The sequence below is a fragment of the Quercus lobata genome, chromosome 8, assembly GCF_001633185.2.
Source record: "Quercus lobata isolate SW786 chromosome 8, ValleyOak3.0 Primary Assembly, whole genome shotgun sequence".
Classification (NCBI taxonomy): domain Eukaryota; kingdom Viridiplantae; phylum Streptophyta; class Magnoliopsida; order Fagales; family Fagaceae; genus Quercus; species Quercus lobata.
Window position 1 is genome coordinate 32,171,265 of NC_044911.1, and position 72,089 is coordinate 32,243,353.

Genomic DNA, 72,089 nt, shown 5'->3' on the forward strand with positions numbered 1-72,089 from the left:
TTGTTTTTTGTTTTTTCTCAAACAATTGAAGGGATTGAATTGAATTTGTTTTTGTTTTATAGACTGGTTTGAATCTTCTTACTACGAACACTTGTAGCGACCAATCCATGGTCGACGATGGCATATCACCGAACGTGGAAGATAAAAGAGCTAAGAGTGAGGTAAGGAAATGAGAAATTTTTTTGAATTCTATGATGGGTTGGTCTTAGATTTGATAGATTTACGTTCATCTTTAAGTTTTGTAGCTGATTTTGGATCACTGTCTTTTGTGTTTTATTCAGCTAGTTGTTAATAAAGCTGAGCTTGAGCGAATGAAGGTGGAGAATCAGCGACTAAAAGAGATGCTTAATCAGGTTACCACTAATTACAATGCTCTCCAGATGCATTTGATGACTCTGATGCAGGCTCCGAAAGCTGAAAACACCGAAGAAAATGGTAGGGTAGATGAGAAAGTAGTAGAGGGAAAAAATAATGGAGGACTAATTGTGCCTAGACAGTTCATGGATCTTGGGCTGGCTGCTAATGGTGATACTGATGAGAATTCGGTCTCTTCATCGGAAGGAAGAAGCCGGGAACGGTCAGGATCGCCCGGTAACAACGGAGAGTTGGCCTCAAAGAAGGTCAGAATGATAAAGGATGGAATTAGCGAGGAGCGGCTTGTGTTTGATCAGGAAAACAAGAAGGAATATGGTAGAGGAGATAATGGGAGAGAGGAAAGCCCAGGTGGTCAAACTTCACAAGGATGGGGTCCTAACAAAGTTCCTAGATTCAATTCTCCTAAAAATGTTGATCAAACGGAGGCCACGATGAGGAAGGCACGGGTTTCGGTTCGAGCTCGATCAGAGGCGCCTATGGTAGGTGTCATATATATATTTATGAGTGTTTTTTATTATCCAATTGTTATTTGATTGATGAATATGATTCTTGTAGTTGACTGATTGGAAATTACTTTAATTTGTTGGTTTTTAGATCACTGATGGATGCCAATGGCGAAAGTATGGGCAGAAGATGGCGAAGGGAAACCCTTGTCCTCGAGCTTATTATAGATGCACCATGGCTGCTGGTTGCCCAGTTCGAAAACAAGTATGTTTTCTCTCAGTCTTTTACTATATCTTATGGAAAATTTTGACTGTAAATTATTGCTCTATTAAATCCTCATTTGCTCAATCTATGTAGCACTAATTTCTGTGTTCTTATAGAGTACTAGTAAAGAGTTTCATGTTCAATTTTTGATAAGACTAATATGTTAAATTTGGCCCAGTCTTTTAGCTTAATTAACATCTTTTGGTATTTCCAATAGAGACCTTCAAAAATTCACATCTTTTGTCTATATTGTAACTATCAAATTATTAAAAAAATAAAAAAATAAATATAAATTTGCAAGCTAAAATCAGTTATTGACTTCAAAGGATTGAGAAAATAATGGAAGTGTACATACTCCCATGCTTATGTTTCTCTTTGCTGAACATTCAATCTTGAAACTGTGTTTCCTTAATTAATGCTAATAGTTTTGATGTTTGATTGTTAAACAGGTACAAAGATGTGCAGAAGATCGGACAATCCTGATAACCACATACGAGGGCAATCACAACCATCCTTTGCCCCCAGCTGCAATGGCAATGGCATCCACAACTTCATCAGCAGCACGAATGTTGCTCTCGGGGTCTATGTCTAGTGCTGATGGACTAATGAACTCAAATTTCCTGACCAGGACACTTCTACCATGCTCCTCTAGCATGGCAACAATCTCAGCCTCAGCCCCATTCCCAACTGTTACATTAGACCTAACTCAGTCCCCTAACCCTTTACAATTGCAAAGGCCACAAAACCAATTCCAAATCCCATTCCCAAACCCAACCCAGAATTTTTCCAATGCCTCGCCCTCATTGCTACCTCAAATTTTTGGTCAGGCACTTTATAACCAATCAAAATTCTCTGGCCTTCAGATGTCCCAAGACATGGACCCTGCCCAATTACAGGCATTGCCAATGAACCAAGGGCAGCAGAACTCATCACTTTCTGACACTGTGAGTGCAGCCACTGCTGCCATTGCATCAGACCCAAACTTCACTGCAGCTCTAGCAGCAGCCATCACTTCTATTATTGGTGGTGGTGCTCATCCAAACAACAATGGTAACAATAATACCAGCCTCACCACCACCTCCAACAGCAATGGAAACATAACTACCAGCAACAGCAATAGCAATGGCAACAATAAAATCAACAATTCAAGTTTCCAAGGCAACTAAGCTGAGGCTACTTTCCTCTCACAAAGTTTTCTTTTTTTCTTTTTTGTGGAGTTTTTTAATTTCCTTTTTTTGGGGATCAGAAAAAGAGAGACAAATACTTTTTTTTTTTTTTTCAATTAGTTTTGTCTTTGGATTAAGCATAGTTTTCATATTCTTTGTTATTTTGAATAATATGTTCCAAAAATTGTATGTCAAAGCAAAGTCAGAAAGGAAAAGAAAGAAATAAATAGAAGAATGCGTATTAAAGTTCCCTTGTTTTGAACGAATCATGTAAATTCAAAAGGAAGGGCGGTTTGTCTTCAGTCTGCTTTGTTTTGTTCCTAAACATAAAGAGAAGGCAAAACATGGAAAAAGATAAAAACAATGGAGGAGAAGTAGAGAACATTGAGGATCGAATAAGAAAGAGAACAATGGGATTTATTCTTTATTGGCATTGCGTGTATCATATGGCAGTCGCAGTCAATAAAAAAGGAGTCAACAAAACCGTCTAAAAGAGTGGTTAGAAAGGACGGGGTTGTTCGACACGTAAATAAAGTAAGAGAGTCACACTCTTGGTTCTGGTCATTACCCATTTTATCTCACTCCAGAGTGGTTAACTTGTTCATTTTCTTTAATTTTTTTGCTCAATATGGTTAACTCGTACATACATAGATCTCTTTCCACTCATTTTGTTTTTGTTTTTTTTTTTTCTCTCTTGCCCTCAGTCATTATCCATATACTTTCAATCAAATTAATAACGAAGCACTAGTAGTTTTGTTTTTGATAAGTTGAAAATTGAAAGACTTAAGAGTGCCTTGTCATTTTCTATCTTAGCTGGCCTAGCGAAAAATAAAAATTCTTGTCCTACTTTTTTTTTTCCTAGCTTGAATTTCAAACACTTTAGGCGTTTCAAACACTTCATTGGGTCTGGCTGTTTTTGTTGAACGTCTTCCATTTATTGGAATAATTCGATACCATTATGATTTTGATCTCTTTCCATGCATACATAAAGAACTGTTCTCTAATAATTGTCACGCTTCGATCTCATGTTAACAAGTCCATGATGTAATATCATTGTTGTACGAGTAATGAAAGAAATTAATTAGAAGCTGATCTAAACTTTCTAATCTTGATTATAGTCTGATGCCAAACCACGAAGTTTTTCTACAATAAAAGCGATTTTGAAATCCCGTCGCAAAGAATCACATATATAGACATTTTGGAAAGATATATGAAAGGCTACGAGCCTACGAAAGGAGAAGGACAATTTACAACAAGGAATTACTCTGCGATTATTTTATAAGATGGTAGATAACAATGCCTAATCTTTATATAATTACAGCCAGAGAACTAGTAGCTTGCCTTATGGTGCCAGCTGTACTATAGCTAGTATACTACTCCTATTCATCTACCCTATAACATTTAAAATGAGTAGGGCTGTCCAGGTCCGACCGGAGCCCGACAATCCGACCAAACCGCCTGACGTCGACCCGATTCCAGCCCAAACCGAAGGTCTAGTTGGTTGGCGGTGGGTTTCCGTTCTCAAAAACCGACACAGGCGGGTCGAGTGGTAGGTTTGCATCTCCAAAACCCAAGCAACCCTAACCCAACTGCAGCTACAAAAATATCCAGCCAAATCCTGCAAAAACAAGCCAGATCCGGCAAGATATCGACTAGATGTAGCGAGATCTCAACCAGATCTAGCTAGATCTGGTGGGATTTAGCCAGATTCGGCCAAATTCCAGTAATTTCTAGCCAAAAAAAATGTAGATTTCATAAAAAAAATCCAGTTTCCGACAAGATTTTTCCAATTTTCGACGATAATTTCTAGTTTCCGGCAAGATTTTCCAGATTCCGACGACTCTTTTTTTTTTTTTTTTTCAAATTTTGATGCCTTTTTTAATTTCGGCAACCAAACCGGCCCGACCGACGCTAACCATCACCCGAAACTGAACCACCCGACGCTGGCGAGTCGAGTCTGGGTTAGGTCCAAAACCAACCCGGCCCGTCCCGTGGACAGCCCTAAAAATGAGATATGATATCTTGTGTAACAATTTCATATAACGTCTCTCTCGTATAAGAATTGATAGGCCACAAACTGAATGACCCCTTGTGAGAGAAATTAATTAATTAATTAGCCAAGTTATTAATTAATCAATTTATCATGCAAACGCGTGGTTACACAAACAAATCACCAATAAACTAATTACGCAGCGGAAAATAAATAACACGGTGATTTGTTTACGAATGGGGAAAACCTAACGGCAAAAACCGCACTGGGTGATTTTCAGGTCACCACTCCCAAAACCCCATTATTATCACAACAAGTGGTTACAAGTAAAGGAATCCAAGTACCTTACCAACCTGCAGTTGAACCCTTACCCCAATACCCAATTGGACTTGTTCTGTAGTGACAATTCCCCTTTCAAATGCATGACTCTCAGTACGTGACTAATCAATTACGCGGATCCCAATACGCGACTTCAATCACCAACTAAGAAGGTTGTTGGTTGCAAAGTTTTTCAGTTCATTCACACGATGAAGATCAAGAAGATGCTTGGTCACAAAACCCTATGGTGCACATACACAGCAACTTCTTCAAGAGAAAGAGATGAACTAGTGCAAGAACTTCGTCTTCGGTCACAATTTGTTTGAATAGATTTTGCTCAAAAGTTGTGCAACTTGTGAACCCTTTAACGGCCCTTAAACTGATCATTTTTTATGTCTAGGGTTAGGAGAAAAGAAGGCCCAAAGATACATTCACGGATCCCAAGAAAATCATATTGGAATTCTGAAATCTTAAATCTCGACAAATAGTAGGTGTCGAGTAGGTATCGAGCAGTTGTCGAGAAAGTGTCGAGCACACCGAATGTAGAATAGCTTCCTTAAGCTCGATAGATGTAGCTGTCGAGCGTTAATAATTTTGCATTCTGAACTTGTTTTCTTGAACAGACTTGAAAGCTTCAATACTTGATCTTGAAATAAGGTTTCTTGAAGTATTTAAAGACATCCTAAATCTACCCAAATATAAGTAAAGTGTGTTTTGTCAAAAGATAAGCCAATTACATAAAATCAATGACATATGTTCTTAACATGTGAAATACATATGTCCTAACAAGAATGAATCTTATGGTTGTACACAAGTTATGATTAGGCACTGAGATGTGGTATCTTAGGTAATTATTGCAAGACTTGATTTAGGTTCAGTGTATCCAGTGCACTGGACTCAGTCAGATGGTGACATGTATTTAAAAGTGGACCCAAGCCTAACCAGCTAACCAATTATTGCATATAAGAATGAATCTTATAGATGTACGCTAGTTAAGACTAGGCATTTGGGTAGCATGGGTTAGAAAGATCTTTTTGTTAAGCCTACTACCTAACCTATCCAAAACCAGCAAAACTTGGGCTCTTGTGTTCAGCTCTATTAATTATTCATTCTAGCTAGGTTAACAATATGGTGAGAGAATTATGCTCTGTTTGGAAGTTTAAAAAAGAAATGAGAGTAGAGTAGAGGGAGGGTGAGTAATTCAATTACCTTATTTGGAAGTTTTTTAAGAAACGAGGGAGAGGAGTTTGGAGGGGTTTGGAGGGGTTTCAACCACCTCTAACCCCTCATTTTTAATTTCTCCAAATTGGAGAAATTTAGAGGAAGAGTAAAGTAGATAAATTATTGACTAGATAAATTTCCCAATTTACTCTTATTAAATTAATAATAGACCAACGTTGCAAGTCCATTTTCAAATAGGGGTAAATTTGTCTATTTTAATCATTTCCTCTTCTCTCCATCCTAATTTTTAAAACATCCAAACAAGGGGAAGGGCTAATTACTTTATTCCCCCTTACTAATTTTAAAATCATCCAAACAAGGTGGAGGGGAACCATTCTCCTCTACTCTCCTCCCCACTACTCCCTTCTACTCTCCTCCCTCTCTAAACTTCCAAGTAAGTCATTAGGTTTCACTTTTAATCTTTTACAAGTATATTAGGGTTTTGAAGCTAAATTTTTGCGATATGTAAATGCTAGTGAGCTCACCCAAGTGATGAAGGCTCATCTTCAAGGACAAGTTTGGTTATAAGCTGAGCTAGTATGGTTTTGCTTAATAATTTAGCAAATCCTGCCCACCCCGCCTAGGCTTAGCCTCACCTACTTTTGTTTCATGCCTAAGCCTAACCCCTAATTAGCAAGCCCAATAACTATTGGATTTGATACCCAATAGCTCAAAGGTGTCCAGCTATAGTTTAAGCCTTGCTGCTTGTCAGTCTGTCTAACTTTCTTTTCTTCCATGGATGATGGGTCTATCACTTTCTTAGATGATTCGTAGGTGTAACTTCTTTTACTTTTTTTTTTATTTGAACCTTTAAAAAAAAATATTTCTTTGAACATATTTTGACAAGAGTTATGATACTAGATAAGGGAATTGCCTCTTTCTTTAATAAATTAAGAATTATGATATTCTACTAGATAAGGGCATTGTACTAAAATTTAGAAGGGGCCAAAGCATAACTAACTAGCATGATCATTAGGATAAGAAATTTGGAAATATCAGACGTTGAGCAAGATCATTAGCTTGAATTTCAAACACTTTAGGCGTTTCAAACACTTCATTGGGTCTGGCTGTTTTTGTTGAACGTCTTCCATTTATTGGAATAATTCAATACCATTATGATTTTGATCTCTTTCCATGCATGCATAAAGAACTGTTCTCTAATAATTGTCACGCTTCGATCTCATGTTAACAAGTCCATGATGTAATATCATTGTTGTACGAGTAATGAAAGAAATTAATTAGAAGCTGATCTAAACTTTCTAATCTTGATTATAGTCTGATGCCAAACCACGAAGTTTTTCAACAATAAAAGCGATTTTGAAATCCCGTCGCAAAGAATCACATACATAGGCATTTTGGAAAGATATATGAAAGGCTACGAGCCTACGAGAGGAGAAGGACAATTTACAACAAGGAATTACTCTGCGATTATTTTATAAGATGGTAGATAACAATGCCTAATCTTTATATAATTACAGCCAGAGAACTAGTAGCTTGCCTTATGGTGCCAGCTGTACTATAGCTAGTATACCACTCCTATTCATCTACCCTATAACATTTAAAACGAGATATGATATCTTGTGTAACAATTTCATATAATGGCTCTCTCGTATAAGAATGAATCTTATGGTTGTACACAAGTTATGATTAGGCACAAGTTATGATTAGGCATTGAGATGTGGTATCTTAGGTAATTATTGCAAGACTTGATTTAGGTTCAGTGCATTCAGTGCACAAGACTCAGTCAGATGGTGACATGTATTCAAAAGTAGACCCAAGCCTAACCGGCTGACCCATTATTGCATATAAGAATGAATTTTATAGACGTACGCTAGTTGAGACTAGGCATTTGGGTAGCATGGGTTAGAAAGATCTTTTTGTTAAGCCTACTACCTAACCTATCAAAACTAGCAAAACTTGGGCTCTTGTGTTCAGCTCTATTAATTATTCATTCTAGTTAGGTTGACAATATGGTGAGAGAATTAGGTTTCACTTTTAATCTTTTACATGTATATTAGGGTTTTGAAGCTAAATTTCTGCGATATGTAAATGCTAGTGAGCTCACCCAAGTGATGAAGGCTCATCTTCAAGGACAAGTTTGGTTATAAGCTGAACTGGTATGATTTTGCTTAATAATTTAGTAAATCCTGCCCACCCTGCCTAGGCTCAGCCTCACCTACTTTTGTTTCATGCCTAAGCCTAACCCCTAATTAGCAAGCCCAATAACTACTGGATTTGATACCCATTAGCTCAATGGTATCCAGCTATAGTTTAAGCCTTGCTGCTTGTCAGTCTGTCTAACTTTCTTCTAGGGGTATCCAGACCCGACTGCAACCCCCCAGACTGACCAACTCGTTTGATCTCTACCCTATTTCAACCCGAACCGACACTCTTGTCGGTCAGTTTCAGGTTTCCATTACCAAGGCCCGACGCCGGCGGGTCTAGTGGCGGGTTTTCTTTTCCAAAACCTAAGCTACCAAACCCGACGGAGGTTATATACAAATCTGGCAAAATCAAGCTCAAATCTGAGGAGATCCAACAAGTTCTCAACCATATTTGGTGAGATTTAGCCAGATCCGCCCATTCCCAACAAATTTCAACGATTTTGGTGCAGATTTCGGTGGATTTGATGTAGATCTGGTGAGTTTTTACATTTTTCGGCGATGATTTTGCAGATTCCAGTGCCTTTTTTTTTTTTTTTAGATGTCAGTGACATTTGCAACTCCGGCGATGACCCAAAACCGACCGAACAGACCTAATCTCCACCCGAACCCAAAATTGACTCGATTGATTAACGCCGACAGTTGGTTTCGGGTCACGCTTCTTTCCACCCGACGTCAGCGGGTTGGATTCGGGCTAGGTTGAAAACCAACCCGGCCTGACCTGTGGACAACCCTACTTTCTTCCATGGATGATGGGTCTACCACTTTCTTAGATGATTCGTAGGTGTAACTTCTTTTTCTTTTTCTTTTTTATTTGAACCTTTAAAAAAAAAAAATTTATTTCTTTGAACATATTTTGACAAGAATTATGATACTAGATAAGGGAATTGCTTCTTTCTTTAATAAATTAAGAATTATGATACTCTACTAGATGAGGACATTGCACTAAAATTTAGAAGGGGCCAAGGCATAACTAACTAGTATGATCATTAGGATAAGAAATTTGGAAATATCAGACGTTGAGCAAGATCATATATATATAGTTAAAGAATGTTAGATTATGTTCCTCTTGATTAGGACTAATTTCAACAATGAAATATAAAGTAGTTGCCACCCCTAAACTTTAGGTCGGCCCGTTGAGTAAAGCTAATATATAGACAACCATTTTTCTATATTTTATAATGAAAATATATTAAAATGGAAGTTCCATATGGCCAAAAATCAGAGACGGAAACAATACATTTTTTTTCCCAGAATCTGTATAACAAATTAACCTCCTATGATCAATCTCAAAAAAATAAATTTAACCTCCCTTGAAGACATGCAGATGTTTATTTAAAAACCTAAAACTTAGCAATATTTTCAAAGATTAAGATTAGTGCACCACATGCAATAATTTTAAGGATAAAGTTTAGTTACAAAATTGGTTATAACCTTAAACTACAATCTTACTCAATATATTTTTATTGGAGGTGAATTTTGACAAATCCACCATTGGATTACATCTTTTTATATCCTTCATGCTTGTAAAATTTCTAGAATATTAAAGATCAAGAGTTATGTCATAATAAATTGTTTAAATTGCAAGTTTTTGTAGTTTAAAATAATACATAAAATATGAACTAATAGATCATATAGTAAATAATATACGATTGATACAAAATTTGGCATGTATATTAATAGTGTAAAGAATATGCAATTCAACAGTTAGATTTTCAAAATGTGTGGTGTGGGGTTAAGGGCCCAAATCACATATTGAGCCTTGGGTCTTCTCCGAGGAGGTAAGTAATCCAAAGATGAGTAAGCGGTACAAAATGGGAAGGTGGTCCGAGGAGGAGTGTCTCCTCGGACCGGCTAAAAATAGGTCAAACACAGATCCTAATGATCAAGGCGACCTTCCAGGAAGCCTTAGTGACAAGGACGTACCCCAGAAACGTACAAGAGAGAAGGAAACCCCAAAAAATATCTAAGAGAAAGCTACTACCACTGCATTGAATGCACTATAACTACTTTTCTAGCCACATTTATATGGAAAAGACCCCTGAATAGTGCTGCTTTGGTAACCGCAACTCACAGAAAGCCAAAGTGGGTGTCTGATGGAACATGTACTCAAGTAAGGACTTAGATGATCAATAAGTGTGGGATCAAGATGGCCCAAAGGGGGCTATATAATGTGAGAGACCCTTCACCAAAAAAGGGGGAAGAAAAGAAAAGGGAAGAAACACTGTAACAATCTAGAACCAGACTTGTAGCAAAGTTTTGAGAATAATATTTAAGAATTAGTCTCCTCGGACTTGGCTAGGGACTTTTTTCTTTAGTGAACGTTTATTATCTTTCTTTCTTTGTTATCAAAATCTATTGGCCGATTACTTAATTCACTAAAACCCAGTTTTCCAACTCACTCTTTACAAATTTATTACTTTGGGGTTTTTGGGCTTAAGTCCATACATTTGTTGGGCTAAAAGTTCAAAGCAGGTCCTTATAATTGGCGCCGTCTGTGGGAAAGAATACTTGGGTGTTAGTGAGCGCAACGTTCAACTATGGTAGGTTCAGATCCATGACAGGAAGAGTCCATAAGATCCCAACATCAAAATCCTTTTATCAATCTCAAGTGAAGAAGAGATTGAGAGGGGAGTGTGCATAGTGCCTGGACCGGAAGAAGCCAATCACGGGGAAAGGGTCACCTCTCTCAAGAGGAGAATACCAGAGCACTACAACTGGAAGTTGACTAGCTGAAGAGAAAGCTACGCCATGCACAGCGAAGGCGAGCCTCCTCTAGCCCGGATGCCTCCACTGACGATGAAGAGGATGCTAGCTACAGACGAAGGTCAAAGACCCCATCCAGTGAGTCTTTCTCCTACGAAGAGGAGCACAACCACAAACGTAGGCATAAGAGCCCCCCTCGAAAAGGTGTGGGAAACGACACTATGGCAAGGCGTTGGATCAAATCTCCAAGTTGCCTTTCATGCACAGAATTGAGCGAGCAGAACTCCCTCGGTGGTTCACTCAGCCCGCGTTTACCATGTATAATGGCAGGACAGACCTCGTAAAGCATGTGAGCCACTTCAATTAGAGAATGGCCGTCCATTCCAGAGACGAAGCCCTAATGTGCAAGGTTTTCCCATCCAACCTAGGACCTGTAGCAATGAGATGGTTTGACAGCCTGAAGGCCGATTCCATAAGCTCCTTTAAGGAGTTCACCCAGGTGTTTGGTTCTCGCTTCGTCACCTACAGCAAAGTCCTTCGGCCCTTATCTTCCTTACTATCCTTAAGTATGAGAGAGGGAGAGACCCTGAAAATATACTCAGACAGATATTGAGAGATGTACAATGAGATAGATGGTAACTTTGAAGACGTCGCCGTCAGTACCTTCAAGAACGACCTCCCAACCGAGCATGGTTTAAGGAAATCCTTAATAGGAAAACCTGTAACCAGCTTGCGCCAACTCATGGACCGGATTGACAAGTATAAGAGGGTCGAGGAAGACCAGCAACTAGGTAGAGGAAAGGATAAGATTATCTCTCAGGAAAAGAGGGATTTTAGGTTGGACCGATACAATAACAGTCGGCCACGGAGAGATTTTGCTGGTAAGTCAAGATCTACCAATACTCAGGCGGTCAATGCAATGTTCCGGGAATCGGTACACCAGGTTCTAGAGAAGATTAAGAACGAATTGTTCTTCAAATGGCCAAACAAGATGACTGGAAATCCCCTGAGGCACAACCAAAACCTTTATTGCTAGTACCATCAGGACCAGGGGCACACTACGGAGGATTGCAGGAATTTGTGGGACCATTTGGACCAGCTATTTCGAGAAGGGAAGCTGAAACAGCTGTTGCACCATTCCAATGGTCGGGGAGGCCAAACAGATTTGGAACCCAGGAGGGATGATTCTTCAAGATCGTCTTTGGGAACGATCAATGTCATCTTCACTGCTCTTGGTAGGACTGGTTTTTATCTCTTTAGAGTGATGTTTGTAGCTCAGTTTCTCGCCGAGAGCAACAATTCGGAACCTAAAAGAGCCAAAATAGAAATCCGACCCGTTCTAGGCTTCTCAGACGAGGATAAGGTCGGAACCATCCAACCCCACGACGATGCTCTGGTGGTCACACTTAAGATAAGGGGGTATGATGTGAAGAGAGTATTAGTAAACTAGGGTAGCGCTGTCGAGATCATGTACCCCGACCTATACAAAGGGCTGATAACCTACAATTTCCCTTTGGTAAGTTTCGAAGGGAAGACTGTTATTCCAAAGGGTTAGATTAGACTACCCATACAAACTGGTTCGGAAATGGTGGAGGTAAACTTCATCGTGATGGATGCCTATTCCCCCTACACGGCTATTGTGGCCAAACTTTAGCTCCATGCTCTAGAAGCCATCTCATCTACCCTGCACCAGAAAGTGAAATGCCCTTCGGGGGGCCACGTCGAAGAGATTGTGGGGAATCAACTTGTGGCTAGGCAATGCCTTGTGGCCGCCATCTCACATTGACACGAAGCTAGTTCCTCGGCCACTGCTGAAAGGGACTTATAGAAATCAAAAACTTTGGAGTTGCCAGCCCATGGACTAGCCAAGGAGCAGAAATGCGAGAATTTGGAAAAATTTGTCATAGGTGGTGATCCAAAGAAGTTCTTTCAGGTCGGGGCTCAACTGCCTCCTCAAGAGAAGGAAGAGCTGTTGATATTCCTCAAAAGAAACATTGATGTGTTTGCATGGAACGCTTATGAGGCCCCGGGGGTGGACTTGAATTTCATCTGCCATCATTTGAATGTTAACCCATCCATCACTCCCAAGAAGCAACCGCCTTAGCGCCCATCTAAAGAAAATGCAGACATTGTCAAGGAAGAGGTGATGAAGCTCAAAAAGGTAGGGGCTATCAAAGAGGTCTTCTACCCCGAATGGTTGGCCAACACTGTAGTAGTGAAAAAGAGGAGTGGGAAGTGGTGAGTATGTGTGGACTTCACGAATTTGAATAAGGCTTGCCCAAAAGACCCCTTCCCTATGCCTCGAATAGACCAATTGGTGGATGCAACGATGGGCCATCCTCAGATGAGTTTCTTAGACGCCTTTCAAGGGTACCATCAAATACCACTTGCCTTAGACGATCAAGAAAAGACAACATTCGTCACTCCCACTGGAAACTACCACTATAAGGTGATGTCATTTGGCTTAAAAAACGCAGGGTTAACTTATCAAAGGATGATGACGAGAATGTTTGAACCCCAGTTGAGCAAAAGTATTGAGGTCTACATAGACGACATAGTGGTGAAGAGCAAGGTGATGTCCGAGCACGTTAGAGACCTCGGAAACATCTTTGAAATCCTGAGGAAACATAGGTTGCGCCTAAACGCTTCCAAGTGCTCATTTGATGTCGGATCAGACAAGTTCTTGGGATACATGGTGACTCACAGGGGTATCGAGGTCAACCTTGATCAAATCAAAGCCATTAACAGTTTATAACCACCCTGGAATCCCAAAGAGGTCCAGAAGCTTACCGGAATGGCTGCCGCCCTGAACCGGTTATTTCTCGGTCAACAGATAGGTGCAGACCTTTCTTCCTCTTGATGAAAAAGTGGAAGGGATTTGAATGGACTGAAGAGTGTGCGTTGGCTTTCCAACAACTTAAAGAATATCTATCGCGGCCACCTATCATGTCTAGTCCTGAGGTGGATAAGGTCCTGTTTGCTTACATCGTCGTGGCCCCTCACATTGTAAGCTTGGTGTTGATACGAGTTGACAATGGCGTACAACGGCCAGTTTACTATGTAAGCAAATCAATACATGAGGCTGAGGTTCATTATCTACAACTAGAGAAGGTCGTCTTGGCAGTGGTGCTTGGTACACGAAAGCTTTTCCATTACTTCCAAGCACATACAGTTGTTGTCCTGACTCAGCTTCCACTCAGAACTATACTTTGAAGTGTTGATTACACGGGGAGGATTGCTAAATGGGGCACGATCCTATGAGCTTTTGATATCAAGTACATGCCTCGTACCTCTGTCAAAGGCTAAGTCCTCGTGGATCTGGTGACCGAGTTTGCCGAACCCCTACTAGAAGAAGTGACAGAAGCATAGCACATGGATGGGAAATCGGTTGGCATGAACTCCCAACAGGATCCCCTATCCTAGAAAGTGTACGTCGATGGTGCAGCAAATCAAAAGTGGTCCAAAGTGGAGATAGTATTAATATCCCCCGAGAAAATCACTGTTGAGAAGTTGCTAAGGCTGGACTTCTCGGCCATAAATAACGAGGTTGAATATAAGGTCCTACTAATGGGAATGACCATGGTTCAAAAAATGGGCAGGAAGGCAATAGAGATGTTCTCGGACTCAAGATTAGTTGTTGGCCAAGTAAAAGGAGAATTTGAAATGAGGGACAAAAGAATGCAAAGGTACTTGAGTTAGGTGGGACACCTATGATCATGATTCGAATCTTTCAACCTGTTGCACATCCCTAGAAGTGGAAACACCCATGCTGATTCCTTGGCCACGCTTGTGACCTCCTCATCACAGGGCCTACCTCGGGTCATCCTTATAGAAGATTTGTACAAACCCACAGGGGTGGAGAGAGAAATGGTCCATGTTCACCAAGTTAGGGTAGGGCTTAGCTGGATGGACCTCGTAATATCATTCTTGAAGGACAACATCCTGCCTGAGGAAAAATCAGAACCAGTCAAGGTACATAGGAAGGCTTCTCGATTCTAGCTGTCCGAGAATAAAAAATTATATAAATGCTCATTTTTCGGGCCATACTTGCTGTGTATACACCCTGAGGCAACAGAATTACTGTTGGAGGAGTTACAAGAGGGGATTTGTGGGAGCTACACCGGTTGGCACACAGGGCCATCACTCAAGGCTACTGATGGCCAAAAATACAAAAGGAAGCACAAGAATACATAAGGAAATGCGACCAATGTCAAAGGTTCGCACCAAACATACACCAACCGGGAGGAGTCCTTAACCCTCTGTCCAGCCCTTAGCCATTCACGCAATGGAGATTAGACATTGTAGGCCTTTTCTCCAAAGCAACAGGAAACAAGAGATACCTACTAGTCGGCATGGACTACTTCACCAAATGGGTTGAAGCCAAGCCCTTGGCAAACATTAGGGACGTGGATGCCAAGAAGTTTATTTGGAAAAACATTATCACCTGATTCGGAGTCCCTCATACCCTCATCCTAGACAACAGCCTTCAGTTCGATAGCAAATCTTTTAGGAGATACTATTGTGACTTAGGAATCAAGAACAGATACTCTACCCCAGCTTATCCCCAAGGGAATGGACAAGCCGAGACTGTTAACAAAGTCATAGTGAATGGGCTCAAGAAGATGTTGGATGATGCAAAGGAAAAATTGGTGGAAAAGCTGCCGCATGTCCTCTGGACATACCGAACCACGCCTCGCAGATCCACCGGGGAAACCCCATTTTCGATGACATACAACGCCGAGGCTGTTATTCCTCTGGAAATCGACTTCCTTACATTGAGGACTAGCTCTTTCAATCTGAGCAATAATAGTGAGTTGCTAGAAAAGAGTTTACACTTTATTGAAGAAAGAAAGGAGAACGCAATGGTTCAATTGGCATACTACCAACACAAGCTCAAGCAAGGTTATGATGCCAACGTAAAGCTAAGGCCATTAACGCTGGGTGACTTGGTATTGAGAAAAGTTCTAGGTATTGCAAAGAACCCAGCGTGGGGAAAGCTAGAGCCTAATTGGGAAGAATCGTACCGCATCACCTCGGTGGCTGGTATAGGAGCGTATTTTTTAGAAGACTTAGATGAGCATGTAATACCACGCCTTTGGAATGTAAACAACTTGAAGAGGTACTATTATTTATAAAAGTTTTCTTTATCAATACGTCCATTCATTGTATAAGTGCATTGTTCTTCCTTTTATTCTTCTTTTATAACAGAACCTTAGTCATGCTTGATGTCCTTAAACTAGATGTTTTGGGGGAAATTAATACACTATGACATCTTTTATAAAGTATTTAAATAGAACCTTAGTCATGCCTAATGTCCTCGAACCAGATGGTTTGGGGGAAATTAATACACTGTGACATCTTTTATAAAGTGTTTAAACAGAACCTTAGTCATGCCTGATATCCTTAGACCAGATGCTTTGAGGGAAATTAATAAACTATGACATCTATTATAAAGTGTTTAAATAGAACTTTAGTTATGTCTGATGTCCTCAAACCAAATGCTTTGGGGAAATTAATACACTGTGACATCTTTTATAAAGTGTTTAAACAGAACCTTAGTCATGTCTGATGTCCTCGGACCAGATGTTTTGGGGAAATTAATATACTGTGATATCTTTTATAAAGTTTTTAAATAGAACCTTAGTCATGCCTGATGTCCTCGGACCAGATGCTTTAGGAAAATTAATACGCTATGACTCCTTTTATAAAGTATTTAAATAGAACCTTAGTCATGCCTGATGTTCTCGGACCAGATGTTTTGGGAAAATTAACACTATGTCATCGTTTATAAGTGTTTAAACAGATCCTAAGTTATGTCAGGCCCCTCAGACCACATATTTGGGTGAAATTAATACTCAATGGCATCTTTACAAGAGTTTAAACAGATCCAAAGTTATGTCAGGTCTTTTGGGCCACATACTTAGGTGAAATTAACACTCATTAGCATCTTTACAAGGGTCGTACCCAACCCCACGGATCAATAATTTTGTATAAGTACAAGTCCTCGTCTACTTATCTAAGTAATAAACGGGACGAAGACACTCTCTCCTTTCTACTTTGTTTTTACTAAGTATATATTCATCTTCATTGATATCAGCCTTTGGTACAGAAGGATCAGTTCTTGATACAAATATGTGGTAAACTTGTCTGTTGTTGGTATTTTATCAAATTACTTAACTTGCTGGTAGTAAGTTATTGTTAGCTTCTAATAAAGACAAACAACAACAATGTAATACTACCTATAACACTAATAAGCTAGAGAGCATATAAAGCAAAGATACAAGAGGTATGGAGGAAAGTTTGTTCATTAATCAAAAGTAGGTACATTATAAATGTTGGCAAATGCCACACGCCAAAAAAAAAAAAAAAAAAAAGAAAGATCCTATGACTACTTTTTTTGCAGGTTGAGTGCCTTGCTCGAGATCAATGGCCTTGTGCTTGGCATCCCCAATGTTAGGCTTTGACTCAATTGCTTTGGCTTGGGAAAACATATCCTTGATGGTAAGGGAATCCTCAACAGGGATATCTTTGGCCAAGGGTAGGACCTCTTTACCCTTCCCTACTACCCCTATGGGAATCTCAACACCCACAGCAAAGACTTGAGTATCAAAGACCTGCTCAGGAGGAGGGAAGGATAGGGTAATGGTTGGAGGTAGGTCAGGTGGGGCTTCTCTGATGTGTTTAGGGAAGAATACGCTCTCAGCTTTTCTCAGCTCGAAGTCAGCAGGGACCCCTGCGTGGTTAAGCGCCTCTACCCAAGACTCAGTGCAATAATCCCTGCACACTTCGGCTACATCCTCGGCTAGCCTTTTTTCCGCTTCCTCCATCCCATACTCATAAGCCGCTTCCTCCGTGGCCTTAACAACTTCCTTGGCCAACTTAGTTGCCTCTTTAGCTTTCTGCAGCTCAGCCTTCAGACTTAAAACCGTCGCTTTCTCGGTGGCTAGGTTCACCTCTGTTGTGTAGAGTAGTTTGCGCTGGTCCTCGGCCTGGGCCTCAACATTTTTTAGCCCTGTTACGACACTCTAGCGCTCATGCTCTGATACCTTCAGCTTTTTGGCCAGTTGCGTTTTCTCCTCTTTCAGGGTCCCTAAAGCTTTCTCAACCTCGTGCCGAGAGTGGGACTCAGCTTCAAATTTGTTATTGGCATTCCGAACCCACTCATCGGCCACATAAACTTACTGAGTGACCTGTATAACAATAACAAAAGAATCATATATACAAAAATGATGGTAACGACACTGATAAGTGAAGAAGCTTCTTAGCATTTAATTCAGAAAAGTGGAAATTAACTTACCATGGCAAGGTCCCTCTTCAATAACATGAAGAGCTCCGGTTGCCTAGTGCGTCTGAGAGCCTTCATATCTTGTGGGAGTAGAAGAGGCTGCTCTAGAGCTTGAGCTAGATGGGCCGCATGACCTCTTTGGGATTCTCAGATAGTAGCATCCCAGGAAATTTGGGCTCTATCCAACTCTATCTGTGGAGCCCAGGTGCGCTGTTGTCAGCGCACTTTGACATCCTCCCTGCTATCAACTGAGGTGGCCCTTTTGTCTCTAGGATCTTTGGTTTTCTACTGTTTAGTGCCCTTCGGAGGGGCCACTTCATCTTCTTCCAGTTCTTGCACTGTCCTCTTCTTCTTCGAATCCTGTGTAGCGTACAATTCGAGATGAGGAGGAGGAAGGGGAAGATTGGTAGGAATTTGGGTCTTGGGGACGTCTTTTGAAGTTTCCCCCTTGTTCCTGTTGGCTATTAAACCTTTCAAGCTTGGTCTCTTTGAATCTATCCCTCCTTTTTCCTTTGAACTTGTGTCAACATGGGCAACAACTAGCTTGGGTTAGAGAGATGCAGATATTTTGTCAAACTCGATTTTGGAATCCGAGAGCTACACAGGCCTTTCCGGTGCTCCTTCCTCTCCTTCGAAATGAAACTGGTCTATCTTTTCTTCCAATTATAAGCACGAGGAGGCAAGTTCCTCTTCTGCTACAGCTGTTGTCTTGAGTGGGACTTGTTGTAATGGTATTATGAGCGGAGGAGGGATTTGATGAACTGGTAGTATGACTGAGGGAAGGTTGTCTCGGGCTAGGAAATCCGGCTTTGACATGTCAATACGATTTATCCGAGGATCACCAGCTCTGATGGCGTGGCCGACCTCTTGAAAAATCTTTGAAATAGGATCGAAATCTAGGATCAAATGGACAGCTCACAACTGTCGGTCCTTGCTCACAAAATTTTTTGACTGAAGCAGGTAGTTGAGAGCCATTACGTTAGTAAGACTAAGCCAAGGGGCAACTTGCCTCATATCTACAGAAATAGCCGAGAAACCAAACGTAATTAGATAATTGAAGTCCATTATCAAAGGAAAGTAAAATGAAGGACATGGGTAGGGTTAAAAAATCTAAGTCTTTTGCTAAGGAACCAAACTCTAAGGTATCCCACCTGGCTTTCTCTCTTGGGTTGGGCAGTGGAGACCATCGTGCTATGCCCCTGAAGCGATGAGGTAGTCATCTTTCATCCCTTTGTTAGATTTGGGGAGGCACGAGATAAACCTGACGATGGCCGACCTGGACTTGAGGTAAAACCCTTCGTCAGCTTGTGAGTGACACTCATACATATGGACCACGTCATGCCATGTGAGTCCCAATTCGAGATGCTCGTTAAGAGCATCGATACAACCTAGGATCCTAAACATATTAGGTGCGCACTGATGGGGACACAACCTATGGTTAATAAGGTAGTCTCGGGTTATCCTACCTATAGGAAGGGTCATCCCTCCTTCTATGTAACGATTTGTTCTAGGGAACAATATCGTAGGCCAATTTCTTGGGGTATATGGTATCTCTGTTTAAAAACTTCTATTTTTGCAGGGGAATCTACTAGGCTCTCGAATCTACCTATTTGAACAACCTAAGATGAAATGACTGGGATTCGTAAATAAGGAAGTAAGAACTAGCAGGCTGAGGAGACTGATTAAGAAGAAGAAGGAGTATTCAAAAAAAAAAAAATGTGTATGTGTAAATTTGCAGGAAACAAAATGTATGCTAATCTTTGATACCTTTGAAAAAGTTTTCGAAGATCTCTTAAGGAAAGGGTGTAAGAAGCTGTGTATCTTAGAGAGTTGTTAGAGCTTAAGTGTTTGATATCTCTAGAAACTTGAAGACTTGTAAAAATGGAGAAAAGATTTCTCTGTACGCTTTATATAGGGAGCGAAAGTAAGTGAGAGTTATCTCGCTCAAAATTCCAAGAAAAAGCTCAGCCATTGGATCTGCGCTTCACCGTTAGATTTGGGGAACAAAGCGCCGCCTGGAGCAATTAATAACGCTTTGTGGGCTTCAAAACGTCAGGAGCAATTAATGGGGCACGTAAAGCAGCATTCTCACACGTGCGAATCAAGGAATCAATTGATGAAACTTCTTAAAAATCAAAACCCCACTTTTCTTCTTGGATGAGAGGGAAAAAACTAGAGTTTTGAGGGAGTATTGTGGGGTTAAGGGCCCAAATCACACACTGGGCCTTGGGTCCTGTCCGAGGAGGTAAGTAATCCAAAGACGAGCAAGCGTACAAAATAGTTTGAGTTAGACTTTATGAACAGAGCATGGATGGGAAGGTGGTCCGAGGAGACACTCCTCCTCGGACTGGCTAAGAATAGGTCAAACACAGATCCTAATGATCAAGACGACCTTCTAGGAAGCCTTAGTGACAAGGACGTACCTCAAAAAACGTACAAGAGAGAAGGAAACCCCAAAAAATATCTAAGGGAAAGCTACTACCACTGCATTGAATGCATTGTAGCTACTTTTCTTACCACATTTATGTGGAGAAGACCCCTGAACAGTGCTGCCTTTGCAACCGCAACTCATAGAAAGCTAAAGTGGGTGTCTGATAGGACAGGTACTCAAGTAAGGGCTTAGATGGTCAACAAGTGTGGGATCAAGATGGCCCAAAGGGGGTTATATAATGTGAGAGACCCTCCATCAGAAAAGGGGGAAGAAAAGAAAAGGGAAGAAACACTGTAACAATCTAGAACCAGACTTGTAGCAAAGCTTTGAGAATAATATTTAAGAATCAATCTCCTCAGACTTGGCTAGGGACTTTTTTCTTTAGTGAACGTTTATTATCTTTCTTTCTTTGTTATCAAAATCTATTGGCCGGTTACTTCTAAAACCCAGTTTTCCAATCCATTCTCTACAAATTTATTGCTTTGGGTTTTTTGGGCTTAAGTCCATACATTTGTTGGGCTAAAAGTTCAAATCAGGTCCTTACATGTGGTAATATTATTTTATTGAGTAAATTTGTAGCCTTAAGCTATAACAAATTTTGTAACTAAAATTTATCCTAACTTTTAATGACTGAGATTTAGAGTTTAAAAAACCAATTTTTAATCTCAATTATTGAATAAAAAAAATTAGAAAAAGTTAAAAAGTGAAAGGTGAAAAAGTAAAAAAATTTGTGAAATAAAAATAGAATAATTGTTTGTAGTAGGTATTGAACCTGATCACAATCTTATTTTCAATATGGTATCTACCTTTCATTTTGGACACGTCTATTATAGTCAGCTTTAATTTCTTCTTAGAAGATAAAAAACTTTTAAGAAAAATGAAAGAAGCAGGAATTAGCTGTTTAATTAGTAAGTGGTAAAGTATTTTGTGATGAAATAAAGAATCTACGAGTGAATTCTATTTATAACATATAAAAGGAGGATTTAAGCAAAACAAAAAATCTAGAGTCACTTAATTTTAAAATCAATCAATGCATCTTATTGTGTGATTGGTGTATAATAATTTGAATGTCAATAATGACCAATGTAAAAGTAATTTTAATTAGGGTCATGTTAAAGAGAGTCCAAAGAGTACATGTTAAAGATTAATAAATGCTCAATTATGAGCTATAATGCACATTTTTCAAAAAAACAAAAAAAAAAAAACACATGTTAATGATTCGTTGGTTTACACACAAAAATTTATTGTGCTTATGTGTGTTTTTATTATTATTTTTTTGGGGATATACGCGTACAATTTGACTTTATTTTTGAAAAATGTATAAAATATTATTTAATAAAGTATTAAATGCATTTTAACCATTTTCCTTAAGATGTTTATTAACAAAATCCTTTCTTATATAGTAAGTTTGGTTTGCAACTATGTGAAATTGGATATGTTTTAGAATGGACAAAATTTAGGTGCAATACTTTATGTGCTATTTTTTAGGTTCACTACTTAAGATTAAGTCATGTGGTTACTTAACAAAAAGATACATTTTCATCCTATGAAGAAAAATTCAAATAACAAAATCTTAAAAAGAGAGTCTAAAAAACAGCACCTAAGTCTTGCCTTTTTGGAAATTATGTACGCCGAATACAGATGACAAGTGTGTACTCCAAAGGTCTAATGGGCAAGTGGGTGTTCATGAAACAAATGAAGGTCCATCATCCAACACGTTAGATCGAGTGTTCCTTTTATTTTTAAGCCACCCAATGATCCAATAAAATTCTATAAAACAAAAAGACCAATAATTCTTTTATAAAGGCCATGGGTCTAATCCTGGGCCTCAAATGTGATCATCAAATAAAAGGCCCAATACCCATTTTCCCCCGTTATGATGTTACAGTACACACGGCTACCCCGTTCTAAAGACATCTAACGGTCAGGAACCGAAGTCGCCATCACTCTACTTCAAAACAAGACTGGTAGTTGAGCTGAAAAAAATCAAAAAATAGCGGCACTTTTAGTCTAGTTCACTGTTAAAATCTTTTTTTTTTTGATTTGCACTGTTAAGAACTATAACCTCCACTTCCGACCAATCAAAACCCCCCACGTCACTCAAAAACCACGACTAAAATGTTAACTAACTTCTCAACCGTTCGATGCAAAAGCTCTCACTCTAACGGACGGTCAAAAATCAGAGACTCATCTACTTTTGAACCAGAGAATCTGCTCTCCAACAAATTTTAGTTTAGTACCTCCGACATATTAGTATCAGTTTGGTCTGTGGTCCGTTTCTATCTTCACTTTGTTCTCTGCTTCCTTCGTAGCAATTTCGGGTATGTTTCAAATTTTCCGTTCTTTTTGTTTTCATCTACGTTTTTATATTTATGCACACGATTTTGTTGGTTAAATTTATGGTATTTGATCCTTTATTTGCTGTGAGATTATGATGTTCTAGTTGAAATTGATACTCTCCTAAGGAGTTTATTTTGGGAGTTAAAAATCTTTGTTTGGCTGATGAGAAAATATAATAAAATAACCGAGATTTTTGTAGAAGCTCGACCTGGGAAATCTCAATTTGACTAAGTAAATGCGTTTTCTTTACTGGGTGTTGTTCCATTCGTTTTTACACTAGGTTTTTTTTTTGAACAAAAGTTTTTCCTTGAAAGTTTTTGTGCTGAACCAAACAAGACTCTTAATGTGTAATATGTTAAATAATGTTCATGTACCATATTTTTTTATCTCCCTTTTTTACCTTTTGAGTGCCATGGAATATTTTGTATTTGGTTGAAATTGTAATTTAAAAGATTTTGTATGATATGTAATATATTTTTGGTCTGGTGTATCTTTTACTAGTGGTTTGATGTTCATGCTGAAGAAAAAGTCTGTTAATAAGTATTTCCTTAATTGTGTTGTCTGAATTCTATCAGATTCTACAGTTAAGGTCCACATTGCATGTTATTGTTAGTGGTTTTGCAATTTTCTGTTATTCTTTTCTTGGATTGTGGGAATCTGGAGTAAGAGAAATGAATATATTTGAAACATTGATTTTACTGTTATTTGATTTCCAAAACCAAAAGATCAAAAGAATCGACTTGACTAAGCCACATGATTGTAACCTGCCCTGCTAATTTGAGATTTTAGTTCTCTGATTATCCGATATGATAAATGTGCAAGTTGAAAAGTTCTAATTCCTTTTCAGTCAATATATATTCTCACTGATTGAGCAGAGTTGATGTCATTGGTTTTTCATAATTGGCGTAAGTTTTGGGTAGCCTTTTCAGGCTGATCTCTAAGAAAGAAATGTGTACTGTTTATTTTACAGTTCCCAAAATGAATACCAAATATAGAGCCAGTTTGGCCAGTCTTCTTCTCTTGTTGCTTCTGTGCCCGACTGTTTTTTCTGCATCAAATGATGGGATGATCAGAATTGGACTGAAAAAGAAGAAATTAGATCAAAGCAACCGGCTTGGTGGACGAATTGACTCTAAGGAACAGGCAAAACCAAGATCTCCTACCAGAAAATATTATCTCAATGGTCATCTTGGAGACTCTGAGGATGCTAGTATTGTTGAACTAAAGAACTATATGGATGCTCAGTATTATGGTGAGATTGGTATTGGCACACCTGCACAAAAATTCACTGTGATATTTGACACAGGAAGTTCTAATCTTTGGGTACCCTCGGCCAAGTGTTATTTCTCAGTAAGTATCTTTAAAATACTAATGGATTTTCTTTGCAATTTGTTGGGAAGGAGAAAGATGTGTGCTTTTATGTTTGGGTGCAGGTTGCTTGCTTTTTTCACTCAAAGTATAAGTCCGGCCAATCAAGTAGCTACCAAAAGAATGGTAAGCCTTTTGTCCTTGGTTCAAGGAGTTTAATAAGCTTTTTGTCCTTGGTTCAAGGAGTTTAGTTCCATTTAGTTTATCAGTTCTAATTTCCTTTCTCCTTTTTGCACTCCTCATCTTCATTGTTGTCTATAAATGGATTATTTATGAAGGATGGGACGTACTTTTAGCCGACAAATTTCTTTAGTCTAGATTAAAGTGATACAGAAGGTACATTACAGAAAGCAAATTAAAAGATTAACTAGTTGAACAACCAATCTTGAGTGAGACACAATTATAACAAGTTCTACTCTTGTTTGTACAACATTCCTGTAATTTGTATTTTTCTTAGTCTTCTAGTTTTTGAGTGCTAAATATTCTCTGTATAACTGAATCACAATTGTGGAGGGTGATGTCTATCCAACTGTTCACCATTCTAACATATTTTACTCCACCTACCTGAGAATTTATGTTGTATGAATGCATCCATGCATATATAACCCAAGAAAATTTGTTATAGCACTATGTTCCACCAGTGAAGGAGCACATGTGTTGTGAAAATGAAATGACAGATGGCTGAAATAACCTTTTGGCCATTTCGTCACTGGAATATGAACAGTGAAGTAATTGTAGAACCTTTCTGAAGTTACTTTCTGTTTCATAGAATGAGAATTAAGAGTACAAAAAAATATTGGTACATAGTTTATTAGTCAATTAAAAAAGGGTCTGGCTCATTTGTTGCTAGTATGGGTGACAAAATGTTAAAATGATTCATGATATCATTTCTTATGTAGGTAAAACTGCTGAGATCCATTATGGAACTGGAGCAATCTCAGGTTTCTTTAGCCAGGACCATGTCAAACTTGGTGATCTGGTCGTTCAGAATCAGGTAACTTTTGATAAAATGTGCATTTTGGTTGTCTTCAGTTCAGCATTGGAGTTGGGGGTTGACCTATACAAATGCTACTGGTCATTAGGATTTTATTGAGGCAACCAGGGAGCCGAGTATCACATTCTTGGCAGCCAAGTTTGATGGTATACTTGGACTTGGATTTCAAGAGATCTCAGTTGGGAATGCTGTTCCTGTTTGGTAAGTCAGGGTATCTCAGCTGCTAATGTACTTTATAATCACTTGATTAGAGTTTGAATCTATATTATAAAATGTGCGCGGTTTACCATCTTAATTGACTCGGTGATTTTGCAAATATCTTCTCTCAGATGTTGAATTGTCATCTTATTGTTTTTAGTGTTGCCTTCGGAATTATTATTATTATTATTGTTGTTGTTCTTGTTATAACTGTGTGTATTTGCCATTCTCATAGGTATAATATGGTTGATCAAGGTCTTGTACAAGACCCTGTTTTTTCATTTTGGTTAAACCGCAATATTGAAGGGGAAGAAGGGGGTGAGATTGTGTTTGGTGGGGTTGATTCTGATCATTACAACGGTGAGCACACCTATGTTCCTGTGACTCAGAAAGGCTATTGGCAGGTTAGCCCTCCAGAATATCATTATCCATATTCACCATTCTCCATGCTCTATTCATCATCTTTCTTTTTAAATGTTTAATTGTTAAATTATTTTTTTCTTTTATTTGCAGTTTGATTTGGATGATGTACTAGTTGGTGGTGAAACAACTGGTAATATATCAAGATTGTATTTGTCTCCTTGTTATTTGGAGACAGTATTTGTTATTATTGTTTTTGATGGTTTAGATAAAAAACATTTATTGTATTAAATATTAAGCGTGTCATTTTCAGGATTTTGTGGTGATGGTTGTTCAGCAATTGCTGATTCTGGAACATCTCTGTTAGCAGGCCCAACGGTATGTATTCTGGGCATCCATATCCATTTCTTATTTCTCCGCAAGGAGTTCTGTTCTCTATTGAGCAGCAGAACATGAGATATTCGTGTAGGGTGTATTTTTATTAGTTGAGTTCTGGCGTTTCTGGATTTCTGCCAATCTATTCATGTATATAGATTTCTTTGTAAATCTGGTTTTTTTTTTTTTTTTTCCTAAAACAATATTCATAAGGGTTATTGTTTCAATTAATAAGTAAAAAAGAATAATATATTTAATTTAGGACGAGCCCCAAAAAAGGAGAAGTTGACTTTGGTTCTCTTTTGGTAAGAATATTTCTGAACGCCACCATTTTTTAGTTACAACAAGGGAGGGGGTCTTTGAACCCTAGATGTCTTTGTTAGAACACCAAGAGATGTCAACCAGTTGAGCTAGAATAATCATGGCCCCAAAGACCACCATCTATTATTTTATTTTTATTTTTTTTGATAGGTAATAACGATTTATATTCAAGAACACTACCTTATGCAGAAAAACATATGGCAGAGAGAGAAATACAAAGGGAAAAGAAAGAGTGTAAAGATAAGGAATGGAAAAGATACTAAGTACATAGGAGGGAGCTAAGGAACATAGGGAGAGAATCACTAGAGATGAGTTCCCAAGCCCTAGACTAGTCAAACAAAGTGCCACTAAAGGAGGCCAATAGCTGGTCATCCGAACTATCCATGTCCTCAAATGTCCTCCTATTATGCTCCCTCCAAAGACACCACATCAAGCATAAAGGAGCTAATTCCAAATGCTAGACAAATGCTTTCCAAGCCAGTTCCACCAACCGAATAAAGTATCCGCAACCGATCTTGGCAAGACCTAGGAGAACCCAAAAGATCTAAACACCAAGGTCCACAACCGATAAGCTTTACCACAATGTAGTAACAAATGATCCACTGTCTCTCCATTATTGCGGCACAAGATACACCAGTCAACAAAATCCAACCCTCTACCTCTCAAATTATCACTTGTAAGGATCCTATCCCATACAACAGTCCACACAAAGAAGGAAACATGCCAAGGAGCCTTAACCTTCCAAACACCTTTCCAAGGAAAAATAATGGGTAAGGGGCTTCTTAACTTATTGTAGAACGATCGAATATCAAAGTCCCCATTCTTTGTTAATTTCCATCGCATACGATCTCCGTTCTCAGTGGGTGGTAGATTTGAACCCAAGGTACGGAGAAAAGCATCCACACCACCTAATTCCCAATCATTTGGTCTTCGAGTAAAATGAACATCCCAGCTTCTCCGCTCCTCTATCCCCAACCGTTCAAGAGAAGAGGCCACCGATGCCCCTTTATTGGATGCAATCCCATACACATTCGGAAAAGTCGATTGAAGTGGAGAATCCCCACACCATTGATCTATCCAAAACTTCACTATATCCCCCACCCCTACCTCAAAGCGAATATTCTTGCTAAAATCCTCCCAACCCATGCGGATACTTCTCCACAAGCCACACCCATGAACCCCTCTACCTAGCTTGGAAGTCCACCCACCCATTCTTCCCCAAACTCGAGAGCTACAACCCTTCTCCAAAGCCTTGTCTCCTTAGTCCCAAACCTCCATAACCACTTCCCTAGTAAGGCTTTATTAAAAGTAGTTAATTTCCTTACTCCTAGCCCACCATTTTTCAAAGGTGCACACACCTTATCCCATCCCACCAAGTGTAATTTGGAGTCCCCCCACAAGAAATCCCTTTGCAACCTCTCAATTTTATTGGTCACATGTGTAGGGATGGTGAAAAGAGACAAATAATAAGTGGGGAGACTAGATAACGTGCTTTTAAGCAATGTTAGTCTTCCACCTTTTGACAAATACATCTTCCAACCGGCCAACTTGCGCTCAAATTTCTCCAAGATAGGATTCCAAAACAGTAGGGGACTTGTGGGACACCCCCAGTGGCATACCAAGATAGGTCATAGGCAAAGACCCAATCCGGCATCCCAAAAACTCTGCCTAGACATGGACATTAGGAACCTCCCCAATGGGAACCATCTCACTTCTTCAGCACATTAACCTTTAAACCTGTCACTGCTTGGAAATAAAGAAGAAGCATCCTAACATGTAGAATCTGCTCCTCATCAGCATTGCAAAACAGAAGCGTATCATCCACGAACAAAAGATGCGAGACACATACCCCTCCACCCCGTCTACCATCAGCCCTAAAGCCTCGAAACAAACCCGCCCCTTTAGCTTTTTTTATCATCTTGCTGAAGACCTCCATCATAACCAGAAACAACATGGGGGATAGTGGGTCCCCTTGTCTCAATCCCCTCGAACTCCCAAAAAAATCAGTTAGAGACTCATTAAATCAGATAGAGAATTGGGTTGTAGATATACAAGTGCGGATCCACCTACATCACCTCACCCGAAATCCCATTCTCTTCAACAAATCAAGAAGAGTCTCCCAGTTCACATGGTCATAGGCTTTCTTAATATCTAATTTGCAAATAACCCTCGGAATCTTACTCTTCGCCCTACTATCAACACACTCATAGCAATGAGAACTGAATCAAGTATCTATCTATCACCCACAAAACTGTTCTGAGACTCCGATATCAGCTGATCCAAAACTTCTTTCAGGCGGTTTGCCAACACCGTAGCCAAAATCTTGTAAACACTCCCCAACAAACTAATAGGTCTAAAATCTCGAATATCGGAAGCACCATTTTTCTTAGGGATTAAGGCTATGAAGGTTGCATTAAGAGATTTTTCAAACTTACTGTGTTGATAAAACTCTTTCCACAACTTCCTAGCAATGGTGATAGAAGGCCATAGAGAAACCATCAGGACCTGGTGCTTTATCTCCTTCCATCTCTTATTGACTCGAAGAACCTCCTCTTGATCAAACCTCCGTTCGAGCTAGTCCCTCTCTAACCCCTCTATCTGATCAAACTCCAAACCTTCCACAGAAGGCCTCCACTCCTCTGTCTCCTTGTACAATTTTTTATAAAACTGTACAGCTTGGTCAACCATTTCAGATTTGTCCTCATAGATAACCCCATCCACCTCCAACATACTAATATGATTATGCCTTCTCTGAGAATTGGCCATCTTGTGGAAAAATTTGGTATTGTTGTCTCCTTCCTTAATTCAAAGCAACCTTGATTTCTGTCTCCACGAGACTTCTTCCAATGAGAGGAGGTTTTGTATTTGAGATCTCAACTCAGCCCTCTCACCTAACTCCACTTCAGAAAGACCGAGCTCCCCTTCCTTAACATCCAATAATTTCAAAGCCTCCAGCAGTTCTTTTTTCTGACGCCCAACATTTCCAAACTCACTCCGGTCCCACTGAATAATATCTTCCTTCAATGCCTTCAGCTTCTTGGCAAGTACAAAACTGGGGGTACTTGAGAAAGAATATCGATTCCACTAAGGATGAACCCTATCTTTGAACTCATCCGACTTTAGCCACATGTTCTCGAACCTAAAAGGACTTTTCCCCTGAAAAATCCCTCCTGCCTCCACTAATATAGGAAAGTGGTTTGAAATAGGACGAGGTAAAACCCATTGAGTCACATCCAGATAGTGATCTCCCAAATATGAGAAATCAGAACCCTATCTATCCTAGACATCGAAGGCTGATCTGAGCCACTTGACCAAGTATAACTCCCTCATTCCAATGACAAATCTATCAAGCTAAGCTCCTCAATGAACTCGGAAAAATTCTCCATAGCTGGGGTCAGACGTGATCCCCCTAACCGTTCACTAGGGAACCGAACAATATTGAAATACCCTATGTAACTCCATGGAACTCCCCAAAGTTGCTGAATTCCAATCAACTCATCCCATAACTGCCCTCTCAAGTTATTATCATTCGGGCCATAAACCTCAAAGCAAGCCCAAATAAAACCATCCCCCAAACCCTGCCATTGAATTGATACAGAAAATTGACCCACCATTACTTCCAGATTTTCTAAAACCCTTCTATCCCACATCATCAATACCCCACCAGTTGTCTGATCTGCATCCAAGGCTACCCAATTTACATAGGGACAACTCCACAAGCTGCAAATCAACTGTCTATCCGTGCCTGCAAGCTTAGTTTCTTGAAGACAAACTACATCACAATTCCATTCCCGTAATAAATTTCTAACTAGCAAGCGTTTCTGCGAATCATTCAAACCTCGAACATTTCATGACACCATTCTTAACTTCATTGAAACTGTAAGCTCCCTACTACAACTTCAGTCAAGCAGCCAAAGAAAGGAAAACTATCTCTCATCATAATTAACTGAGGAAATCAAATTCCTCAACTCCCTCTTCCCTTTATCCTTGGAGACAGTTTTTTGGTAGGCAGCGTCTTTCCTATGCACCAGCTTGGCTTCCTCAATCTCCGTCTCAAGTCTTTGTAATAGCATAATACACCTCTTCTCATGTCAACCCAACGAATGCCCCATCATCTTACTAAAACCGGGGAGTCTATATTTCACCCAATTAGATACCTTCGAAGTGTTATCCAACCTCCTCACCTCATTATTACAATTCAATTTAGCTGTCACCACCACCCTTAGGGGATTAATAGACATCAAGGGGGAAGAACTCTCCACTTCACCTAGGGCCTCAACTGCATAAGCTGTTTCGACCTCAATCAATGCCAACACCGATTGGTTAGCCAGATAGGAGGTGTCTATCCCCTGAATATCACTTGTACCCTCAACCCGATCACCTTCATCTCCACCCGGAACACCCCATTCCTTAATCCCAACTCTCGGTGGGCTCAGAACGTAATTGGATAGTTCAAGACCTAATAATGCCCTGTCACCCTCTGTTTCTGCCTTACCTAGTGTGGACGGAGGCTCAACGGCACAAAGCCCACCAGAAGTAAGACTCTTAGCCTTTGCCGAAGTCTACACAAGGCAACCCAGAAGCTGGGTTGGAGGAATAGCCACCAAATCTGTCCTCGTGATGTGGAAGAGAGCTGTATCGGCCCTGTCCCATGTCGCCGGTGAAGCCCCGGCGAGAAACCCATCGGAAAAAAGACCACCTACCATCACCGGACACCGATCCATCTCGGTTTGGGTCGCCGAGCTCGCCGCCGTCGTCAGAGCTTGATATCGCGCTGTGCCGGCCTTCACTGGTGGCGCCGGTGACTCTATAACGGGATTGACAATAGCACTCATGATGTCCTGAGCCTCCGAAGCTTCGCGAGGAGCTTTAGACATTACTAGTGCATGGGCTTCCAGCCTTAAAAGTATTGGGTCCCCCATAGTTGGGCTTTCACCCACTTCTAACCTCATTGGGCCGGTGGGCTCTGGACCAAAGATCACAAGGCCCACTTGAGTACCTGAGCCCACCATAGGATATTTGAGAACCCGTGAACCACTAGGCATGTGCTCCCTCTGATCCCTTGACACCCATAAGGAACTCCTCAGACCACCTTTATTCCACGCCACCTCCTTTTTCCTTCCATATTCACTTCAATAGTCAAGCTATTTCTTGCCCAGTCAGAACTCCCCAGTTCACGTTTATTTCCGAAACCATGTTCAAGCCTATTTGATTTGAAATACAATGAAGGTATCCTATTATATCCTACCGGATTAGTCTTTCCAACGTAAAACTCCTCTGCATCGCGCCGAGAACCCACAACTCTACCTTCTAGAGTCATCGGACCTGGTAAGCTCATCGGCGCTTCGCTCAACATTTTTTTGTTTACTTACTGGGTTTTGCTTACCTGACTGGTTTCTGCCCCTGACTTGCACCTCATGCCCACACACCGTATTGGCAAAGGATTTAAAAGGTCGAACCCCTGAGTTAACCTTACGAGGCTGAGCACAAACTTCGACTGCCCCAGTCCCACCATTCACATAGTTTTTAGGTTCCAACAACTTCCTTAACTCTAACCCAAAAACCCTCCATCCATACTTTGCTCTGCCTACTGGAATAATAACGGACCTCCTAGACCTACCAACTTTAAGTTCAGTCAACAGTAGGAACAAGCCAAAAGAATTGGAGCTCCGTTGGAGGGTGTAGGCTAAATCACCTTCCCTGAATGAATAAAAATACTTTGGACTGCTCCCAACAACTATTTGCTCTAAACTCTTCATCAGCCATTGTGCCACTTTCTTACCCATGAAGACCGAGTTCATGAAGTACCTACTCCGCTCAAAATTCTTAAAGAAAAATACCGTCCCCCTTCCTCTACCACCAGTTGAAAAAGTTTGGATTCAATAAAAAAACTACGAACACCACCCATAATGCAGACCTCCGACCAAACTACACTTCCTAACACTCAGTGATCCCTGCTTCATGAAACTGGCCCAAATGTACAGAGAACAAAAATCTTTTGTAGCAATAATAACACCATCTAATATAAAATATTTGTTATTATTGCTACAAAAGATTTTTGTTCTCTGTACATTTGGGCCAGTTTCAATGCCATCCCTGTACAATTTTTGTGTGTCACTTCAGTACTCACTTTTATTTGATTTTAATATTATCCTTACTGTTAACATTTGAATGTAATTTGCTGGCAAACAGAAATCATCTGTCCCATAATTTGTCTCTAGACTTATTCCCAAATTTAACTTGATGAAATGGCAAATATGACACAACATCACCTTAGTTGTGCCATGTCACCTATGTTGCATCAAAATTTTATGTTTTATTTTCATTTTTTCCTCTCATGGCCAACCAACATCCCCCGGTGCCAGTCACACCCATGGCCACACTACTGCTAAACTGCTGCTTCCCACCCACCAAACCACCACTCACCATGCCACAAATTGCCTATGTGAAAGAGAGATAAAGGAAGAGGGAGTGAGAGAGCGAGGGCTCAAGCCACTGTAAAGCAACACCCTCACAGCCAATTGATTGCCAAATTCATCACCTACACACAAGGAAACAATATACCCACAACCCAATCACCACCACCAAACCAAAGCTCCACCAATACCATTCACAACATCAAATACAACTGCCGAACCCAATTTGGCCCCACATTGTTTAGCTCGCCACCACCACTCAACTATCCTTCTTCATTCACTCAAGCCCTTTCTCTCTCGGCCAAATCTATCCATACTGAACATCATAACACAAAACTACCAAAACCACACAGAGCAGCGTTTCTACCGAACAATTTCATCCACAGGAGCGTTGCTGCCACAAAATCATACCCACAGCAGTGACACTGGCACCACATGGCCACTCTTAAACCCACACTACCAAATCGATTCATACCAAAACACTACCAACAATCCCCTATCTGCCACATGTCACCTCTCTACTATGCAAAACCTCCAAAACCAACCCATTGAACTGATCCAAGGCATACCTGAACCACCTGCTTAAATCCCCAAATCTCTGTTGTCTACTACAAAAATCCCCTCATTCCTCTGCTTGCTTCAGCCAACAAACCCTCAAGACCCATTCACTGCCAACCCATAACACCTCAACCCATCTAGGCCTCCCAAATTAATTCCAAAGCCACTGCATAAACCCACACTCACCAACTCAAGATACCCAACTCCCAGTTGAGCAAACTTCGCTGTTTGGTTGAGTCATACCCCCTTTATCTCTCTTGGTAGGGCCACTTTGAGATTCGAAAGGTGGTGGATTAAGTGATAGTGAATAGGGTCAATGAAGTTGTTGCTGGTGGGGGTTGACATCACCTCGTGCTTCAAGTCCTGGCTGGTACTTGAGGCCCACTCCATCCACAAGATAGAGGTCAAAAGAAATGGATTTTTTTTTTTTTGAAACGTGATGTGGCACCAACTTGGGTGACATGTAAAAAGTAATGCGTGCTAATTTCCATTTGCAAAGTCTGCAAATTCTGTCCAAATTTTAATGGTAAAGAAAATATTGAAATCAAATATAAATGAGGATGACTAAAGTGACACAAAAAATATCCAGGGATGATATTGAAACTGGCCCAAATTTACAGGGACCAAAAGTTTATTTTAGCTAAAGATTTTTCACTTCTTAAGGGAGTTTCATGTCTCTCTTGGCCATGCTTTTCTGTGATTCTGCTTTTATGTACCTATTAAAGTCTAACAATTTGTGATATATATTATTGTATAATTGCATATTTTCAGACTGTTGTTACTCAAATTAATCATGCGATTGGAGCGTCTGGGATTGTAAGCCAAGAATGCAAGACAGTGGTTGCACAATATGGGAAAGCCATACTGGACATGCTGGCAACTGAGGTATATATTTTAGCTCCAGTTTTCACTTTCTTATGAAATTTGTTGCATGTCACCATTCCTCTATTTAGAATAAAATGTGTGGATAAAATGTGATTCTAATTTTCTATTATACTTGGACAACTTATCCTGGAATCCCTTGCAATGAACTAACTTCTACTTTACTGGTGGCATTTTATAGGCACAGCCACAAAAAATCTGCTCCCAGATTGGTTTCTGTACTTTTGATGGGACTCGTGGTGTTAGGTCAGAGTCAACCTAATTTTTTATAGTCATAACTCATAATACATCTAGGAAGCATGAACACTTCATTTCGGGTGTCGTACTTGTATGCGTACCTATGTCCGTGTTTGTGCTTCCTAGTAATACATGGTAGTAATAATATTACCAACATTTTCAGATGTGAATCAAGCAAAGTAGTTTGTACTTACGTGTCATCATAAAACAATTTCGCCCATGTTTGTGCAGTATGGGCATTGAGAGTGTGTTGGATGAAAACAAAGACAAGACATCTGATGGGGTGCATGATGCCATGTGTACCGCTTGTGAGATGGCAGTGGTATGGATGGCAAATCAGTTGAGGCGGAATCAGACAGAAGAGCAGATATTGAATTATGTCAATCAGGTAATTTTAACATTTTTGTTCACGTTTCTAGAATAAATGGCCTTGCAGCTAGCTTAAGCCATTAATTGCAATTGCAGCTGTGTGAACGGCTTCCTAGTCCAAATGGAGAATCAGCAGTTGATTGCAGCAGTCTATCTTCCATGCCTGATGTTTCGTTCACCATTGGTGGTCAAGTATTTGACCTTGCACCGGAGCAGGTACAGAGTCATGCTGATTTTAAAAGCTTTTTGAGTTGCTTTTAGCCAATGAATTGTGTGACATTGGCTATTCCTTTAGAGTTCAGTTTAGTGAACTTAATGTTAGTTTCAAAGATAGCATTGAAGCTTCTCAAAATTCAATTTTTATGAAGAGATAGCCTATTAGCCTTTTGAATAATGATAGAGATATAAACTATTTTACAAAATTTTTTACAAATCGCTAATGTGGTGAGTGATTATTGGTAAATAAAAAGATGATATTAATGGTGGGCCTAAAGGAAAACTAGTAAGAGGTTGGTCACATCAACATTTTGTAAATATGTTGTAAAATAATTTGTGTCTGTAGCATTACTCTTAGCCTTTTATAGGCTGGGGATGAGCTATATAAATAATCGCACCAGTTATAATAACCCTTCATTAATGGTTAGAGGTGATTTTTAATTTTCTCAGAGTCCTGATATTTTCAATCCTTTTTCTTTTTCTTTTTTCCTTTTTTCCTGGATGGTGGTTTCATGGATCAGTATGTTCTTAAAGTGGGTGAGGGAGTTGCAGCTCAATGCATTAGCGGATTTATTGCTTTGGATGTGCCCCCCCCTCGTGGACCTCTCTGGTATTTTTCTTCCTATTGTTCTTAAAGCATCTTATATATTTTCTTCGTTTCTTGATTGTAAATGGATCTAGTTTTAAGTAGCAAGTACAAATGATTAAGTACAAATGATCAAGCCCTAGCGTTATTGTTTCATATTATGAACATGGTTCTCAAATATCATCACTACGGGTTAAGATTTGAGTACTGCATCCATTTTCTTATGAGTAATTAGGTATTGGTAGATTTTATATTGGCCAGATTGGCAGGTTTCTATAAATAATCTGCCCGTGTATATGATTGGGTCCATCAGTTCACTAATATTGCTTTTATAATGCAGGATTCTGGGGGATGTTTTCATGGGTCGCTATCACACAGTGTTCGACTATGGGAATTCAAGAGTTGGATTTGCTGAAGCAGCTTAAGTCAAGCCATCTATCTATGTTCTCTTTGCCTCTTTGTAAACATATCTGTGTAAAAACCTTTACTTTATTGTGGTGTTACAAACTTACAATAGAACTTATCAAGTGATAGGCCTCGGTCTTAAACTTGTTATCTGTAAATAATAAACATATCAAGACAATGTGATTGTTATTATTAGAAAAAAAACGAAAAAGGAGGCACGTTATGAGATTATTATTCTCTAAATTGTTAGCTAGCATGATCTGAAACCCACTTTAAGACTTCAATTTGGAGCACAAATGGTTGTCCATGTGGTTGATAAGAACTTCAAATGAAGCATCATGGTACCCATTTAAGTTTTTTCCATTTGGTAGAATAAAATATTGTTTAACTAATGTGGGCTCGATCGATCGTTATGTGACATCATGCTGACATGAGTATGAGTTAACACGAAATCTATGCAATTTTTATACTAGTTTCATTTCAATTCATGGTGTCCTGTAAAGAAATGATTGGAGCTAGCTCACTGTTACTAATATAAAAGACTTTTTGTTTCATGGTTTATCTAGCTAGGTTCTAGAAGCAGTAAATGGATATGGAAGGTGATTTGTTTATTTTTTTAATGTGAGAAGTGTGAAGTGATGGAAGTCTGTATACACGTGTTTCTGACAAACCAACTAACTAGTGACGTGTGACTAACTTTATGCTTGCTGGGCTGGGGCAATTAATGTGTCTGAATCAATCATCTCACAGCGCAGCACTTTCTATAACGGAACGTCAAAGCAATTCACGAAACAAATATCTATGTTTGTTTGTTTTAAATGCCGTCTTTAACTACCTTATCATAGCAAAGCCTAAGCCAAAGCCTAAGCCAAAGCAAAGCAGCACTCACTGTTTTTTCACTCAAAAGAACAAAGTACATAAAATAATTGAGTATGTTTCCACTTTCCATGAGTAGCCAATAGATGGAAAAGCAAAAGGACATAAGTAGCATTTGGATTGGATTAATTTTTTTTAAATATTTTTTTATGGGAGATTGGATTAAATTATGCTCATTAACATTTGTTAATTTATTTATTTTTGTAACAGTTAATTAATCCAAACACAAGTATAATGGGCTGGGATGTGGCTTCGGCTTATTTGGTTTTATAAAGAATAATATATATATTTGTATGCAAAAGTCATGCTCTTGCTTCCATCACAAAAATAACGTGACTACGTTAAAATCAATTATTACAAATGATGGGAGGCCGACACTTTAAGGTTTTGTTTAGAAAGTTTCCTTATCCATGATTATTAGGCTTTGTTTAGAAAGTTTCCTTATCCATGATTAATAGGAATAATGATTTTTTGAAGTAATGGTATCCGCTAGTAACTTTAATTATTTCACAAGTTATAGAAGGTCTAAAATTAACACATTCATACATTACGCGAGTGCAATTTAGTTGATCATTATCTTACCATCATAATTACAATATAAGACCCAAAAATTCAATGGAGTAAATAGTGTTCAAATTTGTCTGACAAACCAAAAAATTGGAATTATTTGTAGAATTCATCAATAATAATAAAGGCAAATTACACTTTTTTACCCTAAATTGTCACCTTATTATATTTCACTCCCTAAATGATCGAAGCACATGTTTGACACTCTAAAGTTATAACTTTGTTTCACTATCTCCCTTATCTATATTTTGGTGTTAAGTTAACTTAAGTACGATGAAATTTAATAATGAAAGATTAATTTACTTGTTGTGAATTGAGATAATTGAAAGATAGTGTAGTCAATTCGAGATGACCAATCTCCTGAACTAGAGAGAGAAAAATAGAAAATAGACATTTTTTGGTTATTTTTCTGTTTAATTCTCATTAATGCATTCAAGGTAAATAAATAACCAAGGATGAGATAACCTCATCAACAAATTTTAAAACATAGGAACTAATCCTATCCTAAAACATAGGAATTAAATTAAATACAAACAAATACAAATATTAATCTATCTAGAAATATTTATTCTATCACTAAACTAATTCAAATAATTTATCCAACACTTGGGTCATGACATTCCATCCCCCTTCAAAATGAATCTTGTCCTCAAGATTCCAAAACATGAAAATAGATGCTTGCCCACACCATATCCTTCTTCCCCAATTGGGGAAAACTTGACCTCGAATCTTAAAGAGTTGAAGGATATGAATTCGATCCATAGATATTTGCACCAATTCTTTAATCATTTGTGTGAACAGAAAAACCTTGATTTTCACATCCTTGAACTCATTGGGAATGACAAATTCAATATATAAAATTAGACTAGGCTTATTCGAAATCACGAGAAGATCTCTTTGATTTATCTTTTCCACTTCACTAATCCTTTTATCTTCAAACACGATTTTTTTGGCAAGTGCTCCCTCCAACGTATTACCTTCTTGAATTGTTGGTTCTTGAATATTTGATTCTTGAATGGGTTGGACAAGATTTTCGAATGATTTTTCTATAGGAGCCTCCATTGATACTTCATTGATTGGTATTCGAAATCGATCTTGAAGGGCGCATATGAACTCCACCCAATTTGTGCATAATCTCGTCGCCTCTAAGGTTTGAAACCAATCATGTGCCTCCTTCTATGTAATAAGAGGCAATGGAAACTGTAGGGGTAAGGGCCCAAGATCGCATATTGGGCATTGGGCTTTATCCGAGGGGATAAACCGGTCCGAGGAGAAGCTATTAATTATGAGACATTCTCAGACCAAGTCCTATAAGTGGAGAGCAAATGAATGGTTGTCCGAGGAGTACATATTCCTCGGACTTGGTGAATATGGTTCGAAATATATGACCCGGCAACTAATGTGACCCACTAAGAGGGTTCAGTGATAGAGATGTGCTTCGTGGGCATGAGAGAAGGAAGAGAACTTAAAAATATCTAAGAGAAGGCTGATACCACCGCATTAAATGTCCAACAGCTACTTTACTGGCCGTATTTATGTGGAGAAGATCTCTGAATAGTGCTACCTTGGCTACCGCAACTCATAGAGAGCTAGGGAAGGTGGTTGATGGGACAAGTACTCAAGTAGGGGTTCAAATGATCAACAAGTGGAGGGTGAAGATGACACAAAAGAAGATATATAAGGTAGAAAACTCTCCATGGAAAGGGGATCGAAAAATAGAAAGAGAACATTATAGCAAACTAAACTTTCTTAGTATCCTACTGCGATTAATATACAATAATTGTGTCCTCCTCGGACTGAAAATCCATCGATATCAATGTCTATTATTTGTGCTTGACTGTCATTCTAGTCCAATACTAGCCATTGTTTAATTCACTAGGATCTAGTTTTTTGATTCATTCTCTACAAATTCATTGTATTGGGCTCATTGGACCAAGACTCATACACTTTTGGGCTTGGGCCTCAAATCGTGACCCTACAGAAACCATATCATGTTATGGTGTGTTGTTAAAAGCGAAGAATTTGTAGACCTTAAAAAGCTATGGAAAAGGGTCTCCACCTTTGAATTTTGGTATCTTCATAAATTTCCTTTGAGTTGCAGACATGATGGCTTGAAGAGGTTTTTATTTATTTATTTATTTTTTTATGCTACACGTGGAAACTTGAATGAATGGCTTGATGGGTACTCTGTGAGTTGAGTTTTGGATTATGGTGAGCATGACGATTTTATTTTATTTTAGGGGGGGGGGGGCTTATGGTATTTAGTGGATGGCTATAGGTTGATGTACGGTGGGTTTGAAACGTGTTGGCTGGATGTGGGTTTTTGTGTTGAGAAGGGTGAGTTTGGTTGCTTGTTGAGATGCGGTGACATTTCAAATAGATCGAAATGCTTTGCTACCAAATGTTGTGAACTGAGATAATTAAAAGATAGTATAGTCCATTCGAGAGGACCAATCTCCTGAACTTGAAAGAGGAAATATACAATTTTTTGTTATTTTTCTGCTTAATTCTTATTAATGCATTCAAGGTAAATAAATAGCCAAGGACGAGATAACCTCATTAACAAATCTTAAAACATAGAAATTAAATTAAATACAAACAAATAAAAATATTAATCTATACAAGAAGATTTATTCTATCACTAAACTAATTCAAATAATTTATCCAACACTTGGGTCATAACATTACTCCTCTCCAAATAGATGGCTAGGGTAAATTAGTCTTTTATTACTAAAATTTTGTTAAAGTTAATTACAAAACTTATAACAGAATATGTAAAGTAATTTTAGAACCAAGGACAATCGTGTGTTTCAATAATTCAGAGAGTTATGCATAATGGTAATCGAGGTGGTGATAATTTTTTGGATGTACAACTATAATTTTTCATAATAGTAATTGAAACTTGAAAGTGTGATATTGGGCAGTACACGTAGCTGCACAATTTAATTAGCAAGATAAGCTGCAACAATTGCAAGGCGAGACATAAATGAAGTAAGCCACCAATCATGAATGGTCCTAAGGACCACCTATAATTTATCAATTTAAATTCACTTGCATTAAACGCGTGTAAAGTAAACGTTGCCAGTCCCATATTCACATTTCACACAACTCATCAATTACACAAACAACACATGCACCCATACCCATATTAAACGTGCTCTTTTGAGCTTTAAAACACACGTACGTGTTACCTCAAGGGTGGTTCACTTTCTTCTCATAAATACGTAAAGGATTAAGTACGAATGTAATTTATATATAAACAATTACACGTGAGTTGCGTGTCAGCAAAGCCTCTTCCTCATCATTATCAATCTTACAAGCCACGCATTATGCTTAGAAGCGTTACATTGGTCCAACCAACTGAACTAAATTTTTTGACAGATCATATAATAAGTTGAACCAGTTTTTTAGTGTGTGAAACAGTTCGTAGTAGAATTATTCTACTATAAAGAGGTCGTTGTTGGGTTTTGTTTTATAAGCAACTACCAGTTTGATTTGTGTGATCATCTCTTTTACTTTAGAAATTAGTTACAACGTCTATACCACTTTCTTCAATTTGATTCCTCTCTTCAACACCAATCCATTAAATTTGTCTTCAATTTTATATATTTATATATATATATATATATTTTTTTTAAGAAACATTATCTTCAATTATATAGGGCATGGTGTACCATTTTGGTGCTCTTTTCGTGCACGGTCCAAATTGGAGGATCCCTTTTGTAAGTTAAGAGCCAAAGCATGGGACTATTGTATTGAAGCAACAAACCTTAGCACGCAATTTAAAAATAGAGAGAGAGAGAGAGAGAAAAAAAAATAGTGATGTGTGGTGTGACTTCCAAGTGTTTCAATATAATATTGATGTCAAACTCAAACCAAAGTTAGTTATCTTTGGATCGATTTAGATGGTACTTTTTCAGCTATGACTATAATTTTCAAGAAGTGGGGGTTGATTTAATTATTAGTATGATATATAGAATCATTTTTACTAGGTGATGTAAGGGGTTTCGTCATCTTTTTCTTTGAATACAATCTAGACAAGTAATTGGGTGCCCATTATAGCATTGAGTACCAAGTTCCTAGATGTATATCATGAATCATGATTACTTTACTTAGGGGATACAAAATAATCTTGGCCATATTAAGGTGTATCTTCTAACCGATAGCCTTGACAATTCTGCCATGTTGTCTAGAAGAAAAATAAAAATTACCTAATTTTATGAACTGTAATTTGACCCAACCATTTAAGTCTTTAATTAATATATTAATTACCATTTTGTTCATACTTAGCAAAAATGCACGTTTTTCGTATACTTACCGACTGAAGAATTTTGAGCATTATTAAATGTTTTTCAAAAAGCTAAGTTCAACAACAATTATACCTTAGACATTGTGATTATAGCAAAAGATGGTGTGGAAATCTAAATAAATTAGGTAAAGAAAGATATTGTTTTAAATCTAGAACAAAAAATTTCCTACTAATTTAAAATAACCAAGCTCCTACTTTTTTTGAATTGTGTTTTTGCTAAATAAAAGGGTAAGGACTAATCACGATGACCTATGTGTGATGAAATGCAGTAGTTCTTGATTGTTCAAAGTCGATCAGAATCAAAACCTATTCTATATCAAAACTCTAATCACCGGATGGTTTTTGACTTTTAATAAAGTACCAATTTTTTTCTGTTTTGAATTCCCTTTTTTAAAAGTGCAAATCATGTTTTAAAGAATCAAATTCTCTAACTCATGCTATAGCTTTTTGCGTTTTTGACTCTAATTTCTTTGGAAAATCTCTACCTCCCTTGTTCCATGCCATCTTCAGAAGTCAGCTCTGGGAGATGGTGTTTGTTTGACCTTTTTATATTATTCTCATTTGTTGACTATACTTTTCCTCGATTGAAAGACTTCAATTTTGACACCAATATATATGAACACGATGCCATATGCTCATATTCAACTCTTTAGGGAAATATATATATATATTTATATATATATATATATATATATATATATTTATATTAAAAAGGTGAAGACATTTCTCCAAAAAAAGAAGAAAAAAAGAAGAAGAAGGTGAAGACAAATTAAGATACTAAAATTTCAACCATTCTGGTGGTTCAACCCACCCTACACACTCTCCCTTTAGTTTAAATTGCAACACCTTTATATATTTAACTCTGCTCTCATTCTCAATCTCAAACAAAACATAGAATCGAATTTGGATAATCCATCCAAGCTACCCAATCCAACCTCTCCCATCGCTCACTACCAAACCAATCTCCAAATATATGTTTTCCATTCCCACACTCTAACCCTTATTCATGACACGTGCCCAAGTCTCATTTTGCCACGCAATAACCGACTAGCTTGGTAGCCCAAAGCCGTCAACCCCACCCAAATTTTGACACGTTGTAGACTCGCGTTAAAGGAATTGTCAACCCTATTAGAGAGAGCCCAACCATTTACCAACCAATAAAACTAACCCCTTTAAATTATCCACCTTATTTAAATTAAAGAGTCCCTATATAAAGGCAAATAACAAACTAAATAGACCCAGCAAAGCCTTTTTCATTTCAGCTTACAAAATGGACTGGACTAGAGGACAGACCATAGGCCATGGCTCATCAGCCACCGTTTCCCTAGCCACCTCTCACAACTCCGGTGACATTTTTGCCGTGAAGTCATCCGACCTATCCAAATCCAAGTTCTTGCAAAGAGAGCAAAAAATTCTATATTCTTTAAATAGTCCTCGTATTGTCAGCTACAAGGGGTGTGACATTACTATGGAGAGCAACATGGTCATGTACAACATTATTATGGAGTATATTTCTGGAGGCACGCTTACTGATGCAATTCGCAACCATGGAGGCTGCCTTAAAGAATCAGTGATTGGATATTACACGCGACAGATTGCACAAGGGCTAGAGTACTTGCATTCACAGGGCTTGGTACATTGTGACATTAAAGGTAGGAACATTTTGATTAGTGAAGATGGTGCAAAAATCGCTGATTTTGGGTGTGCTAAGTGGGTTGATAAGGTGGAGGAGATTCCAATTGCTGGCACCCCAATGTTTATGTCACCGGAGGTGGTGCGTGGAGAGGAGCAGGGGATCGCTTGTGACATTTGGGCACTTGGGTGCACAATTATTGAAATGGCTACTGGTGGTGCACCGTGGCCTAATGTGGCTGACCCGGTATCGGTCTTGTACCAAATTGGATATTCCGGTGAATTGCCTGAGTTTCCAAGATTTCTATCCGAGCAAGCAAAGGATTTCTTGGATAAGTGCCTAAGGAGGAGCCCAAAGGAGCGGTGGACAGCAAGTCAACTTCTAAAGCATCCATTTCTTGAGGAATTAGATTCTAGTGCAAAGCCAATTCAAGAACCCAATTCAAGTTCTCCAACATGTATTCTTGATCAAGGCTTTTGGAACTCACTGGATGAGTCAGACAGTGTTAGCAATCTGATTGGCACAACGCGTGAGGGAAATCTCCTGGGTGATGATAGGATCAGACGGTTGTCGTTGTTTTCAGGGGTACCCAGTTGGACATGGGATGATCATTGGACCACAATAAGAGGGAATAATTGTGAAGAAAGCAATATTACTATGGATGATGTGGAAGGTGAAGCTGATGTAATTTGTGGGTCAGAAACAGCTTCCATTAGTAATGGTCTGGAAGAGCTGGAGAGCACAGTCGGTGTCGATGGGTTCAATTTTTTAGATAACAATGTAAATAGTAGTGGTAGGAATTTATTGGGTTTGTGTAATTGTAGCAGTAGTTTAGCAGCTTTGAGCAATCTCCATTTTGAGAGGAACAGAGACAAGCTGTTACTTAATTCAATTTCAAGTCTTTTAAGTTCATAAATTTACTCTCTCTCTCTCTCTCTCTCATACACCCAGATACACAAGCACAATTTTACATATTGGGACAACCAGTTCAAGTGCAAACGCTAACAAGAAGCAAACACATGAGGAAGGTTTGGTTTTGGAGAAGTCAATCCACCTATGTTTGACTTACTCAATGTTCACACCATATCCAGCTTATGTTAGGTTTTTCTTAATTGCCTTAGCAAACCCCACAAATGCACTTTTTTTTTATGAACATCCACAAATGCACTTTGGGTTCAGAGACTTATTAATGTAAATAAATTCTCAAATTTCAACAGTGTACCAAAAAAGGTTGGGTTAGTTCCACTGACCCATAAGCAGTGGCAGTGGCATGCAGGCACTTTCAGTTTCAATATAAAATCCCACACCCACCCATAACTTTACCTTGGTAGGTATGTAATTATGTTAATGTGGTTTAGAATTTTCATGACTCACAAAAGGGGTACTAATCTGGCCATTCAATTATTGAGTCGCCAACCATCTCTTCTGTCTCCCTTTTTGTTAGGTAAAATGGGATCAAGTTTCTTGACGCAAGTGGGTAAAGCCACCTACAAAATGTAATTTCCTACAACACCAGGATTTAATCAACCCGTGTGTTTCGGGTTCTTGTATGCATATGAATTGCCAAGGCAATTTTGTGGCAAACTACTTTGTACGTAGGGTCACTTTCTGTTTGATGAGATTCCTGGCTTTAACTCTAATGGTATAAGTAAGCTAAAATGCTGATTTAAAGGTTACAGAAGTGGACAATGAATCTAGTTACAAGGCTTCCAAATCACAATATTTAGCCAAGTGTAAACACGTCTGTACCAAATTGAAAAATCGGACTACCTTCCCTTCATTTAAATCAAATTTATTATTTATGTTGACAAAATAATCCCTTACAAAACTATAGAAGAAAATTGGTCTAATTAACACCTCATGACACATAAGGTAGTTAAAGTTCTACCCAAGTGGAATTGTTGGAACTCGGAAGGTTCTTTTTTGGTCAGAGGAGAGAAGGTTTAAAGGAAATTACCAGAATCTTCCACAAGTTAATTTGTCAAGGTCATATACTCATATTTACATGAGTTTCTATCATTTATACAGTTCTTAGAATTGTATTTGGGTTCTTTATTAGCATCTGCACTAAATTTTTTATATTTTATTTATTTTTATATTGCAGTAATACAAAGTTAATCGTAGATCCTAAAATTTCTACCAATCTATTTATCTATCTATCTATCTATATATATATATATATATATATATATATAATAAACGTTGAGCTTAGAAGCTGTGACTTCGCCAAATTGTAGAAAATTTTTTTTTGATTTAAAAAAAAAAAAAGATATAATTTTTTTTGTTCTTATCTCCTTCTCCTATAATTTCTAAGTCGATAACACTCATAATTTGATTACAATCCAAATTCTTCATCTTTATTATATAATTTAGAAGTTGATTAAAAAAAAAATCTTAATTGATAAAAAAATGTAATTCTTCTTCTTCTTATCTTTTTTTATTTTTTATTTTTTTTAAATTCTTCTTTTAAGTTGATAAAAAATCGCTACACGTAATTCTTCTTCTTCTTCTTCTTCTTCTCTCTCTCTCTCTCTCTCTCTCTCTCTCTCTCTCTCTCTCTCTCTTTAAATAAAAATTCTTCTTATCAATTAATACACTTCTTTTTCTAGCTTTAGGTTTCTCTTCACTTCCAAATTCTTTATTTACATACATTCTCTTTATCTCATTATAATTTAAAGTTCTACATTAGTTAAACATCTTTTAAGTTGATATATTATCTATTTTTTTGGAGAAGAGAAACTCACATGAATATATAAAAATCCTCTAATCCTTGGCTTCTCAAGCTCACGCTTAACCCTATGATTTCTCAGAGTTTTTACTTTCAACACGGTGAGCAAAGCAAGAAGAGCAAGAGGTTTGGTTTGGTACTAGGTTTTAGATATATGAAAGCTAGGGTTTTTACGTTAGTTAGAGAATGCTAACAAACCGTATAATAACTCCATTAAAAAAAAAAAAAAAACAATTCTATCATATTTCCTTATAGATTACAGTAATCAAATTTTCCTTTCTTTATTATTTTTTTTCTTTTTTAATGTTATCATTGATTAGAAATTATAATTTCAATATGATTTAAACCCTATAATTATATCAAATGAGACTCCACAAATATTACGCATGATGTAACTACTAATACATTTTTGAACAAAAAAATAAAAAGGAGAAGATGAATCTAAGATAACAAATGTTATGTCATCACCAAAGGTGTTATGTCATCACCAAATTTGTGATATTAAGATGGAAAGGTAAGGAAATTTGTGTGTATTAAGATAAATAGGTTCGATCTATCTCCATAGCACAATCTCAATCCAACAATAAACAAAAAAGGTTAGTGATTCTCTTTTTTTGTTTTTGAAGAGAAATTAAAAGCTAATTCTTAGTAATTTGGAAATAATGTTGTTTTCATTATGGAATCAGATCTCTCAAAGGATCTATGAAATACCTATTCCTGTTGCTTTCTTTTATATAGTTTTAAATCTATTATTTATTTTAATTTTAGTTTTTTAAAAGCAATTTGTGATATAAAGATGGAAAGGTAATGAACTTTTTGTGTATTAAGATGAATAGGTTCGATTTATCACCATATCACAATCTCATTCCAACAATAAACAACAAAGGTTAGTGTTTTTTTTTTTTTTTTTTTTTTTTTTGATGATAAATTGAAAGCTATTCTTAGTAATTTGGAAATAAATTTTTTTTATTATAGAATTTATTTTATATAGTTTTAGATTTATTATTTATTTTAGTTTTAGTTTTTTAATGCAATTTGTGATATTAAGATGGAAGGTATGGAAATTTATGTGTATTAAGATGAATAAGTTTGATTTATCGCCATATCACAATCTCAGTCCAACAATAAACAACAAAGGTTAGTGATTTTCATTTGCTTAGTGATTTATGCAATTTGTGATTTTCAACAAAGGTTAGTGTTCAAATACATTTTTTATTTGCTTTCTTTTATATAGTTTTAGAACTATTATTTATTTTAATTTTAGTTTTTTTCATAGGAAACTCTTAAATTGAGATTAAATTTAAAGGTTGTATAATATACAATTCTATTTTTATTTTAATTTTAATTTTCTTTCTTGATTTATATTTTCAATTTTAGCTATTGGTAATCATTCCATTTTTTATATGTAATAATAGTTTTTTTTTAATTTTTTTTAATTTTTTTCATAGGTGATTCCAAGCAAGCATCCTATAAAATTGTTAAAAACTCCTAAATTGACATACAATTCAGAGGTTGCAATCTATGTTGTGGGTAGAAGAACAGTCCCTCCACGGACTAAAAGCCCAAGAAGTTGTTGGACCACGACAAAGTAATTGGGCCAAGCCTTTGTGTGATGGGCTTAAAGTTGATTCGTCCTAGGCATGGAGGACGAGGTTAAGTACCATAGGTAGTCCATTCTTGCGGAAAAGGTAAATTAGTAGCTTGCCTAAGACATGGAGCGCGAATTGTCAGCATATGACTTCTGGAAGATACTAGTGACCACTGGAAACTCCTTGAAGACGCAAGAAGTCTTTGCTTCCACATCAATGAGGGGGTTCTTACCTAACCTCTGCCGCATTAATGGCATATAAGACAGCCTGAACAATACATGTCACCCCCAGGCCGTTATAGTTACAAGATAAGAAGGTGAGGAGACTGATAGAGTAAAAAAAAAAAAAGAAATCCCTAGTACCCTGGGTTGAAGTGGGATAGCTGTAAGGCTAAGAATGAGGATGAAACTATAAAAGGAGAGGGAGAAGCCAAAAGATGGGGGATCTAGAAAGAAAAGGAGGGAGAAGAAATCCATCTTAGAACGAGAGAAAAGAGTGATAACATGTATAACACCATGGGAATGTAAGTTAAAACATCTCATGGCTAGTAAAGCTTAGATTGTAATAGTATTTGCAATATTATAATGGTCAATGAAATCCACTGCTTGTGTTTCCCATTGTAGGGTGTATTTTCTCGTTTTCTTTTCTTTATTTTTATTAAGTGGGTACTTGTAAAAGATTTCCGGGGTGAGTTCCTCGATGATTATTTTCAATGTCCCTACAATTGGTGTCGTTTATGGGAAATCACTCTACCAATCAGAAGACTCAAGAGTGAGGTTTTCTGAGACCATGGCTCACCGGTCACGAAGGGGTTCTGCCCATCTGGAGTAGCCTAGTATTTCAGAAGAATCTGTCCATGTGGATAGAACATGAGGTCCAAAGTTTATAGGGGGACCCAACGACCAATCTATATATATATATATATATATATATATATGTATATCATATACTATATAACAAACGTTGGGCTTAGAAACTGTGGTTTCGCCAAATTGTAGAAAATTTTTTAGATTTAAAAAAAAATAGATATAATTTTTTTTGTTCTTATCTCCTTCTCCTATAATTTTTAAGTTGATAACAATCATAATTTGATTACAATCCAAATTCTTCATCTTTATTATATAATTTAGAAGTTGATAAAAAAAAAATCTTAATTGATAAAAAACGTAATTCTTCTTCTTCTTATCTTTTTTTGATAAAAATTCTTCTTATAAGTTGATAAAAAATCTTAATTGATAAAATACTGCTACACGTAATTCTTCTTATTCTTATCTCTCTCTCTCTCTCTCTCATTTTTTTTTTTTAAATAAAAATTCTTCTTATCAATTAATACACTTCTTTTTCTAGCTCTAGGTTTCTCTTCACTTCCAATTCTTTATTTACATACATTCTCTTTATCTAATTATAATTTAAAGTTCTACATTAGTTAAACATCTTTTGAGTTGATATATTATCTATTTTTTTGGAGAAGAGAAACTCACATGAATATATAAAAATCCTCTAATCCCTGGCTTCTCCAGCTCACACTTAACCCAATGATTTCTCAGAGTTTTTACTTTCAACACGGTGAGTAAAGCAAGAAGAGAAAGAGGTTTGGTTTGGAACTAGGTTTTAGATATGTGAAAGCTAGGGTTTTTACTTTAGTTAGAGAATGCTAACAAACCGTATAGATTACAGTAATCAAATTTTCCTTTCTTTATTATTTTTTTTTCTTTTTTAATGTTAACGTTGATTAGAAATTATAATTTCAATAGGATTTAAACTCTATAATTATATCAAATGAGACTCCACAAATATTACGCATGATGTAACTACTAATACTTATTGAACAAAAAAATAAAGAGGAGAAGATGAATCTAAGATAACAAATGTTATGTCATCACCAAAGGTGTTATGTCATCACCAAATTTGTGATATTAAGATGGAAAGGCAAGGAAATTTGTGTGTATTAAGATAAATTGGTTTGATCTATCACCATAGCACAATCTCAATCCACAATAAACAACAAAGGTTAGTGATTCTCATTTTTTTTTCGAAGAGAAATTAAAATCTAATTCTTAGTAATTTGGAAATAATGTTGTTTTTCATTATGGAATCAGATCTCTCAAAGGATCTATGAAATACATGTTTCTGTTGCTTTCTTTTATATAGTTTTAAATCTATTATTTACTTTAATTTTAGTTTTTTAAAAGCAATTTGTGATATTAAGATGGAAAGGTAATGAACTTTTTGTGTATTAAGATGAATAGGTTCAATTTATCACCATATCACAATCTCATTCCAACAATAAACAACAAATGTTAGTATTTTTTGATGAGAAATTGAAAGCTAATTCTTAGTAATTTGGAAATAATGTTGTTTTTCATTATGGAATCAGATCTCTTAAAGGATCTGTGAAATACATGTTTCTGTTGCTTTCTTTTATATAGTTTTAAATCTATTATTTATTTTAATTTTAGTTTTTTAAAAGCAATTTGTGATATTAAGATGGAAATGTAATGAACTTTTTGTGTATTAAGATGAATAGGTTCAATTTATCACCATATCACAATCTCATTCCAACAATAAACAACAAAGGTTAGTGATTCTTTTTTTTTTTTTTTTTTGATGAGAAATTGAAAGCTAATTCTTAGTAATTTGGAAATAATGTTTTTTATTTTTTTTTATTTTTTTATAGAATTTATTTTATATAGTTTTAGATTTATTATTTATTTAAGTTCTAGTTTTTTAATGCAATTTGTGATATTAAGATGGGAAGGTATGGAAATTTATGTGTATTAAGATGAATAGGTTTGATTTATCACCATATCACAATCTCAGTCCAACAATAAACAACAAAGGTTAGTGATTTTCATTTGCTTAGTGATTTATGCAATTTGTGATTTTCAACAAAGGTTAGTGTTGAAATACATGTTTTATTTGCTTTCTTTTCTATAGTTTTAACTATTATTTATTTTAATTTTAGTTTTTTTCATAGGAAACTCTTAAATTGAGATTAAATTTAAAGGTTGTATAATATACAATTCTATTTTAATTTTCTTTCTTGATTTATATTTTCAATTTTAGCTATTGGTATATGTTCATTCCATTTGTTATATGTAATAATAGTTTTTTTTTTTTTTTTTTAATTTTGATTTTTTTCATAGGTGATTCCAAGCAAGCCTCCTATAAAATTGTTAAAAACTCCTAAATTGACATACAATTCAAAGGTTGCAATCTATGTTGTGGGAAGAAGAACAGTCCCTCCACGAATCGAAAGCCTAAGAGTTGCTGGACCGTAGCAAAGTAATTGGGCCAGGCCTTCGTGTGATGGGCTTAAAGTTGATTCATCCTAGGCATGGAGGACGAGGTTAAGTACCACAGGTAGTCCATTCTCACAGAAAAGGTAAATTAGTAGCTTGCCTGAGACATGGAGTGCGGATTGTCAACATATGACTTCTGGAAGATACTAGTGACCACTGGAAACTCCTGGAAGGCACAAGAAGTCTTTGCCTCCGCATCAATGAGGGGGTTCTTACCTAACCTTTGCCGCATTAATGGCACAAAAGACAGCCTGAACAATACACGTCACCCCTAGGCCGTCAGAGTTACAAGATAAGAAGGTGAGGAGACTGATAAAGTAAAAAAAAAAAAAAATCCCTACTACCTTGGGTAGAAGTGGGATAGCTGTAAGGGTAAGAATGAGGATGAATCTATAAAAGGAGAGGGAGAAGCCAAAAGATGGGGATCTAGAAAGAAAAGGAGGGAGAAGAAACCCATCTTAGAACGAGAGAAAAGAGTGATAACATGTATAACACCACGGGAACCTAAGTTAAAACATCCCGTGGCTAGTAAAGCTTAGATTGTAATAGTATTTGCAGTATTATAATGGTCAATGAAATCCACTGCTTATGTTTCCCATTGTAGAGTGTATTTTCCTGTTTTCTTTTCTTTATTTTTATTAAGTGGGTGCTTGTAAAAGATTTCCGGGGTGAGTTCCTCGGTGATTATTTTCAGTGTCCCTACAATTAGCGTCATTTGTGGGAAATCACTCTACCAATCAGAAGACTCAAGAGTGAGTTTGTCTGAGACCATGGCTCACTGGTCACAAAGTGGTTTCGCCCATCTGGAGCGGCCTAGTATTTTAGAAGAATCTATCCATGTGGATAGAAGCATGAGGTCTGAAGTTCATAGGGGGACCCAACGACTACCTAGTTCACCTCCACAGTGAGAGGGATCAGCTACCAATATAGAGGGACCGTCCTATGCTAATAGGGACGTGGAGTTGGAGAGATTGAGGGAACAAGTGGCTTTGTTGCAAAAAAGTGCGGAGAAGGATAAGGAGTTGCTTCATAGTAAAAATGAGGGGTTGCATCATCGGAGAGGACCAAGTCCAACACCTAGTCATTCTTGAGGAGGTAAGCGTCGAAGGGATGATGGGAATAGGGAAAAGGGATAAGAGATCACCCCATTCTAACGAGGAACGAGAGAAGACTCCTTTTAGAGATAGAAAAGCATCTCCGCCTCCTCACAAGACTAGGAGGGATGAACTTGAGGGAAGTAAGTTGAAAGGACCAATTACTCACTCTTAAGTCTTTTCAACTCTAGATGTTTCTGGTGAAAATGCCATGGCTAAGGCTCTGTGCCAAATATCACAGTCTCCATTCTCGGAAGAAATAGCAAAGCAGATTTATCGAAGAGATTTACCAGGCCAACTTTCACAATTTATAATGGCAAAACAGACCCCGTGGAGTATGTTAGTCATTACAATCAAAGTATGGTAATATACTCTAAGAATGAAGCCTTGATGTGTAAAATTTCCCCTTCTAGCTTATGTCCAATAGCTATGAGATGGTTCGATGGGTTAGAGAAAGGAGCTATTCGAGGTTATGATGAGCCTATCAAAGCGTTCGAGGCCAGGTTCGTCACGTGTAGCCGGATCCCGAAGCCATTTGCCTCACTCCTCTTGTTAGCAATGAAGGAGGGGAAGATAATGGGGGAATTGCTGTAAGTACCTTTAAAGTGGGCCTTCCCATTGATTCTGATTTGAGGGCTTCATTGGCCTTAAAACCAGTCACAGACATGAACAAATTGATGGAACGGGTGGAAGAGTATAAGAGGGTAGAGGATGATTAGTTGCAAGATAAGGTTAAGGCCAAGTTACCCGTGGCAGAGAAGAAGGAAGTTAAGCTGGGTTAGGGCTCTCAACCTCGAAGGGATTTTTTCCCTCAAGTCCAGAAGCAAAGGACGGAAATGGTTAGTTTATTGTACAAAGAGCCTGTTTACCGAATTGTGGAAAAGATAAAGAATGAGCCATATTTTCGTTGGCCGAACAAGATGAGTGGGGACATAACCAGACAGAATCAGAGCCTTTATTGTTCATATCTTAGGAATCGTAGACATACAAATGAAGAATGTCAAACCCTGAAGGAACACTTACGCCAACTTGAGAAGGCTGGATACTTGGGAGAATTTGTGTTGCAGGATGATTCACGTCCACAGGACCACAAATGTGGGTCCACCACGGGAGCATTAACATTAGCTCAGGGACTTAAAAGGGTCATACATGCAGCTAGGAAGTAGGTAGATATTGTTAAGGCACCATCTAGGGTGTTAATTGTAAGTTTAGCCTCTGACTTAGAAATCAGGGAACTCGTACTTAAAAGGAGACTCTGGGAGGTTGAGTGCATTGACTTTACGGGAGAAAACCTGAAGGGTATTGTACAGCCCCATGAGGATGCCTTGGTAGTGACATTGCGGATTGGGGGCTTTGATGTTAAGAGAGTCATGATAGATCAGGAGAGTAGGGCAGAAATAATGTACCCAGATTTGTATGAAGGATTGGGGCTTAATCTTGAAGATTTAACGAAGTATGATAGTCCTCTAGGGGCCTTTGATGGAAGCATTGTTGTGCCAGTTGGGTAGGTGACCTTGCCCATGGAAGTGGAAGGGAAGAAAGTAATGGTTCATATTTATAGTAGTACACTCATACTCTCCATATACAACCACCCCTGGACGTCACTAGATCCACTTAATAGGTGCAGTACCCTCCTCCTTGCACTAGAAGGTGAAGTTTCCAACTAAGCACGGCATCGTAGAAGTATGTGGAGATTAATCTATGGCTAGGATATGTTAGATAGCTGTGATGGGGCATAAGCAGTAGGCCGAGTCTAGGTCCGTAAATCCCTTGTAGCAATTACAGTCTCTACCCGAGGATACTTGTGAGCAACTGGAGAAAGTATATATAGACCTTGGGGATAAATATTTCCAAGTAGGAGCTAAACTCCCTATGTCAGAAAAAGTAGAGTTAATCTTGTTTTTGATAAATAATATAGATATATTTGCCTGGAGTCCATACAAAGTGCCTGTGGTAGATCTAGATTTTATTTGCCATCGACTTAATGTTGACCTCGTTGTACACCAAAGAAACAAAGGCCACGTAGATCCTCGGATATACATGTTAAGGCAGTAAGAGAAAAGGTGGAGAAACTTAAAGAGGTGGGGGAAATTAAAGAGGTTTACTACCCCGAATGGTTAGCCAACATGGTGGTGGTAAAGAAAAAGAATGGGAAGTGGAGAGTGTGTGTTGACTTTACGGACCAAAATAAGGCGTGTCCTAAAGATCCTTTTCTAGTGCTGAAGATAGACTAGCTTGTTGATGCAAACTTTGGGCATTGCAGAATAAGTTTTCTTGACGCTTTCCAAGGGTATCATAAAATAGCATTGGCCCTTGAGGATCAGGAGAAGACTTCTTTTATCACCCTAACTAGTAATTTTCACTATAAGGTCATGCAGTTTGGGTTGAAGAATGTGGGGTCTACCGATCAGAGAATGGTGACCAAGATGATTAGGGAGCAATTGGGGAGAAATATGGAAGCATACATAGATGATATGGTAGTAAAGAGTAAGGCTACTGAAGATCACCTCATAAATCTCACAGAAATGTTTCAGACATTACGGAAGCACCATTTAAAGTTAAATGCCTCCAAATGTGCCTTTAGGGTTAGCTTGGGAAAGTTTTTGGGCTACTTGGTGACGCATCGAGGTATAGAAGTCAATCCGGATCAGATTGTAGCTTTGCAGAATTTAAGATCACCTCAGAGTCCAAAGGAGGTCCAACAACTTATAGGAATGACTGTAGCTTTTAATCGATTTATCTCTAGGTTTGTAGATAGATGTCATCCCTTTTTCTAATTGTTGAAGAAGTGGAAGGGCGTTCAATGGACAGATGAATGTCGGCAAGCGTTTGAGGAACTAAAATGGTACCTATCACGGGCTCCCATTTTGTCAAGGCCAATTCCTGGAGAAACATTGTATATGTATCTAGTTGTGATTGATCACACAGTAAGTGTTGTTCTGTTAAGGGTGGATCAAGGGGTTCAAAAACCAATCTTTTATGTCAGTAAGACTCTTGTGGAAGCTGAGATGCGGTATCTCCCCCTAGAAAGGGCTGCACTTGTAGTAATCTATGCCGTGAGGAGGTTACCCCACTATTTTCAAGCCCACATTGTAATTGTTCTAATAGAGCATCATTTGCAAGCATTGCTCAGAAGGTCAGATTTTACGAGAAGGATAGCCAAGTGGGGGGCTTCTTTAGGAGCTTTTGATATACAATACAAGCCCCGAACTGTTATTAAAGGGCAAGTCTTGGCTAATTTCATTGCAGAATTTACACCCAAGTAGCCTGTAGTCTTAAGGATAGGTGAGGGCAAGACAAGGGAACCTTGGGAAGAAGTATGGCAGGTGTATGTTGATGGAGCATCGAATTTCCGAGGAGCAGGGATCAGGATTATACTTATTTCTCTAGAGGGAATTAGAGTTAAGAAGTCATTCCAGCTTGGTTTCCCTACATCCAACAATGAGGTTGAGTATGGAGCTCTCCTTGTGGGACTTAGAATGTCGAAACAAATTGGGGCAAATAGGGTACAATTATATTGTGATTCGTGGTTGGTGGTTAGTCAAGTTGCAAGAGAATTTGAGGCTAATGACCAGAGAATGATGAGCTATCTAAGGGAGGTCGGAGTAATGAACTGCCAGTTCAAACAATTGGAGGTATCACATATCTCTAGGGGAGGTAATAGCCATGTTGATTCACTTGCCACTCTAGCTTCCACAGTGGGAAATCCACTTCCAAGGATTGTATCCGTTGAGCTATTACCTTTTTCTAGTCTAATTCCCCCTAACAATGTTGCAGTCTTAAGTATACACCCGTCCCCTAGCTGGATGGATCCCATAGTGATCTATTTTCAAAGTGGTATTATGCTCGAGGATAAAAAGGAATCTGATTGGATTAGGTGCAGATCTCCACGGTATTGGGTCTCTGAGGATGGGAGACTAAATAAGAGATCATATTCGGGACCTTATCTATTGTGTGTACATTTTAAAGCAGTTGAAGTACTCTTGGAAGAGTTGCATGAAGGAATATGTGGAAGTCACATAGGAGGCCAGTCGTTAGCATATCGAGCCTTCACTCAAGGCTATTGGTGGCCAAACATGCAAAAGGAGGCACTGGAATTCTCTAAGAAATGTGATTAGCGCTAGAGATTTTCTCCTAGCATCCATTAGCCCGGGGGAATCCTTAATCCCATATCTAGCCCATGGCCTTTTGCATAGTGGATGTTGGATATTATGGGACCTTTTCCTAGGGCCACAGGTAATAGGAGATGGTTGCTAGTAGGAATAGATTATTTTACTAAGTGGGTGGAGGCTGAACCCCTGGCAAACATTCGTGATACTGATGCTAAGAGGTTTGTATGGAAGAACATTGTAACGCGGTTTGGTGTGCCGAAGTTCTCATATCAGATAATGGTTTGCAATTCAATAACAAGGTGTTTCAGAGGTATTGTTCGGAGTTAGGAATTACTAACAGGTATTCAACTCCATCTTACCCTTAAGGCAATGGTCAAGCTAAAGCAACGAATAAGTCTATTGTGAATGGTTTGAAAAGGAGACTTGATGATTCGAAGGGATGATGGATGGAGGAGCTCAAGAGCATGTTGTGGGCATACCGAACTACTCTAAGACGTTCAATTGGAGAAACACCTTTCTCAATGACATATGGAGCAGAAACTGTGATACTCGTGGAGATTGGATTGCTGAACTCACAGATTGAAGTGTTTAAGGTCGAAATGAATGACCAACTGTTTTGCAAACATCTGGACTTGATAGAAGAAAATCGTGATAATACTTTGGTACCAGTGGCAAACTATCAGTAGAAACATAGCTGAGGATATAATAAGGGTGTCAAAAGCAGAGAGTTTATTTTGGGGGACTTGGTATTGAGAAAAGTTGTGGGGAATACCCAAGATCCTACGAAGGGAAAACTAGGCTTGACCTGGGAAGGGCCATACAGGGTAACGTCTATTGCGGGAATCAGTGAGTAATAGTTAGAAAACCTGGATAAAAAGCCTGTGGCAAGGCCCTGGAATGTAATTAACTTAGAGAAATACTGCTTTTGAGAATTATATAATAGATATGTACTGTATTTCTTCTTTTGTGTATTATTTTTGTAACCAGTGGAAAATCCCATGAAGGCTTAGATGGAAATGCCCGAATGACAAAGGAAAACAAACCCCAAGGTATAGACCATGTCTTTACTACGGGTAAGTTTTAAACTGAGTTCCTTGCTTTAGTCTGACTCTAGGGTCACTATCAGGGAACAAAATTAAAACTTCACATAAATAAACCCCGGGGTACTAGACCATGTCTTTACTTTGGGTAAGTTTTAAACTGAGTTCCTTTCTTTAGTCTGACTCCAGGGTCACTATCAAGGAACAAAATTAAAACTTCACATAAACAAACCCCGAGATACTAGACCCTGTCTTTACTTCGAGTAAGTTTTAAGCTGAGTTTCTTGTCTTAGTCTGACTAAGTGGTCACTATCAAGAAACAAAATTAAAACTTTGCAGAATTAAAACCCGAGGTACTAAGCTCTGCCTTAGCTTTGGGTAAGATGTAAGCAAAGATTAGATTGATTTCAGGGTTGCTCGTCAGAAGCAAGATTAAAATTTCAAAAGAATGCCATAGTGAAAGGCCTATGCCAACGCCTCGGTAAGAAGCGAATTATTATTTTTTTATTTCTCAAATATAACAATCTTGTTGTTAAGATGAATCCCGAAGGGCAAGAAGTACAACTTCTACAGGATAAAGTGCCAAAGGAAAGTTATTAAACATTTAGAAAGGTTAGGATAGCATGGATAACAAGCATGGATAAATAAATAAAATAAAATAAAATAAAAAACTTAGAAAAAAAATTACATAAATAAAAGTCTGAGGTACTTGGCAAAAACGATTACAAAGTCACGGCCCCCAAAATTGGGCAAACTAGAAAAGTTATTTAAAAAAAACAACAAAAGGAAAAACTTAAGCTTGAGGTGGCTTATCTGTGTTAGATACGGTTGCCGAGCTGGTCACTTCTCCTCTTGATCCCACGAAAGAGCTCGCTCCCTTTACTACACGGATAGGAGATTCATCATTGACGATTGCCTAAATCTCGGGGTTTGGGATGATTACAAGTTCCTGGGGGATTGGGATGCTGCCTTCCTACCTAAGAGATGAAGAGGATGCAACTTGCATCTTATCAAGAGCTGCAAACCATCCCTTGGAGAAGTATACTTGCAAGTTCCCCGCCCACCATAAATGCCTTCACATAGGCTAGTTCACCCACGACATCAACATGAGTGTCACCTAAGTTTGAAGGAGAGTTCTCTGAGTCATGAATTGTCACGGGCTACTCGGAGCCTACCCCCCTTGGTCACTTCCGCCTCGCCCTAGTCTCGCGAGTTGGAGTAATAGTTGCCTCGGTAACTGGTGGAGTGGGAGGAGGAGTAGAAACAGCTGTAGTAACAGCCTGGGGAGGTGTCTAACCTTGGGGCACGGTAGGCAAACCCAAAATTTGGGCAAGGGTGACCCTACCTTTTTGAAGGGGCATCTCTGTGGGAGAATCTTCTAAAGGGTTGGTTATTGGAATAGTTATTACTTCTTGGGAGTGAGAAGGGCTTTGGGTATCAATGTTACCCGTTTTCCTCTTTCTCTTATGTCGAGGACAATCAACGAGGGTAGGAATAGCAACAGTGACTCCTAAGTCCTCATGAGTAAAGGGAGGAGGAGAATTGCTACGATATTGCCCTTCTTCTCGATGACCACGTTTAGAGGGAGACAATATATACCCCTTACAACACACGTCGATGTAGGGAAGCAGTGGGTGCTTGAAGGTAATGGCCTTCCTCGCGGTTTGAAAACTACAGTACACGGGAGAGTACCCAAGGATCAAATAAGCCGGGGTGGAGTTAACCATCAGGATGAGGGTAGATTGGAGATCTTAGCAACCTATTCAAGTCCGTGGAGTTGATCAATTACCTCTTCTTCTTGAATGCATGTTCTTCTGAAAAAGAAGCAAATAAAGGTTAGACACTATGAACTAACTCGGGAATAGAGTAAATTAGAATACATTAAGTCAGTAAAAGAAAGTAAGTCCTACAAAATCTACACACCTACTTTGCCCACCTTAGTAGGGCAATGTACTTCGCTCGGGTACTAGTTCCCTAAGATGACCAAATAGTCTCCCTCTGTTTCTCTATCAAAATCCGGAAGACCAAAAATAAGCCTCACTTCCCTGTGGCGTATCTTTAAGTAATAACTTGAGGTCTTACTATCTTGGAAACTATACACATAGTTAATATCATGCTCGGTAAGGTTTAATCTAAGCCTTCTGTTGAGGGTATCTACACTACTAATGACCCTAAAGATGTTAGGGGTACATTGATCAGGACAAACCTTAAAATGACGAAGAAAATTGGTGAGGAGGTTGCTCATAAGAATCCTAACTCCTCATTCTACCATGGCAACGAGAGGAAGCACTACCCTATCTTCCCCTCTTGAGAGTATTACCTCGTCTTTCGGGCAATATCTCACTAATACATTTTCAGGAAAGTTATACTTCCTTCTAAACTCTGCTAGTCTTTCAGGAGTATCTACCATAGACTTAAACTTACCCTTAATGGGCCGAATGAGAATGAAAGAGGAGAAATGAAAGAAACTAAATCTTAGAGATGAAGAGAAAGAAGGACTTACGGTATGAAGGGAAAGCAAAGAAAAAGGAGAGCGCTGGTGGTCGCCTGAGGTTCGTCAGAAAAGAAAGTAGAGAGAGGTCTGGGAGATTTTGAGGAGAAAACAAAGAAAGAAACAAAACGGGAAAGGAAGGGACAAAAGAGACCCTTATTTTCCCTCTCTTTTTCTGTTTTCCCAAAATGTTCATCTAACCGTTCATTAAAGACATGTGCAGAAGATCGTGGGGTGGGAAGCTCGGGCATGTCCACAATGTTAATTGCCTAATGCCACCACTGTTCATAAATGCCAGCTAATGATTGCCACGATTTTTATTAAACCATGATCCCAACGTCACTAATGATGTCCTGGTGATTGTGGGGGGCTATTGTGGGAAGAGGAACAGTTCCTCCACAAACCGAAAGCCCAAGAAGTTGCTAGACCGTGGCAAAGTAATTGGGCCAGGCCTTCGTGTGATAGGCTTAAAGCTGATTCGTCCTAGGCATGGAGGACGAGGTTAAGTACCACGGGTAGTCCATTCCCGTAAAAAAGGTAAATTAGTAGCTTGCTTGAGACATAGAGCGCGAATTGTTAGCATATGACATCTGGAAGATACTAGTGACCACAGGAAACTCCTAGAAGGCGTAAGAAGGAGGAAGATCTTTGCCTCCGCATTAATGAGGGGGTTCTTACCTAACCTCTACCGCATTAATGGCATAAAAGATAGCTTGAACAGTACACGTCACCCCCAAGCCGTTAGAGTTACAAGATAAGTGATAGGATTAGTGCCCTTAAATCCTATTATATGATGCTGTGTATGATATTATGTATGACATTATGTGATTTAGTCATAGAAGATATAAGTCACAAGTTCTTTGTAAACTCAGAATTTTAGTTCATAGTTGGTGATGAAATTGGGCATTTCATCTGCGAAGACTATAACATATCAACTAAGATGATTTGTCTTGATCATGGAAGTTGAGACTTCTAGTTGATATATTGATATGTTTTAAGAGTTAAGACATATTGAATTGGACCGCTGTGAGATTTATTATTCTCCTAATGACTGTCAAATGAATAATAAATCTCACAACTTCTATTTACATCAACTCTTAATCTTAAGAGAATAATGAACTTGATCATGAAGTGTAGGTTGTTTTGATATATCAGGAGTGAGATTTAAAGTAATTGTTAAAACCTCAAGTATGTTGGGCAGCCGCATTTAGTGTTGATGGAACGTATATTCTCAAGATGGAATTCATAATCTCTTAATGGAGATATAAAATATTCCCTTGAGATAAGTTTAATGAGTTTAATTATTCAAAATGTTAGGCCTAACTACTTTAGTAAGGAGTTACTAAAGTATATATTTATGAAATTGGATTTCATAAATATATGATGAATAATTTTAAAGGATTAAACCAGGTACTCAAGGATTAAGAAGTAATAATCTTTAAAGTGGCAATCAACTTACATGACTTTGTATTACTATGAATATTTTATAAAGGGGTTGCATGTATAATAAAGTCTTGAGATATAATTTATTAAATAAGGCCTAGAGTGCAATTATATTTATATAGCGGTATTATATATAATTAATGGTAAATTTGGACTTGTCAAGAGTTGATAGAAAAGCCTAAGGCCTATTGGAGCTAGTGTCTTATTTGTTCCCTTTTGGTCCCGCTCCAAGCCACATACTAAAGCCCAATTGGAATGGCCCAAAAGGTTAGCCCAATTAGATAATCAGCTATAAGGAGAGAAACATACAAAATTTTATAAGAGGATGTAATGGTTTATATGTGAGTTTTAGACACTCTCTTATTCTCTCTTGAACACACACATATTAATTGATTGAGAAACCACGCTTCTTGGGCACAAGTGGAATTGAAGTGAAGATTAAAAGTGTTCCCAAGTACTTCTAATATTTAGTTTTGATTTTCACCGCACCAAGGTACACTTTCTTGTTCTTATATTCTGAAATTTACATAGTACATGTTATCAATTGCAAATGAAGTAGATCCGTTAATTTTCCGCTGCGTATGTTTTGTATGCAATACAAACATGTATTTTTCCAACAATAAGAAGATGAGGAGATTGATAAAGTAAAATGTATATATGTATATATATATCCTTGCTACCCTGGGTAGAAGTGAGATAGCTATAAGGGAAAGAATGAGGATGAAACTGTAAAAGGAGAGAGAGAAGCCAAAAGATGGGGGATCCAGAAAGAAAAGGAGGGAGAAGAAACCCATCTTAGAATGAGAGAAAAGAGTGATAACATGTATAACACCACGAGAACGTAAGTTAAAACTTCCCGCGGCTAGTAAAGCTTAGATTGTAATAGTATTTGCAGTATTATAATGGTCAATGAAATCCACTGCTTATGTTTCCCATTGTAGAGTGTATTTTCCCGTTTTCTTTTCTTTATTTATATTAAGTGGGTGCTTGTAAAAGATTTCCAGGGTGAGTTCCTCGGCGATTATTTTCAGTGTCCCTACATATGTAATTCTATTTTTTAACTTAGATTTTAATTTCTTTCTGATTTGTACTTTCAATTTTAGTTATTGCCATATGTTATTTTATATTTATTTTTTCTTTTCTTTTTTAGTGTTGTTGTAGGAGATTCCTGTTGAACTATTGACAATCAATTCCAAGCTTGTGTAGACTTTCAGTGTGAAGGTCATTCAATTCTCTTATCTTTAATATATATATATATATATATATATATATATATGGAAAAAAAATATTTTTTTAATGCTTATACATTTGGATAGCTTATAATTTGTGAATTTTATGTTGATACTAATTTAATGCTTAGATATTAATTTACATGGACATATTATTTTGCTAAATGTTGATATTAATTTGTGATGTTTAGTTTTATTAGCCAATTGGTACGTTGAAGAGAATTCAGAAGTTATAGAATAAGATTTTTATTTTTTTTTTTCTATTTAGAAATAATATTTCATTTACTTTTTATTTCTCAAATGTATTATATATTGTATTTAATAAGTTCTTGATCAAAACCATGCATCACACAGGCATTTAACTAGTATATATATATATATTAATAGGCAAAACTCAGAGAAAGTTCAATTAGAATTTGAAATTAGAATCCAATTTTGCGTCATGTGTCTAAATTTACATGGGGACCATATCATAATTATCCACTTAAGTTTGTGCTATGTGTTCATTTAAGTTTATTAATCTTTGTGTCAAGTGAGTTAATGAATGCAAAATTCTAAGAATATAATATTAATGAACTATAAATTTTTTTTTTAAAAAAAACCAATCACATATATTCAATAAAAATCACTACACAACAAAGATTATCACAAGTTTTATCTTATTAAAAATTAGAGAAAAAAAATGATAAAAAGTAGTATGAAATTTAGATAAGAATTTTAAATGTGACTAATTACGTTTACTTTTAAAAAAATTGACTAATTATTTATATTTCTATGATAAAATTGTGTTTAATTTTAAATATATCCATATGCATTTATGTGTCACATGCTATTTAAGAAAAATAATTTGACTAATTGTTTATAATAAAAATTGTGTTTAATTTTAAATGCACCTATGCGTTTGCATGAGTTACATGCTAGTATTTTGTAATTTGAGAGCATAGTAACCATAATTATTAAAGCAAACTGAATGTTAACACTGTTTAGGAGTCGGGTTATTGGTTACTTTTTTTTTTTTTTTTGAGAAGGGGGTTATTGGGTAACTAGTTCAACTAATTGCTCACTAGTCAAATTGTACGGTCAAATAAAAATAAATAACTATAAATATAAGTTTGAAAAATGCTAGTAAAAAATCTAATTGAAAAAATAGAGATGTCGAAATTATTAATTAAAATTATTCTTAAAAAGTAGCTACCTAATATAATTTAAGATCAAGGTTTCATAAGTAACAACACTAAAAAAAAAAACATAAAATAAAATAATGTCATGAAATTGTAGCCAAACTATTTGCTAAATAAAATCCTACTACATTTCTTAAAAAATATACCTATTTTATTTCTAGATTGACAAGTGAGAAAGTGAATATCTTCTTTTAAAAAAAAAAAAAATTGCACTTTTTAGAGCATCCACAATAATGGTGCTAAATTTTTTAGCTTTTAGCACCTAAAAAGCCGCTTTATAAATTTTAACTTAGAGCATCCGCATCAATGGATGTAAAACTTTGTAAAATACAAAAAACAACAAATTTTACACATTTTTCCTCAAAAATCTTCTACATCAGTCATTCTAAAACTGTGTATATTTACACATTTGCTACAGTAACCATGCATATATACACGATTAATGTAGTTGTGTATACTATTATTTTATTAATTTCACATTTCGCTCATTTTTTTCTCTCTCTTCTCCATCTACAAAACCAACTCAGACTTCTTCTCTCCCTCATCATCTTCTTTTTCCTCTAATACACACAAATACACCCACACAGACAAACCAACACAGAGACGCACAAAAATACACGGACCGTTTGATGCTTGTGGATCAGTGCTACAACAGAGATCGATGCTTGCTGGCAGCGAAGATCTGTTTGATGCTTGTTCTCTCACTATCTCACAGAACTTGCAAGAGCACCACCACCAAAATGCAGATCCCACCATCCACCCAACATTGTCCAACCATCACCACGCAACTACCACCACCATCACCCATTAAAACAACCACCACCACCAAAACCTGTTGAAACAACGGAAACCCGAAATTCACAAAAAAATCAACTCAAAATTAAACCATCAACTAAAAACCCATAACCCAAACCCAAAATCAAAATAAAATATGTCCCTCCAAATACAAAATCACCACACAATCTCATCATCAATGGTATTGTCGACGAAGATGGAGTAGCCCCATCGCCATTGTCACGTATAGAGGTTGGTGACAGAGTGAGAGCAAGCTCAGAGGAAATCTGTGAGTGTGTGGGTTTTGGATGAGAGAAAACTGAGATGAGAAAGAGGTGAGAGAGATAAGGGTTCTGAGAAGGAGAGAGATGAGGGATTTGAGATGTAGAGAATTTAGCTTGTAGTTTAGGGATAAGAGAGAGGCAGAGACTTTAAGGGATGAGTTTGTGGGTTAGGGAAAAGAGAGAGGTGGAGAGTTTGAGGGAGGAGAGGAGACGTGTGAGATAAGAAGTATTTTATTTTTTTTAATAAAATAATAATAAAAATAGAATAAAAAATATTATATATATAAAATAAAGTGTATAATAGATAAACTGATGTGGGTGTTTTGTAAAAGTTGGTGTGTAAAATAGAAAAAGTATGTATTTTTTGCAAAATAGACAGAAATTATGCACCATTTGATGTGGTTGCTCTTACCATTTCAAAACTCACTCCATCAAAGCTCTTATTTTCACAACAAAGTTAAACACTATACATTTATTTATTATTTTCTCTCTCTCTTATTCTTTGTCTCTCTCTTCTTCTCTGTCTCTTCTCCCTCTCTTCAAGCCACCAAACCCATTACCCCAAATTAATTACCATCACCATGCATAGTAAGAACATGTAATCCAATGGTTGGATTTTCAAAATATTAATTCAATTATAAGTTATTGGGTGATGTAAGATTTTTTAAAGTTACAACACGTGTAACTTGAACCCAACTCTATATTTCTTAATTCGATGTGAATTTTGACAAATCTAATGTTAGATTACATTATCTTCATATATTTTTCGTGCTTATAAAATTTCAAGGTGATCAATTATTATTTGTCATGTCATCAATCAATTGTTTAAATTCAAATTTTTGTAGTTTAAATTCAAGTTTATATATTTGACCGTTGTATTGGTAGAATGTGGTGAAATATTCGATTTTGTAAATGACAGTGACAATCAGACGGTTAGATTGTGAAAACAGAGTAATCAAATCTTATGAAACTTCGTTAAAGTCTGTTAAACTTGGCCAATCTTTGGTTAAATTCAAAGTTGGTTCCAAGACCACTGGATTTGATAAAATTAGGTTGATCAAGGAGGTTTTAAGTGGGTTTTGAGTATTGGCCAGTGTTTTAAGGTTTTGTTTTGTTTTGTTTTCATGCCTTTATCTGTTTCTAGTTTTAAAATGCTAAATTCAAAAGTCAAATTTGACCATTGGATTGAAATAGTGGGATAAAATATTGGTTTTGATGAATTCTAAGCTCAATCAAATGGTTGGATTAGAAGAGCGTAACCAATCAAAATTTCTTGGTATGTTGGTACAACCAATATTATGAATACCGTTTCGGAACCCGTTTCGACTTGTCTATTGTAATGGAATATTTCGATACCGGTCAATTTCAGGTACCATTTTGAAATTACGGCTAAAATATATATTTATATATTATTATTTCTCTTATGTAAAATAATGAATTTAATATAGTTTTCTATTAAAAAAAAGGTGGGATTATTATTTTTAAAAAACATTTATTTTATAGTTTTTTTTGGTAAATAAAACTCACATTTTGGATAATTGTACACAAGTGAGCTTCCAAGACGCTTCCTACTAGCTACTTTTTCCCATTTCCCAACCCACCCACGTGGCTAGTACACTGTAACCTATTAATGCTACTTTTTCTATCTTTCATTATTGCAGATTGCTAATCTTTCTCCACTCATTCTCATCTTCTACATCTCCTCCTTTTTTTTTTTTTTTTTTTTTTTTTTTTTTTTTTTTTTTTTTTCCACAAGTCCAAATCCAAAATCTGACCATTAATTGGATTGGAAGAATTTTTTAAATACTCTTTAATTAATTTTTTTTGAGAAAACTTTAATTAAAATTTTAAATCAATAATAAGATAATTTTGGAAAATTGAGAGCATCTTAGTATACAACATTTTTAATATTAATTAAAAAAAAATTGGTTAATGAGATTTCAAGTGAATAATGTTTTTTTCCCTTGGGAGGTTTTGCCAAATAAAATACACAAAATTATTTTTTAAATATTGAGGTTATATTTTCTTACAAAAAAATCCACCTACACAGGTTATATTTCACTAACTTTTGAAACTTCCTATTTGAGATGGAATAAAATTGCAACATAGGTTAAAATTTTCTTTACCGCCACCCCCTCTCTCCTACTCCCACCCTTCTCAAAATTTAGAATTTGGCAGCTAAAAATTTAAAATTCAAATCATCCAAATTTTTTTTTAATTTATACTTTAAAATTTTATAATTGACCCTTATAAATTTGTTGAAAAAAAATTCAAAAAATAAAATTTTAAAAAACCCAAAAATATAGGAAATTCCTTTCAGGTAAACATATCCCTAATTACAAAACAAAACAAAAAAAGCCCAAATTCGTCTTCATCAACAAATCCCTAATTCCCAATGCAAAAACCAAAAAATAGAAACATAAAAAAGAAAAAAGAAAAGAAAAAAAAAACACAACTCTGTCTTATTACTCTCTTGCGCCGTCAGTGTCTTTGCTTGTCTCTACACCATCGTTCTCCATACTTGCCAGAATCCAATCATCTTGCTAAGCTACTGGTATCACTTACTCAATCTCACTCTCTTTGTTGCACTTTAGTTTTTTGTACTGTTTTAAATTATATTGCACGTTCTGGTACAATGAATCCATTGAATAGATATATAGTGATAGTGGATAGTTGGGTGCTGAGCCAAAAAGCTAATGAATGAATGGCTGAAATTTTTTTTGATTAAAAAAAAATATTTGAATGAATGGTTGGTGTTTGTTGTGGATATATAATAATATAATATAATATTAGTGTACGGTTGAATATTTCTTTGTCTGCAAAACTGCAAGGGGACTAGAATCCCATTGACCACTTTTCAATAATATATATTTGTTGAAGCTGTGACAATTGTAAAATAATAGTATTATAATAATAGAATTTGTCTTGTAGTATATAATAATATAAGTGTACCGTAAAAAGTAACTTTAGCATTTTTTTTTTGTTTTTTTGTTTTTTTGGCTAAACTTTAGCAATTTGTTGAAGCTGATCATTTTATTTGTATATAATTATTTAATTAAATTAGTGAATCTCTAAAATTTGATCAAGTTTTTCATGTTAGTTAGTTTACAATATATTCAGATGTGGTGTTGTTAAGTTAGTTTTTTAGTTTTTAACTTTTATAATAAGTTTATCTATCACAATATTTTTTTTATCTTTATATTGATATTTCTAACATGGTCCTTGGTTTTAATTATATTTTTGTTGACTAAATAATTACATCTTATCAAAGACGTGGCTTTCTTTTTAACTACGTTACAGGTGAATGGCAAAGAAAAGTACGAAACGAGCTATAAAACAAGCGAGAGATAAAAGTGATAGTGGTAGTCAATCACAACTTGCACCTTCATCATCTGAGTCTCCAACTAATGAAGCATTTGTTTCTTTTAATAGTGTGATTAATGGGAGCAGCGAAGGTAATACTTAATATCTTCCTAAAGTTTATATGCTAATATACCAATTTTATGCTTAAAGCTTATTTATTTATTTTTACTTATTCCATTATTGGTAGGATCTACTGTACAAAAGAAAAGAGGTCAGGGAAAGGCTAAGGGTGTTTATCCAGGTCATAACCACAAGTGTGAGATACATGACAGAAGGTCTTTTTTTCCTATTTTTTGGTTACTTTAATCATTTATTTTTTAGTGCTTACATTTCATCTATATGTAATATTTTACATGCTTTGTGTTTCTTTCATATTATTAGATTCATAGAAAAGAAAATACCCCAAGAGATTACTATTAAGTTCCACCAAAACATTACTGGGCCATGGACAACTTTTTCAAAATACCCTAAAGAACAACTAAATATGCTTTATGAGTTATACAAAGAAGCACAATTTGAGACAAATGACTTAGTTCTTGAGAGGTAAGTATTTGATGAGCATGTCAAACGACGCTATCCTGATTGGATGTGGCACCTTAGAGAAGAATGTGTAACAAATAAAATTCCTCAAGATGAATGGTACAAGCATCCCCCAGATGATGTAACTCCAACTATTTGGAAAGAGATGTGCAACAAATGGAATAATCGCAAGTGAAAGGTGATTATAAAATGAACTTTATTAATAGTTTTTTTAATATATTTTTTTCTAAAATCTTTCTTAGAAGCAAATGTTTAATAATTAACTCATTTAGTGTATTTTTTTCATGTAACCAGGAAAAGAGTGATAGAAACAAAAGAAATCGCAGAAGGAGATCAAAATATTACAGACCAATGCTGGAGAAGGAAATCAAAATGTGGATGAAAACATAGAAGATGACTTTGAGGAGGAAGATGACTAAGATGGCTCTCAAAAGGATAATACTGACTCAGATAATGATTGATCTTCCAATATTTATGTTTTCAAGTTTGGTGAAGGATATTATAGCTTTCATGTAGACGTTTTAATTAATATTTTTTATTCTATTTTATAGATGTTTTAATATATTTTTTTTATTGCATTATGCACTTTCTAGATTTGGACAATTATGGATTTGTGCTTGTTATTTGAATTGAAATACTTTTGGGAGATTTATGTTTCCTCGCAATTAAAATATTAGAAATGATTTCTCTTTTATTATTGACAGAGTTATTTTGTTGCAAATAATGTATTACTGATGTGGTGAATAGGTTTCAATAACGGTCAAATTTCATTGAAAAAGGTAAATGGTCACATTGATAATGTATTGTTGACGAAAAACCAATTATTTTACGATGGCTTTTAGTCGTTGAAAAACTACATTAACGACGACTATAGTTCATCACAAAAGTTATTTTCAATGACAAACCAAGTACTTATGACAGCTTTTATTCGTCAAAACAAGGAGATTAACAACGGCCTTAGTTCGTTGTAGAAAGTATTTGGTCGTTTGACTTTCTCGTATGAAGTTACATTGTCGACGACAAATCAAGTAATTACGACGGCTTTTATTCATCAAAAAAAGGCATTGACAACGGCCTTAGTTCATCGTAGAAAGTATTTGGTCATACGACTTCCTCATATAAAGTTGTATTGTCGATGACAAATGAAATTACTATGACGGCATTTTGTCATTGAAACTATGCATTAACGACGGCCAAAGGTCGTCACAAAAGGTATTTGGTCGTCCAACTTCCTCGTATGAAGTTGAATCTACGACGGCAATTATCAAGTACTTACGACGGAGTTGTGCTGTCGAAAATGAGTGTTAGCAACGGTCTCGTCGGTAATATAGTATTACCGACAAGGCTTTTTCCGACGGCCGTCGACGGCTTTTTACCATCGGCAATACTAATCTACGACGGCTTTTTGTGTTGTTGCGACGAACTCTGGCCATCGCTAATAGCAATCTTTTTTGTAGTGTCTCTCTCTTCTCCCTCTCTTCAACCCACAACCACCATCATGGCACCACCAAACCACAACCACCATCACGACAGCCTCAAGCTTAACCAAAAAAAACCAAAGAAGAACAAAAAAAAAAAAAAGAAAAAAAAAAAGAAAAAAGAAAAGGAAAAGACCACAAAACCATTAAACCCACTCCTACAACAACCCACATTGACCCTCCCCAACAACAATTTACACAAATCCTCTAGGTTTGGTTTCGATGGTTCAAGGTTTTGGTGGGGAAGGTTTCGGCAAAAACAGTGGGTTTGGGTTGGGGAAGAAAGACAAGCAAAAGGGTAGAAGTTGGGGTTTCAATGGTTCAAGGTTTTGGTAGAAACAGTGAGTGTGGTTCACAAATTCAAGCTCCGGTATTGGGTTCGGAAGCTGGGCGTGAGTGCTTGGGCAAGAGGGATTGGCGAGAGGGCGAGAGGCAGAGGTGAGAAGCTAGGTTGGGTTGGGGAAAGAGAGAAAAGAGAGAAAATATTTTTTTTAATGAAAGAAGAGGTAGGATGGAATTTTTATTTTTTTTGCTACAATGCACGGCTATAGATGGTTGCGCATTGTAGCTCTAAGAGTTAAAAATTTTACATTTACCTCCACTGACATAGTACAATTTTTGTAGTTTGTGGTGCTAAAAATAGAATTTTAACAATTTAACACCACCAATACTTGCTCTTTTAGTCTGCATATATCAGCATTGCATTGATGAAAATAGAGGCATTGGCACATAAAAAATTAGGATAGGTAGACAGGGACACGACACTGCAATGCAGTTAACTATTTTATTTTATTTTATTTTTTAACTTCTTTCAAGCTTTTAACTCTAGAAATTGGCAAATTGTCTCATTTTAAATAGCAAAGAAGTAGAAAACAATACTATAGTGAACTTATAAAGATAAATTTGTTTAGAATTACAAAATCTGTCAGCTGAAAATGACTCATCCAAGTTGCGAAAAACCTATCAAGTTTTACTGGGTTTTACCAGTTTAATTACATAAATAGTCCAATTAAACAACTGAAACCAACTTAGGTACCGGTTCACTAATCCAACAGCTGAGGCAATCTGAGTTTAATAACTTTGATAGTAACACATAATGTCACATTTACTTTATTTAGTATTTACAAGCAAGGGCGAAGCCTGCCCGCCCTAATTTTTAAAATTTTGAAGAATATATATATATATATATATATATTCCTTTTTTTTTTATATAAAATATTAGAACTTTTTTTTTTTTTGAGAAACCAGACCTCAAGTCTGGGAATTTATTCAAAAACTAAAATCAATGGACATCACGAAACACTAAAGGAGCAATGTCAGCAGGTAGGTCTCCCAACCAAACCTGCAACCCCACAACTGAACTAGCTTTCTTTGCTAAAGCATCAGCAACAAAATTACATAGACGACTAACTAAATTAAAATAAAAAAACTGGAAAACAGAAGCTTGAACTCGAATATCATCCAGAACATTCTCATAGCTGGTGAGCTCACCTGACCCATGCCAAAGAGCATCAATAACAGCAGCTGAATCCCCTTCAAAAACCACTCGGGTAAGGCCAATCTCTAGCGCAAACTGAACAGCCCTAAGACAGACTAACGCTTCCAACTCAGCCACCGAACAACCAAGAGAAATGGGAACAGATAGCTCTCCAATAGCTGCACCACTACTGTCGCACACAATCACACCTAAGCCAGCCATGTTTGAAGACTGAAAGATCGCTGCATTGAAATTAACCTTAAAAATCTTAAGCGTCGGAGGACACCATTGTTGCAAGGATGGAGGGCGGGGAAAGGCCAACTCCTCTTCCTAAGAAGCCAAAACTCCTGCAAAAAATTACCAGCGCTGCTGCAAATATGATCCACAGGGAGAGTGTTTCAGCCAAAGTGCAGCGCATTCCGTCGATTCCAGATGCTCCACGCAGCAATAACAAAACCCTCAGCATGATACTCATCTAGACAATGCATGAACCTGGTCAAGAGCTCACGAAAACTCACAGGTTGAACCAGAACCGCTTGGTGAAACCACTTTAGAGACAACCAAACACTCAAGATGTCCTTGCACAGCCAAA

General features: G+C 37.2%; 3 protein-coding genes across 4 annotated transcripts in view; all 3 read left to right on the top strand.

Moving 5' to 3' along the window:
* LOC115958374 (probable WRKY transcription factor 31) overlaps positions 1–2,551 on the top strand; it is a 3,187-nt gene extending 636 nt beyond the window's left edge. Inside the window, exons 2-5 of the mRNA XM_031076790.1 lie at positions 63–161; positions 282–854; positions 970–1,083; positions 1,533–2,551. Coding sequence (XP_030932650.1) covers positions 63–161; positions 282–854; positions 970–1,083; positions 1,533–2,249 — 1,503 coding nt within the window. The 3' untranslated portion in view covers positions 2,250–2,551. The remainder of the gene's footprint in view (positions 1–62; positions 162–281; positions 855–969; positions 1,084–1,532) is intronic.
* A 19,880-nt stretch (positions 2,552–22,431) lies between these two features.
* LOC115954898 (aspartic proteinase A1-like) lies at positions 22,432–36,263 on the top strand. Of its 2 annotated transcripts, none has more exons than XM_031072897.1 (14): positions 22,432–22,683; positions 23,673–24,052; positions 24,136–24,196; positions 24,970–25,064; positions 25,153–25,265; positions 25,498–25,666; positions 25,776–25,815; positions 25,936–26,000; positions 34,064–34,177; positions 34,356–34,420; positions 34,643–34,799; positions 34,877–34,996; positions 35,518–35,606; positions 35,923–36,263. In XM_031072897.1, exons 2-14 carry the CDS (start codon positions 23,681–23,683, stop codon positions 36,005–36,007), a joined length of 1,545 nt encoding a protein of 514 aa, XP_030928757.1. In that variant the 5' UTR covers positions 22,432–22,683; positions 23,673–23,680; the 3' UTR covers positions 36,008–36,263. The 2 variants fall into 2 exon arrangements, with proteins under 2 accessions (XP_030928757.1, XP_030928758.1); XM_031072898.1 differs by lacking the exon at positions 22,432–22,683 and adding an exon at positions 22,834–22,933.
* Positions 36,264–42,709: 6,446 nt separating this feature from the next.
* Positions 42,710–44,292, top strand: LOC115956108 (mitogen-activated protein kinase kinase kinase 18-like). The gene has a single exon (XM_031074580.1). The coding sequence runs from the start codon at positions 43,010–43,012 to the stop codon at positions 44,285–44,287; it is 1,278 nt and encodes a 425-aa protein (XP_030930440.1). The 5' UTR covers positions 42,710–43,009; the 3' UTR covers positions 44,288–44,292.
* Positions 44,293–72,089: the final 27,797 nt, after the last annotated feature.

What these genes read in the sequence shown, in the direction of transcription:
- LOC115954898 (XM_031072897.1), top strand. Translation starts at nt 23,681, where the DNA reads ATGAATACCAAATATAGAGCCAGTTTGGCCAGTCTTCTTCTCTTGTTG. An exon ending in CTCTGTTAGCAGGCCCAACG is followed by an intron (nt 26,001 to 34,063) that starts GTATGTATTCTG and finishes GCATATTTTCAG; the next exon opens with ACTGTTGTTACTCAAATTAA. An exon ending in TGGACATGCTGGCAACTGAG is followed by an intron (nt 34,178 to 34,355) that starts GTATATATTTTA and finishes GGCATTTTATAG; the next exon opens with GCACAGCCACAAAAAATCTG.
- LOC115956108 (XM_031074580.1), top strand. Translation starts at nt 43,010, where the DNA reads ATGGACTGGACTAGAGGACAGACCATAGGCCATGGCTCATCAGCCACC.